Consider the following 72,089-nt stretch of genomic DNA (forward strand, 5'->3'; position numbering starts at 1 on the left):
GCGGATGGCAGAACCCATTTAGAATAGGCAGGTTTGCGGGGCTTGGGCTGCCCCTCTCCCTGTCCTATAACAGGCTGAGGATGTCTTTTCATTAAGTAAGTGAAAAAATCTCAACAAGATTACCTGTATATGGAAGCCACCATCAAAGGCCTAATTTTCCACATAAAATATGTGGTCTTGCTAAGAATTTTCAATTTCTGAATACAGGATGCAAATAAAAAATAGAATATTATTGTCCCCTCAAAAATGGGACCACTATAGTTCCTAAAAGACTGAAATAGTATTTCCCTGTGGTTTTAATTTATGTTTTAAATTATCATGAAATTTCTTATTTGAGTAAAACCCCCTTGGTTCCTCATAGAAATATTCAGGAAAATTAATTAACACATCAAAATTATTTTCACAACTCTTTCAGAAAATATTTACTGAACCACGAACCCTTTAAAAAGCAGTTCTTATATTGGGAAAAAACAAGATAGAATGAGCAGGTTTGGGTTTTGAACAGATTTACTTTCAAATCCCAAATTTTCTATTCATTATATTTGAATCCTTGAATATATTAGTTAACTGTCACCTGTAAAATATGGGGAAAGGTGATGTTGGGAGAATCGCATATGACCATAAATGTATGGAAAACACCTGTTACAGTGTATCTATATGCTCAATAATCTGTAGCTCTTACTGTTATTGATCTGTTTCCCAAGTCTATCACTCTGCTATAGTCACTAAAACTCATTTGAAAAGATTAACCATTAAATGGTTAATGTCCCTCCACAGAGTGACTCTGTTTGCCTTAACTCCTCATGTTCTGTCAAACAAAAGTCATTTTCTTTGCTAATCCCTAACAGTCAACACAGAGATGAGACTGTTTCCATGGCCCGGTTCCCATGACCCAAAATAATTTGGTTCAAAAGAGACCAATGAAAATCATGCAAGACACCAAGTCTTCTTATTGGACCATAACACAAAACACTGGAAGTAAAATTGGAAATGATTTACAAAGATAAGAAAGAGCTTCTCTCTGTAGAAATGAGTGTTGCATGGATTTGTCAGACTCCTGGCATCTAATCGTGTTGATGAGCACAAATCCTTTGAATCACAGAGTTTACAAATAGAGCATCAAGTCTTCATTATCTTGACTAGGTACATAGCTGGCCTTTCATTACACTCTTGAGACAATTTTCTCAAATAAGATACCATCAAATTTTATCAGAAAAGATGAATGTAGAAATTACAAGAGACTATTTGATGAAAAATTCAACTTCAGCATAATCCACAGAACTTTTTCCCATCAGTTTATAAATAGGCTATTTCCCCATCCATCACCCTTTTTTCATCCAAAAACTTTTCAGAGAAGCAATAGAGGCCTAAGGCCTCACTTCCCCATACATTTTTAAAAATTTTGTACAAAACTTCTATGACACCCATTTTACGGAAAGTCTTAGAAGGTCTTCACACTTCACCAATTGTCTCAGCCCCATCTGATGAGTTCCTCTGAAGCTACCCCTCTGTCACTCATGATATTGTTCTTTCATTGTTCTCATACATTTCAAATTATTCCTTTTCATCCTTTGCCAAATTTCCTTTGTCTCTTTGTCCTTGCAAGTTCTCATTTACTTGTCTGCCTTCTTCAACCTCTCTCACCTCCTCTCTTCCCTCATTTTGCTATCTTATCTACTCACAATGTTTTCCTCACTATGTCATATAGATAAGACCAGGACCTGCATTTGTTTTTAAGGGTTAACAAAAGGTATATTTACAAGGGAAGGGGAATGAGGAAATATACAACTCAGGAAGAAAAGAGGGAGATAAATTCTTAAATGTGTCCTACCCTTTCCACCCACCTAGAATCCCAAATGACCTGCCTGGACCAAACTAGCCTGGCCAAGAGCATGAACCAAGTGCCCGACCCCACTAACATGTCTGGTTTTTATTTACAAACCGAGAAAATGGCTGCTTAACTCCGCCCTTAGGTCCTCACAATTTCCCTTTGGGGATCCTGGGATTTGTAGTCCCCGGTGTCTTGATGGAGTGGGGCATCCACACTCCACATTTGCTCTATTTGTGGCATCCACAAAGCCTGTATGGAATTAGCTCAGGACATCCTTTTCCCCTATTAATTCCCCCTTTCACTTTTTGCCACCATTTCCATGGTGTTGAAGATCAAATGTATGGATGCTGGGGTACAGTCTCAGATGAAAATTTTTCTCAGGGTTCCCATTGGAAAGCAAACAATGGGAAAGCAAAAGTGGAAAGCAAAAGTCCTCCATTCCTGGGAAATAGTTTATCAGTCCAAGCCAAAAAAAGAAAAAAAAAATCTGGAGGCATTAGCCAAAACAAAACAGCAAAGATATCAAATCACAGGAAAAATATTAAAATTGATTCAAATTATGCAAAAACAGGTTCTCTCAACCTTGATCCCAAATTGTTTCAACAGCATAGCAAAAGTTTGCAAACCAATATACTTCTAAACCATATTACCTATTTTTGCATAAAATCACAGGGCAGAATAACTAAACAGCAATTTTTATCTGGCTTCAACATCTTGAAAACCAACTCATTAGCTGTAGTCTTTATTTCCAGCCAAGTTCTCCTTACTAACCAGACTCACTCATTAGTAACTGATAGAAAATTCTTGATTTCTCTATAGGTACTTTACCTACAAGGGGTGTTAGGACACAGCTGATAAGAGATCCCAGTGTTTGTGTTAACCATCTTGGTTTGGAGTTAGGGGTGCCTTTACCTTCTCTGCATATGATAGATACTTTGTCCAAGAAGACTGCACATGTTTTGCTCTATTTGAAGACACGCTATTCACAGATAACCAACTCCGTATGTCATGCCCAGAAAGATTATATTCTACTGTTTTTGAATCATCCACTTTCTTGTTCCTTGTTCATTCAGTCCACAAATATTGTATTCCTAATTGGTGTAAATCATTTTTTATTGGATGCTTAATAAATTACAGTTTTATAAACTAGAAAATTTTTAGGCACTCGGGCCATAGTGGTAGTAGCGCTGAGACTTAACCCCTATGCCACCAAGGAGGCCCTCTTTATTCGTCCATTGATGGACTCTTAGGATGCTTCCAGACCTTGGCTACTGTATATAAGGCTACATGAATATAGGGGTGCCTGTGTCTTTATGAGTTAGTGTTTCCATATTGTTCAGATACAGAGAACACATTGGTGGTTATGAGAAGAAGAAGGAGATGGGGCGGGGGTGAATAGGGTAAGAGGGGCGCTAGCACAGTGTTGGAAGGAAAAGAGACTTTTGGTAGTGAGTATGATGTGGTGTATACAGATGTGGAATTACAATGCTACGCAACTGAGACCTATATCATGCTGTAAATCAATGCTAATTCAATAAAAATTTACTTTAAAATGTAAATAATGGAAAACTTATGGCTGTTAAAGCTTGTGGTCTTCCCTTGCATTAGATAGATCCCAAATTGGGTAATGTATCTTCAGAATGCTCTTTCCTGGGGGAAACAAGGCCCCTCTGCTTTTGTCTTTTGACTCTATCAGCATCTGTGTTCGGTAATACACAATCTTTATTCCTGATACATTTCATAACATTTTAAACAATTATTGACACTTTCCCTTTTCATCATTTAATTCTGGCCAAATGTTTGGAACACAGGGAAGGAAAAATTGCCAAAAAACATGTTTTATTTTTGCTTTTCTCGCTCCAGAAAGCAGGTAGCATTGAGCTAAACGTGGACATTTTTGTAATCAAGGAAATGGAGCAAATGATTTTCTGCAATGATGAAAAACATTTGAGTTAATTGAGTCATTAAAAAAATCTGAAGATAAAACAGCAATACAGAGGTAAATTCTCCTCTCTCATTTACTCTCTCACTGTGTATTTTGAGTACCTACTAAATACCAGGTATTAGTCTGGACTTTAGAACAAAGCCATGAGCAAAGCATGCATGATTTCTACCTGAGGAACTGTGGAGTCTCAAGGGTGATGTGATAAACACACTGAGGATTGTAATGAGATGCAACATTAGGGTGTTCAGGTATCAGTCTCTTGTGACTTTTGCCTTTGCCTCCCCCCCCCCCAAAAAAAAAAAGATCAGTGTATGGAGCTTGACTTCTACCATGAAAAATAATGTAATGAAGGGTTATATAAAACCTCCTCAAAGGTTATGGCTAGTCATCTCCGGGTGGTAAATATAGGAGAGATTTTTTATTTCTTTTCCTTCCTCTTTTGAATGTTTTCCAAATGTCCAAGCTGAGAATCGGAAAACTCTATATGTAAACATCGATCCCCCTCTTGTTATAAAGACTAAAGACAGTTAAATAATAAAAATTTTAGAATTTTCATTTCTGGCTCTTCCCCCCTTTTAACTCTGTTGTCATTTCCAAGTTCCTGAGACAAGTAGTATTTTAAATAGAGGGGGGCATTTTATTTATTATAGCTTAAGGAAGCAAATATGAGAATGGAAATCATTGTTTATTTGCATATTTTAATTTCAAATGCATATGTATGTCTAATTTTTTTTTTTTACTTTCTGCATAAGAATTTCCCTGTGTTTATTAGAATAACCAACATGTCATTTAGAATGTTTTCATACAATTTCTCTGCATGGATCTGCCAGCATTTACCATACCTCCAGACATAGGACTGTGATGGCATTTTACTATTAAAAAATAACAATTCCACAAGCAGTTGGTGTCTAAGTCTCTGTCTGGATCTCAGGACATTTCTTTATGATTGAGTTCAGATCTAAAAATACTAGGTTAAAGAACATAAACATTTCACCCTCTTGAGATAGAGCAAGTGACTGTCTATGGATGTTTTCCATGCTATGTCCTGCTCTAGATGGGAATTACTCAACCCTGTAACCCTCAGTGTTTCACCTCTAAAGTCAGTGCTGGCACAGCTTGTAATCTAGAACAAAGACTAAATGAGAGGGTCCACAGAGAGGCTTCACATAGCCTTCAGCACAGAGCAGACCATCAGTATTTGTGGCTTTCTCTCCCCTTTTCTGGAAGACAGCTCCCTCTGCCACAACCTTGCATCTTGGCTTTCTACCCCAAATCCTCCTGCAGGTCTCTTTTTATCCAGCAACCAGCAATGCTCTTGTAGTGTTATTTTTTGCAGCTCCATCTCCCTTTTACATTTCTTATTCCCAGCTACATTGCCTGTGTCCCTTCTATATTAGAAGGAGCTTATCTTATTCTTCCACTCTATAAATAACAGACTGCTGATAAGAATAATAATGGAAAGTCAGATTGCAGCAGAGTAGAAGCAGGGGGGAAATAAAGGTAATATTGAGTGAACTTCAACAGGGAAAAAAGGAGGCACAGTGGATAAAAGATTCTCTACCCAGAGGTGATGAATGCCATCAAGCAACAAATACAAAGAAAAAAGATCAGCCTGACTATGGAGAAGTGAACAGAAATTAAGGGATAGGGAAAACATCAAATGGTTAAAGAAAGGTCTTGAACAGAGAGAAGTAAAGTACTGAGTGCAGGCTTGGGTTGAAGGATGAAAGGCAGGGTGCAGGGGTGAGTAGAGGCAGGACCTGCTAGGAATGCCTTTCAGGCACAAAGGGAAGACAAGGTCTTTGGAAGATGCCAGCAGAGAGCGGTGCTGACAGGGCATTGATGCCCAAGTCCAGGGGAAAGCAGGCAGGATTTTAATCACCAGCAGATGGACACAAAGAACAAGAACAAATACTGAATATCGATATTGGAAAACAACCACAGACTTATGAAGCCGGTGGGTGACTCAGCATGGCACCTGGTGTGCCGGGCCAAACCACACACACATGTTTCACACTACATAGAATTTTAAAAATAAGTTCAGTTTTGAGATCTCGAGTGGCCCAGGATCCCCAGTTGCCCCAAAGAGTGGTGACGCTAAGTCTGATGGATTCCTCTTCCTTGGGGTGGAGCCCGTCAGCAAATTTCTACCACATGTCTCTGCCTCCAGTGGCAGCTAGCTGGTGGCTCCTCTTGAACCATGCCTGGGGAATGCCACCCCCTACTCAAAGTCTTCAAGTCTTTGCCACTGCCCTCGGCACCAAGCTCAAGTTGGGTCATTGGTATCTTGAACTCTGGAGGTTCAGTCCTGTGGCACGTGTGTAGGCAGATGCCACTGCTCTCTGAGCTTGAATACACTAGAAAGCAGGGATGCAAGGGCAGGCCAAGCTTTCACCAGCCCCAAGATGTAGAGCACAGATGGTCACCGGGCCCTTTCACAAGTGATGCTTTAAGAGCAGTGAAGTGACTTTCATCTTCAGCGCCTGCAGACATTACTATAGGCTCTGCACAGCTGACCCTTGAGAGAGGAGTTGGTTTCCATATTTTGCAGTGGAGGTCGGTCCTGATCCTGAAGCACGTGCAATGAATTCCTCAGCATCCTGCAAAGCCAGTGCCAAATGGCTCTGATTTTCTGCTGATCCACAAGGCAATTGTTCTTATAATACTTTCTGTTGACTTGAGATGTTGGCTCTTCCTTGGTCTTTGATCCTGGTGTTTTGGCCATTTGGCTGTAGTTTCCTTCTTATTGAGTCTGTAAGATTGATAGTCACAGTCTACTTTGGAATATTGAACTCCATTTTGGAATAGCACATAGAGTTCTGGGTGGTACCATGTTCTCCATGCAAAGTGGGCGAACGTGAAAATAACTTTCCCCTTGGACTTTGGAATCAGGTGGAGTTTAATTCAGTCTCAACAGAGTTCTCCTTTGTGGGCTGTATCTACTTGGCTGAGTCATGATTATAGTCTGTGCTCAGTTTCCTTATCTGTAAAAAGGCAGTATTTTCCATATCTGCCATCCAGGTTTATTGGAAGGATCAGACTGGATAATGAATGGGAAGGTGATTTGTAAGATACAGAATGGTACAGAAATGTTCAGAACCATTATGACTTCATCATGCCAATGTCATGTTCATGTCTCTTAATCCAGGCATGAAACAACAGTCCACAATCTTTGATTGCCCCTTTGAGACACTTAGTTCTTCCCAAAATACCAGGTCTTGTAATAATCTTCTTACCATTCTGAAAATCATTTCTGAAATGCTTCAGTCCTGCCTTGAATTAAAGCTCAGGGATTTTCTCATCTGATCCAACAGTCAAATCATTATTCCAGTACTCTGCTGAAACTCTATTATTTTTCTTCACCCTTAGTGTTTCTATCTCTATAAATTAGTGAACAAGAAGAGTGCCAATAAAGGAAAGACAAAACAATGGCACACAAAGCGATTTCCTTCCAGATTCAATAGAGTCATCCTGTAATACAGAAATAATACATTTCCACTGATTTATTGCTTTGCCAATTAAAAGGTAATTTAGTCAGGTTTCATTATAGCTTCTCCATTGTGAAGAAGCCAGGGGAAAGTTCTAATTTTTAAAAGGCTGACCTTGCTCTATTTTTTCTAAAAAAAAAACCTGCATATGCCAGTTTTTTCTTTTAAATGTTGTAAAAGACCTTCCAACTTTCATTACCTTTATTTTTATTTTTTAACATCAAAATTGGTATCACTGCATCCTAATCTGTAGCTACCTTCCTTGCTTTGTCTGTATTCATTCTAAATGTTAACAAAGATGTTGTTTAATTATGATTGTGTAACTATCATACAGTGTCAATAAACTTTGATTTATTCCTTTTCTTGTTTACTATTTATTTAACATGCCCTGGATTGCTTTGGTCTATTATCTCATTGTCCCTAAACTATTGGCTTATAGTTTAATTAAATTGTCATTGATTGTCCTTTTGAGATCCTCTTTCTTCCTGGGTGCATTCCTACCAAAGCACCCCCATTTCTATCTTATGAAGACTAGTTGCAGAAATACCTAGCTGTAATTTTAGGATTTTCTTTACTAACCATTAGAAGGTTAGAAGCACAATTTTGTATTTCATGAGCACGAAAACAATTGATTAGTCTGGGAGTCCCACATGCTTGGTTCTTCAGCAGGACCAGGTAGGGACAGTACCTCTCTGTGACTTCACAGACTTTCCAAGGGCAAGTTTGGGTTTCCTCACAGCATGAAGGATACATTCTCAGGATACCTGGACTTCTTACATAAGGGATATCTCATTCCAAAGTGTTTCAAAGGTCTATTATCTCAACCAACAAAAAACTTCATAGTTCTTTGCATTTAGCCTTGGAAGACCCAAATTGTCAATCCTATAACATTCTGCTGGATAAACTAATAACTAGCACTTACTAGTAAGAGACTCAACTTTTTGATGGGAAAATAGTATTAGCATGCTAGAAAAGAAATGCCACTCTTTGGGGTATATACACAGAAATGGGATTGTTAGATCATAAGGTAGTTTTAATTCTTTGAGGAATCTTTAAACTGTCTTTGTGGTGACTGCACCATTTTACATCCCCATCAACAGTGTGCAAAGGTTCTGATTGGAACTTTCTCAACCTCTTATTCTCCACCTACCCTGTCTTGCCCTGTTTCTCAGCTGCATCACAGTGACATATTTCTCAGTCTTATCTGCTTCTCTTCCTTTTCATAGTTGAAATCAAACCATTTAGAGTCTGTGTATTTATATTTTCTTGTCATATCATCATATCCATTTTCCATGTCATTAGAACCTCTTTCAAAACATATTAAATGATTATTCATTTCTACTCATATGGTTTTCTTGATTAAGATAGATTCCCCCATATTTATGTTATTTTAAAAGCATCATTTTTGGCAGAATATATCTCCGCAAATATCTGATTTTTAATATTCTTTATAATAGAAAATTGATAATTTATACAAAAATATTTCCTGTCTCATTTTAATAATTGGGTTTCCTTGTTTGGTTGTTGACAGTACCACTTAAGAGATTTTTTTTAAAAATGGATCAGAGAGCCCCATCTTTTAGTCTTTTCATAGAGGAAATTGATTTTTCTGTGCTTCTCTCATAAAAGACTCCTTACTTGTCAAGATAAAGGCCTCCTGGGTCATGGCTATTTTCCCAAAAAATGTATTAGGTGTTGTGCTGCTGTTTTCTGTTCTGTGCAGTTGCAGATGATAAGTTGAAGACGTCAGCTTCATTTCTCTGGAAATAACCCACACTCGCCTGCCTGGAGGGTTATGGAATTTTTTTTATTTTTAAAATTATGTTTTTTAAATGACTAAAAGTTCCCTTATTCATTGTATTTTCTTAGACTGTAATGAGCTTTAGCTTCCTGTTCTCTCGAGATGTTCTTTCTTCTAGGTAGATTTTCCTTAATTTCTTATTGATTGGAAGGTGGTGTCCAATGTTCCAACACAATTTTTTCTCTCTTCTCATAATGTCTAATTTTCTTTACCACAATTTTTATGCCTTTGTTCTTTTGTTTTCATCTGAGAAATTATTTTCACTTTTTACTCCACAATGTAATTTGACATGATGTAATGCGGGGTCTGTACATTACTTTATCCAAGTAGGATTTAGTTTGGCTGTGGGTGGTGTTATTACCACCTTTATATCTCATCCAGACCCCTTCCCGCTGTACCTTATCAATTCTTCCCACTGTTTTCATTCAATGGCCTGTATTACCTGATACTCGAAACAGACAAAGTACCTGAAAAACCCACGAGGGTTTCCATTCTCTTCTTTGACCTACAGATTCTGAGGATGAATTCATAGCAATAATATTGTGAGCCTGAAAATCTGGAGGAAGAAAAAGGCTTTAATTGTGTGAAAATTTCATGTGGAGTCATCCAGGCGAATAGATTTCCATTATAGTTAGTGAGGTTGGGAGTTAGGAAGGAAGTCAACCCAGACCAGCCTCTTCGTCCATCAGGTCTGATGTTCATGGAGTTGAGCTAATGATAATGTGTTATATGAAGAGCAAAGAGTTTTTGAAATTGAGCCAAAGAAAGAGCACAGTGTTCATGAGCATCAGGTAAAAACAAAAGCAATCAAACAAATAAATAAAATTTAAGAGTTGAGACAAGTCAGGTCAAAGAAGAAAAGAAAAAGATTTTGCCATTCAGGTTTGGTGGGGCTGAATAAAAATGATTAACGGTCTGTGATCAAGGAAGGAAATTGGGTGGACCTGAGGAGGCAGCTGGTGGTCAGCAAGGTGTGGTCTTCCCTGGCATGGAATTAGTATATCAAGCACGGTTACTGTTCTAGGGGTGTCCCTCCTTTTTTCTTTCAGAGATTCATTTAGCTGTTCAACAAGTTTTTTTTTTTTTTTTTAAGCCCAATGATTATTTTAGTGTAAGAGCAACATAGTATTGTTTCAGACAAAATTGTTATCGATCTTTAATCTGAAATATTGGTTTTCTGACCCAATTCCCTGGGACTGTCCACATGTTTTGATGAATGGATGGTCATTCCATGTGTGTATGTGATGGAAGTAGAATTTAATACAGAAGGTGGTCTAATAAAATCTCTATTGGTTTCAGTCATGGCCTCTCCAAATACAGCCTATTATTAGATGCTTTCAAGAAAGAGAATGGTGCTGCTTTAAGCGTCTTCCTCTTTCCTGACCTCAAACCTCACTTGACCCTGCCCACTGTGCCTTTTATATAAAAGTGCCTCAGTTCTTACCCTTGATGGTATACTGAGGGGTTGGAAACTGCTTTTCTTGTGCCTTCTGGCTCTGTTTTTCTACCTCTGGCTCAAGTAGATTCTGACTACTTGGGTTTAGGAGCTCCCTCCTGCTGCCCTTAACCCTTCGCTGTGTCTGTCCACCCCTGGCTTTAGCTGTTTGCAGACCTTTCACTTATCTCTATTTCAAAGTCTCTTCTTCAGTCATCACTCTCATGTCTAATTTTTACTTGACATCTTCTTCTGTGTTTTAAAAATGCACTTCAATCCTATGATCCAAGATGAGTTATTTAATTGTTGCCCAACAAATAGAGGCCTTTCATCTATGACAAGCCAACAGCCAGTATCATTCTCAATGGTGAAAAGCTGAAAGCAATTCCATTAAGATCTGGAACAAGACAAGGATGTCCACTCTCACCATTGCTTTTCAATATAATACTGGAAGTCCTAGCCAGGGCAATAAGACAAGAGAAAGACATCCAAGGAATCCAAATAGGAAAAGAAGAAGTCAAACTATCACTATTTGCAGACGATATGATATTATACATAGAGAACCCCAAAAACTCCACAGAAAAGCTAATTCAACTCATCAATCAGTTCAGTAAAGTGGCAGGATACAAAATCAACACGCAAAAGTCAGTAGCCTTCCTATACACAAACAATAAATCTGAAGAAGAAGAAATCCAAAAGACCATCCCTTTTGTTATTGAAACAAAAAAAATCAAATATTTGGGAATAAATCTAACAAAAGAGGTAAAGGACCTATACAAAGAAAACTATAAAACACTGTTAAAAGAAATAGAAGAAGACACAAAGAAATGGAGAGACATCCCCTGCTCATGGATTGGAAGAATAAACATTATTAAAATGGCCATCCTTCCAAAAGCAATATACAGATTCAATGCTATTCCAATCAAAATTTCAATGTCATTCTTCAAAGAAATAGAACAATTATTGATGAAATTCATATGGAATCACAAAAAACCCCGAATAGCCAAAGCTCTCCTGAAAAAAAAAGAAGGGAATGGAGGCATCAGACTCCCAGACTTCAAACTATACTACAAAGCCATAATCATCAAAACCGCATGGTATTGGAACAAGAACAGACATACAGACCAATGGAATCGAATAGAAAATCCAGAAATAAACCCACAGGTTTATGGTCAACTAATCTTTGACAAAGGAGCAAAGACTATGCATTGGAGCAAAGAAAGTTTGTTCAATAAATGGTGCTGGGAAAACTGGGTCGCTACATGCAAAAGAATGAAGCTTGACCACCACCTCACACCATACACAAAAATCAACTCAAAATGGATTAAAGAACTAGACATAAGACCTGAAACCATAAAATATATAGAAGGAAATATAGGCGAAACACTACGTGATTTGCACATCAAAGACATCTTTACAGACACATCACCCAAAGCAGTGATAGTGAAGGCAAAGATAAACAGCTGGGACTATATCAAATTAAAGAGCTTTTGCACAGCAAAAGAGACAATAACAAAAACAAAGAGAAACCCCACCAACTGGGAGAACATTTTTGCACCCAACACTAATGATAAAGGACTGATCACAAAAATCTGCAAAGAGCTGATGAGTCTCAACAACAACAAAGAAAATAATCCAGTCAAAAAATGGGCAGTAGAGCTTATAAGAAACTTCTCTGAAGAGGAAATGCAAATGGCCAACAGGCATATGAAAAAATGTTCAACATCACTTGTCATCAGGGAAATGCAAATCAAAACTACCATGAGATACCATCTTACACCAGTGAGAATGGCACATATTAAAAAAACTAGCAACAACAAATGTTGGCGAGGGTGTGGAGAAAAAGGAACTCTTCTGCACTGTTGGTGGGAGTGCAAACTGGTCCAACCACTGTGGAAAGCTGTGTGGAGATTTCTGGACCTACTAAACATAGAGCTTCCATATGACCCAGCAATTCCACTCCTAGGTATTTACCCAAAGGACACAGAAACATCAATTCCAAAGAACACCTGCACCCCTATGTTTATAGCAGCACTGTTTACAATAGCTAAGCTTTGGAAACAACCCAAATGCCCAAAAATAGATGACTGGATCAAGAAGATGTGGTACATATATACCATGGAATATTACTCAGCATTCAAAAAAGATAAACACATGCAATTTGCTGCAACATGGATGGCGCTGGAAGGGATCATGCTCAGCGAAATAAGCCAAAAAGAAAAAGAAAAATACCGGATGGTCTCACTCATAGCAGGAATCTAGAAAACTTAAATAAGGGACCAGGAAAATGAATAACTATAAGAAAGTGAAAATCAAAATCAACAAAAAACTATGAACCAGAGACACTTTTAGGGGGGCGGGGGCGGGAGGGGAGGGATTGGGGTCAGAATGGGGGGCTGCAATTGTATGGGGAATATAACAATAAAATTTATAAAAATAAATAAATAAATAAATAAATAAATAAATAAATCTTAAAAAAAAAAAAACAAAAAACAAATAGAGGCCTTTCCTTTTACTGTACTTTATTTAACTATAAAAATAAACTGTCTATCCACTTAAGAAAGTCAGAAATCTTACAATCATCTGCATACAGTCTCCTCTCTCAGACTTTTAGAGATAATCCACCACCAAATACTTACAGTATTTTTTTTCCTCCACATCACATGAGCCATCCCACTAATCCATCTCGATTACCCTCTAATACCAAGAGGCTCCTAACTGTTTTACACTATCCATCCACCCCTAGAAATTCAGATGTGGCCAGAGTGGCTTTTTAAAAACTTCCACCTCCTCACATTCCCCAGCTACCCAGTTAGAGATTTTCAGATGTATGTCATAATTCAGGAAACAAAGACGGTGCTCTTTGCTGTGACTTCAAGTTCATGCCTCCTCTCTCAAGCTTGTCTTCCAGCCTCTCCCCATGATCTTGTGTATCAGGAACGTGGCATTCCCTTGGCTTCGCCAGCTGCCTCGCTGCCCCTGACAGAAAACATTTCTGCCCCTTGTTCTTGCTTTCTTCCTTGAGTCACCTTGTGTAATTCTAATTCTCCCTCCTATTTCAACTCACACATCACTGTCCTGTGAAGTGCTTGGTCCCTGATGAGGCTGCCCCACCCAGCACCACACACCACTCTTCTCTACTCAGCACTTTGAAGCCTCATGCTTTATTCTGCAACCAGTTGCCATTCTGCATTCTGGCTTCATCAGGGCATAAACCATTTTGATCACAAACATCCATCTTCTCACCTGGCCCATAGTGGCATCTGAAAATGTTGATTGGAAGAATAACAAACGAGGAAAAAGGAGTCAGTCACACTTAACACATACTTCATCACTCTCTGCAATGTCCATTCACACCTCCTGCATATATTCACACCAGGAGCATATCAGAGCAAAGGCCATGACCCTCACTTTATGACTCGGCAGCTGGGTGGCATGTCCCATCGTTGTGGAAACAGTAAAATGATGCTTAACTCTTCCAGACGCTGCTCATGTGTATACAGGCAGGAAGTCTGCTGGATGGGTTTCTCTGCGCTTCTTGCTAAGGAGTTAACATTGAAAAAAAACTTGTCTTTCCTCTTAGGCACATTGCCAGACACTTTGACACATGTCCTATCATCAAATGCCTTTATAATCATTCCAAATAGGTGTTATAAGCCCCATTTTATGGACAAGAAATTAAGACTCAGAGCTTTAAGCTGCTACCAAGGTCATGCCGCTCTCTCCAGAAGCTGTGAAATGACTCCCCATTAACTGGAGCTTTTATTATTAAGCTATAAGGTACGTAGGCTTCAGCATGGCTTGTGCTTATTCTGGGAAATACTACTTGCCAATGTGTAATCTACTTTACCTCCACCGAGATCAACCCTCACAGCCAAGTAATGTCTTTCCCTATAGCAAAAGTGACAATCTGTCTTGAGATGGGCTGACACATTTCTTTCTTGAGGAAACGCTGCTTTGCAATACTGTGTATGACTGATTTAGGGGATGCTTCAACACCTCCTCTGGTGGATGTCACACACTCACCACCAAACACCAAAATACACTCATTCCTTTACCATAGATCATCGGGGCCCTCTCCCCTTGTTCTTACTCTCACATACATCCCTCTAGTAGCTGCAATTCTGCAGGGATTGTTTTGCTTTGCTGTGGTCTGTTCCTTTGTTTTGTTTCTCTATATTCCACATAGCAGTAAAATCATCCAGTATTCAACTCTCTCCTTCTGACTTATTTCACTTAGCATCATCTGCCAATTCCATCCATGTGGGGTAACACATTTCTAATTTTGGCAAAGGGTCACTCCTCTTTCCCTCTGATTTATCCTCAGATATTTTTAGTATAAAATAGGATAGCAATAAATAAAAAATTCCCAAGTATTGATCATGCAGTGATTTAATGAATTTCTGTTTCTACCTAGTCACTAGAAATAAACAAAAACCTTCATTCCCATAATCTATTGTATGAGCTCTTAAAAATGATGACGTTGGCTCTTAAAAAGAAAGCAGAGAAAACAGAAAACTTGCTTTGGCAAAGAAGCATGAACATAATGGGGGGCTTTACTGTAAAAATGGTGCATACATGTGCCTGGGAATAGGAGCTTGTCTTCCAGACATGCCTGCTGTCCGCTAGTCACCGCTATGCAGCTTCCAAATCCAGCACTTAGTGACTTAGTGAAATATTTAGCTAGCCATTCCTCAGGCAGGCAATGTGGAATGGGCTCTGCTGGGCAGTCTCTCTGACATTGCCTGAGCCCCTCGTGTGTCTGCGGTCAGCCATGGGGAGGCTCAAGGCTTTGCTGGTCCTGTCGGAGAGTAGCCACATTTCACTGCTAATTTTTTAATTCTTTTTTAAAAATGGGGTAGATACAGTGAGCAGAGCAAAAATCATTCATGATTCTGCCCGCCGAGCAACTCCTGGGTCTTTCACAGTCTGCATTCTTTCCTGGTGTTCAGCTTATGTCAGCTGAGGGGAGTTTGGGGAGTCTCAGCAAGGCTTATCAGTAACTTCTATTTTAGATTTGTCTTCAGCTTTGATTTCCACAAGTGTGTACTGAGTCTACTAGATGCAGACGTTATTCTAGGTACTTGGTTTATATGAGTGAATAAAACACATCAACATCCTTCCCATGTGGACATTGCATCCTACTTGGGGGGGGGGGTGCGACAGTGAGTTCTGCGTGATACATGAGCACGTCAGTTTGTCTAATTGTGATAAATGTTATGGAGAAATGGAGGAGGCACCGTGTGGCAAGAAAATGAAAAGACCAGTTTAGACTTCAGCAAGAAGTAAGATGTCTCCAAGATTCCAGGAAATGAGTCTTCCTGGAGAGGCATGGGTATCTGGAATATTTTGGGGGGAGAGAAGGCTAGTGGGCAGGTGATTGGAGGCATGTTTGGGGAAAAGCAAGAAGACCGGTGTGGCTGGAGTTCAGAGAGCAAGGGAGTCACAGAAATACAGTGGGAAACAGCAATGTGGGAACGGACTAGACCCTGCAGAGCAATAAAACTTGATCCCGTCATCAAATCTGCCCACCACCTGCATTTACCAAAAAAACCTGGGAACACATCCAGCCTCACCCCCTTGTTTGTGAATTGTCGATGGTGCTTTCGCTCTACAATGGTCAAGTTGAATAGCTGTGGTAGAAATCATGTGACCACATGGCCTATGTGACTTACTCCTCAGCCCTCTGTACAGTTTGCAGCCCCTAGGATCGGGTCCGCTAAGCCAGCGAAGAGCATTTTCTCCCATGCGTTGGCTTCTGCGAGGGGCCACCGTGAGGGATTCCGCCTGGCGTGGGCCCTTCTGGAAGATCACCTGAGCCTGTGAGCCCTGGGGAAGTCAGGGTCAGTGGGAAAGCAGTCATGAAAAACTCTGACAACTTGGACAAAGAGGGGAACAGGACAAAAGCAGCGAGGTCATGAAAGCAGCTTCTGGGGATAGGTGAACCCTAACTGGATCTCTTTGGCACATGCCTCAGCTCATAGGCTCCTGAGCCACAGGGAGAAGCTCACTCAATAGCAGAAGGACATAGGACACATCTGCACCATTTGAAAGACACTGGAGCAGAATATGGGGTTTCAGTGACACCCAAGTTCACTCAGATCCTGTGGAGCCAAAGACTGTGCTGCCGTGCCCCCCCAGTGGGCCACCAGCCCCGCAGCCTCATGTGCTTGCTAACCTGGACATTGTCCCCACACCCTTTTTATTATCTGGTGCAGGGCCTACTGGTTATACTTCCTCCAGAGCCTTTGGCTCCTTTTTATCAAGTTCAACTCTGTTTCAGTAACTTGCGATCTTGCTTTTTATTGAACTTGGCTTTCTGGAGCAAAACATGCATGTGTGGTCAGAAGAATTGGCTGCAATTCCTTGTTCTGTGACCACCATGTAGTTTTTTAAACTTTCTGCACCTCGATTTTTTTAACCAATAAAGCAAAAACCTAATTATATCTATTCCACTCCGTTGTGACAATTAAATAAAAGCATTTTTATGTCGTGATGCATTAGCCATCAGCGCCTGGCATGTAGTGAGCTTGGAGTCCGTATGCATCCGTGGATGATTTTCCCTTCACTAGTTTTCTTTTCCAGGGGAGGCATCTTTGATTTGCATGGGAGGATGTTTTTCTACTGCTCTCCACAACCATGCTGGCCTCAAGGATGTCCTCAGTTCACCCTGGCTGGCAGATTATCGTTTGCAAATTCGAAACTTTTGTAGACTTGCTGTGAAGAAGAATCCAGCAATATCGCAGCCTGGGAGGACACCCTGGCGCAGGATTATTCATGAGGTGTGACCTAATCAAGGTCTGCAGACAGAGATACCAGGCGCGGGAGGCCAGTTCAATTACAGAGTGGAGCGGTGAGCCAGGCCCTGCCTGCAAGGGCTGGAGATTGGTTTCTGGATGTAGCAATGCTTGGGCTGCTGGAGTCAGGAGGGAGAGGGTACGCAGGAAGTAGTTCGGGTGGGCTGGGAAGGCACTGGGGAGAGTGGTAGCAGGAGTGTCAAGTTTTTAATGGGAGGAAAAAATGACTCACTGAGCTCTCTTCTATGAAAATTAAATCTTTCCCAAGTTTTCTAATGGTGCAGCCTGGCAAGTAGAGCTAAAGCAGGGCGACAGCCAAATTGCACGCACGTCCCAACCTTCCCTTCCCTCCTCCGAGGAGCCCCAGGGGTGCGAATGGGCCAGCAGCGTCGTGGCCTTGGTGTTTATAAACTTAACACTCGATTCTGCTGTTTTCTGGGCAGTGCATGCCTAGAGGAAATTCAGAATCACCAAAATAGAAAGAGATTCTCTCCCTGTGCCAACCCATATATCACCATTGTTAACATTTGTATTTTTATTTCAGTTGATTTAATATGCACAATCAGCAGGCACTAAATTTGTGAATTCAACTTCTGTTTTTTTCCACAATCACATTTCTACTCAAAGCCACACCCCAATGGGACTCCCCAGTCCCCTTGTCTGAACAAATTTAACAAACGGCTTCGGTCAGATTGTGTATCTCACTAAATAATGACTATTTTCCCAAAGAAATAAAGTCATTATTTTTCAAAAGTGATTAAGTTGACAAAGGCAAAATTTTGTAATGTGGAGTCAGAAATGCCAGCTCCGTTTAATAAGCTTTGCAAAACACGATTTTCAGTCTTTTTTTCAGCAACTTTATATAGGAACAATGGAATCTTCGGACTCACATATCTGCATGGCTTATATAGGTGTGTAAACACACACAGGTGTGCATAATTTCACAGCTTAATAGCAAGTCTCTTTTTTGCCATAACATTATTTTTCTTGACACAACGACTGAAAAGCTAAAGTTTTTAAAAGTGGGTGTTAGTCATTGTGTCATCAAGCCATGACTCATTCACACAGCTTTCATTGCCAGATATTTTGAAAGCTTCAGGTTTTTGCTACTGCAAATAGTGTAAATAAACATGCATTGTATGTTTGGTATTCCACAGGATACATTTCTAGTGATGAAATTAATGGCTCAAAAAAAAATAGAACTATTTTAGATACCCATCTAGCTAATTAGCTGCCTATCCAACTGCCAATCTAGCCATCATCTATCATCTATCATCTATCTATCATCTATCTATCATCTATCTATCATCCATCTATCATCTATCATCTATCTATCATCTATCTATCGATGCAGAAAAGTTACTTTCCAGACTATTCCACAAATATCCCTTCCCCCTCCATGAACCCACATGTTCTTGATCTCTTCACCAACATCTGGAAGGAATAGCCGACCTTGAAAACAGCTATGGCAATTTGCATGGAAATATTTTTTCATTGTTTCCTCTTCAGTTTTCATAAGGCTCATAAGGCTGAATATTCATTGGTATTTTTTTTTTTTTCCTTCTTCTGGGTTGTTCCGTTCAAGTTCTCAGCCATTGATCTTCTTGAGGTTAAGTGTTTTCATCGTTGATTTGCATGAGCTATTTGGACACTAGGGGTATTTTTCTTTTGTGCTTTTATGGCAAATACTTTATGAGGTGGTTTCATTTTAATTTTGCACACGGCCTCTTTGACATTTAAAAATAGGCATTTATTCAAATCCTTTATAAGTCTCCTTTGCGATTTTCCCTAGGGTTCTGAAGCGTCTCTCCTCGCCAGATCACTTGAATTCTTACCTGTGCAAAAATGCTTTCCTGCTGCATTTGGGCAAGGATGGTGTGTGAGGGGCAAAGGTGGGAGAAGCCAGAGGGCTTGACACAAGGAGACACTGACCAATTCCGGGGAAAGTGTAAATGCCCAGACTGCTCCTCTTGTCTAAGTCATTACTAAGAGGTTTGTGTTTTGCTTTCTTTGAAGCGATGATCATGGCTTCAGACTCGCTCCTTGTCACCTCGCGCTGACGTGACTGCCAGCACCTCCAGCTTCCTCTTTTCACTTCTTGTCTTTTCCAACGCTCGTCCCTTCTGCCCGCGGAGGCTAAGGCAGGGTTTCTGAAATAAAAATCTGATCTTGTCACTTTGCTATTAAAGCCCTTCCCAGGGCCTCTGCTGTGCCAACTGGCACACGGCGTCCTGGTCCCCGACGTGGCCGCTGTCTCCAACCTGCCTCTCTCGCTCTCTGCCCCAAGCGCTCCTGTGGCCTCAGGGTTTTGGAGGGTCCCTTCACTCGTGGTGGCCCACGCTGGCCATCGTCCCTTTGCTGCTTGAGCTTCTCGGGCGGGCGCTGTCTCCCTGCCCTGCAGCCTGCCACATCACCTCCTTCCTTCTGTTATACCATCGAGGCTGAACTCGACCTTAACCCAGCTGTTCTGCTGGGGCCTCCCTGGTGGCGCAAGGGATTAAGCACAGCACCATGAAGCCCTTGGCAGCCTCTGCAGCAGGAGTTAGACCACTGGCCCGCCAGGGAGCTACCCACATGGCGCGGCAGACCTCTCCTGTCTCCCCGCTGCTCCCCTCAGCAGTGTGTTTCAGTCCGTCTGCCTGTTCTGCTCCCCGCTCTGTCTCTGGCGAATCCTCTCACCCTCCCACACCTCTGGCCTGTACCCCGGTTCTTGTATGCATGAATAAACAAGTCTTAAAAAAAATAGCTGTTCTGTTGATATTGGGCCTATTTCCTGTGTCTCCCATAGACCCTGAGTATCTCAGCATGGGGCTCTCCTTTCTTCTCCCACATCTCCTGTGCCTGGCAGAGCCTGGACTCGATGCCCCTGGCTCTCGCAGGCTGCTCTTCAGGTGATGCTTGTAGAAGCTGCTCGGTGCCCTCCTTGGTCAACTTCTAACTTAATACCAACCCACTGCTGCATTTCATTTGCAGAATAAAAATATACATCTCTGCTATGCCTTCTGCCCTGGACAGAAATGAAGCTGAAGGCGGAAATCAACGTGAACCAATGGATAAACTGTGAGGAATTTTGTGTGATGTGTGTGCACGTGTGTGGAGCTTTCGTTACTGCCATAAGGATTACAACAGAAATGTGGCACTCAATTATAGCATCACGAATTTCAGAGAGTTCGATGACAAGTTACTTTGACCTGATGTGGACCCCTGTTTTGCAAACTGTGTTCCCAGGTGCCCTCAGGTCCCTTAGCAGCGCGGCAGGACCATTTGCGAAGAGTGGCAAAGGGGGAGAAGGGGGAGGAAGCTCCAGCAGTGGCTTTCTGGGCCCAACCAGCATCTATCAGAGCAATACCAGTAGGAACTGGTTTTTTTTTTTTTTTAATTTTTTTTTTAAGATTTACTTATTTATGCATACAAGAACTGGGGTGTAGGACAGAGGTGGGGGGGTTGAGAGGACTTATCAGAGGCAGAGTGGGGAACAGAACAGGCAGATCTACTGAAATACACTGCTGAGGGGAGCAGTGGGGAGACAGGAGAGGTCTGCTGTGCCGTGTGGGTAGCTCCCTGGCCAGGCATCAAACTCATGCTGCAGTGGCTGCCAATAGCTTCATAGAGCTGAGACTTAACCGCTTGCACCCCCAGGGAGGTCTCTGAACTGCTTTATATTTTGGCATGCATGTATGGCTTTTGTCTAAATAAATATTTGAAAAGTGCTGATTGTCCTAATGCCCTACGTCACAAAGAAACTTAGTCCAAGTCTGCCCAAGGGCACACAGCACGCCTGTGTCCTTCCCCTACCCGGCCCGTCCTTAGGAAGCGCCCCCTCCCCTTTGCAGGGGATGTCCCACAAGGCTCCTTGCCCGCTGGAGCGGGGCAGCCTGGACCATTGCGTGGGTTCTGCAAGGTGCAAGTTCCCATCTCTACTTTCATCTTTCAAAACAACGCCAGCCATTCCTAATGCATGACATTCCGCCATCCACATTTTTACAGACTCTCTTATTCAGGTATTCCAGGCACATGGCTTCTAGGCCAGTGGGCTGTAAAATTCACTCGCTAACCAGGTTTTACCAAGCGCAATCTCTTCCAGTTTGCTAATCAGCACATTTTCATGAATTGCTCAAAAATAGCCTGTATCTGAAAGATGATCAGATCTCCCTTGCAGTGCTCTGGAATTGTTGGAGGTTTGGCTTTTTGGAAAAATGGGAAAACTGCCATCCTGAGGAATTCAGAGCAGTGAATCAACACACTGACTGAGCAGCTTAGATGGGTCAGGACATGAAAGGCCTTTGTTACTGCCATTGCCGCAGAAACTCGTGGACCCCTGGGAACAAGACGCATGTCAGTGCCAAGCATGCAGCTAGCCAGGAGCATTGGAGCATGTGGCGATGCCCTCTGGGCATTGTCAGAAGGGTTGGCATGGGGCGTCCCTGGTGGCATAGGGGTTAAGTCTCAGCACACTCATGCTATCACCGCTATGGCCTGAGTTGGATCCTCGGCCAGGGAGCTGACCCACACGGCACAGCAGACCTCTCCTGGCTCGCCTGCTGCTCCCCTCAGCAGTGTATTTCAGTAGATCTGCCTGTTCTGCTCCCCACTCTGTCTCTGGTGAGTCCTCTTACCTCCCACACCTCTGGCCTGTGCCCCAGTTTTTCTATAAATCAATCAATCAATCAATCAATCTTCTTCTAAATAAATAAATCTTTAAAAAAAAAAAAAAGAAGGGTCAGCAATGAAGATGGAGGCTGACCAGGTTGTTTCTTTTCTTTTTACCTTTGTGTAAGTAGGCTATTTTGTAAAATCTTCTTCACTATTGTATGGTAGCAACATGACAAAATGTGTAAGTTGCCAGTGTGCAGTTCCATGGCATCAATTACGTTTCACACTCTGCGATGTTGCAGCAGTAGCAATCAAAGCTTGTTACTACAAGAAGAGACTGGGCACCCCTTTAGTGCTGGCCCCCGTCCCTTCCCCCATCCCTGGCAACTCTTCTTTTTCAGCTGCTTTTATTGGCGTAATGTGGTTTATAGCATTGTTTATGGTTTGGGGGTACAGGTTCACACAAATGTATATCACCCCACCACGCCTACCACCAACGCACCCTTCGTGCTCTACCACAGTCCCCTGGGACTCCTCCCTTTGCTCCCCACTCCCCAGCTTCCCACTCTGGTAGACTCAGTTCTGTAGTCAGATTTCGAAGGTTTGTTTTATTTTGTTTTTCTCTGTTCCTTTGATTTGTTTTTTATATGCCACATAAGTAAAATAATCTGGCATTTTTCTTTCTTCTGACTTGTTTTACTTAACATGGTTCCCTTCAGTTCCATTCTTGTTGTTGGAAATGACAAGAATCCGTCTTTTTTATAGCTGAGTAGTATTCCATCGTTTATATATCCCGCAACTTCTTAATCTACTCGTGGGCATTTGGCTTTCCCATAGCTTGCCTACAGTAAGTAGTGCTGAACAAACCTTTGAACATCAAGATTCATTTACCAGGGCAGAAAGTACAAAGGCACTCTGTGCATAGAACATGGCATTACAGACATATGTGAATTATTTATTCAGTCTTTTTTTTCTCTTAAATTGTTTCTACTAATTGTTGTATGTCTTCAGCACTGCTTTGAAGCAAGAAACAAGAATCAGTTTCTTCCTGTCATGATAGAATGAGAAAATACATCATCGATTAAAATTCTGAGTAAGCACTACAGAAAGGAGGAGAAAAATAATTAAAGATTTTAAAGCAGAAGGGTGTTGCAAGAGTGGGAACATAATCATGGGTGGTGAGATGATGGGAGAGGTGGGCAGTGGCCGAGGATGGAAGAAATCCAGCATCCCACGGTGACGGTTGTGGACTGCACCCTTGGGAGAATGGGGACCTGCAGAAGGCTCCAAGTTAGGGAATGAAACAAGTCTTCTTTACAGAGAACAGATGTTCTTTATAGAGAACAGATCTTCAAGAGTTTGGGCAGCAGGCCAAGTACTGTGAAGTCAGATAGAGGTAAGAAGTGTCAGGGTGATTCTTCTAGAGAAGATGGGTCTTGAAGGATGGATAGATGGAGAGTGTGGGTGGAGTAACATGTAAGTCGTGCTCCTGGAACAGGCACTCATTAAGGAAAGCATTAGATTTTGATTTTCACTTTCTTATAGTTATTCTTTTTCCTGGTCCCTTATTTAAGTTTTCTAGATTCCTGCTATGAGTGAGATCATCCGGTATTTTTATTTTTCTTTCTGGCTTATTTCGCTGAGCATGATCCCTTCCAGCGCCATCCATGTTGCTGTAAATGGCATGTGTTTATCTTTTTTGAATGCTGAGTAATATTCCATGGTGTATATGTACCACATCTTCTTGGTCCAGTCATCTATTTTTGGGCATTTGGGTTGTTTCCAAAGCTTAGCTATTGTAAACAGTGCTGCTATCAACATAGGGGTGCAGGTGCTCTTTGGAATTGATGTTTCTGTGTCCTTTGGGTAAATAGCTAGGAGTGGAATTGCTGGATCATATGGAAGCTCTATGTTTAGTAGGTCAAGAAATCTCCACTATGAACCAGAGACATTCTATGGGGGGGGCGGGGGGTGGGGAAAGGAGGTATTGGGGTCAAAATAAGAGGGTTGCAATTGTATGGGGAATATAAAAATAAAATTAAAATTAAATAAATAAATAAATCACATTATGGACTTAAAAAAAAGGAAAGCATTAGAGAGTAAGATTCTGGGTCAGGCATTTGTTCACTCAACAACAAATTGTAGTTTGAAATATGCACAAGGTGACCTTCTGGAATGAAAAGGGCAGGAGATTTAAAATGTTGCCTCTATTCTGGAGAAGCTTTTGGTACACTAAAATGATAAACAAGATCTCAGCTACCACTGGCCAGTCGAGTGTGTACTGTATGTGGTGTTGGATGGTGAGTTTTCACTACTTCTCAGAATACTCCCAAGAAGCTTGTGCTATTATTACCTTTTGGCCTTCAAGTCTCCACTCTAGTGAAGGATGATGTGTTAAGAATGGGACTGCGTGATACCAACCCCAAACACTCATTCACTGTCCAGAATCCCCTTCCAGTAACGATGACACTGGGCGATGGAAGAGCTAAGGATGAGTAAAGTAGGGATACGTTGGTGGTGGGTGTTGTGTGATAACACATCTGATGACCTCTAAATCACACACTGTGTTATAAACCAACACCACAAAACCCAAATTTTTTAAAAATGAAATACAAGTGAATCTTAAAGAAAAATGTGGAGAAAAATATAGCAAGGACCTTCGAGGATGAGTTATGGAGGGGACTTGAATGCCTGAGAGAAGACAGGGTGGCTTCTGAGCCTCCAAGAATAATGATTTAGAACACAGTATCTATCGGCCTCCTCAAATCAGATTGTTAATCTTTCCCAAACCTTCGAAGACCAGAATGAAAGAAAGTAGTTGGAAGTTTGCAAATAAATTGCGCTGGGCAGTGAGGAGGCCATCACAAGCTGACCTTCAGTTGTGAGACAAGACAGAAAATAAATGAAAATCATTGACCAAAATATTATGGGGGGAAAATCAATAACATACCAAATCCAAAGCAAAAACAAAAACAACTTCAAACCCAAAACCAACTCAGGCACAAGACCCCCGACATCAAATCCCAGGACTATAAACTTCACAGTTACCGTAGTGAATTCCATTACACCTAGCTTAGGGGGGCTTCTCCTGCCACTTCTCCCACCATATTAAACACAAGGTTACAGCTGGTACCACTGAGTCCTCCTGGCAGCTGGGCCTCAGTGAGGCGGTTGTTCTGGCACTTACAGAATGAAAGTAGACAGGAGCAAAAGAGGGAAGTACTTCATTTACAGCTGATCTTCTTCCAAAGTGTCCTTGATCTGCTTTAAGAATCTTTTCAAACTGGGGCCTCCCTGGTGGCGCAAGGGGTTAAGCACCACACTATGAAGCGATCGGCAGCCTCTGCAGCATGAGTTCCATCCCCGGCTGGCCAGGGAGAAACCCACATGGCATGGCGGACCTCTCCTGTCTCGCCTGCTGCTCCCCCTGAGCAGTGTTTTTCAATCACTCTGCCTGTTCTGTTTCCCACTCTGTCTCTGGTGGGTCCTCTGACCCCTTACCCCCACATCTCTGGCCTGTGCCCCGCTCTTGTATGCATAAATAAATAAATCTTTAAAAAAAAATTCTTCTCAAACTGGGGCCTCCCTGGTGGCACAAGGAATTAAGACTCAACCTATGAAGCTATCCGCAGCCACTGCAGCATGAGTTCCATCCCCAGCCAGGGAGCTATCCACATGGCTCAGCAGACCCCTCCTGTCTCCCCGCTGCTCCCCTCAGTGGTGAATTTCATCCAATCTACCTGTTCTGTTCCCCACTCTGTCTCTGGTGAATTCTGTCAAGCTCGCTACCAAGGGGTACAAGAGTAGTTGATTTTAAGTGCTGCTGGATCAATGGTCTTCTTTCTCAGACTATAAAGAGGGTTCAGAGTTTGCTGGAAACTTAAGAAAGAAAAAAATAAGTTCATCTGATGTCTGGTTCCTGAAAGTCAACACCTGCTACTTGTTCTTTTTTTATTTTATTTTGCCCTGTTAAGGGAAAATGTCAAGGGCTTCTCAAATTTGCATCAATTTGAATAAAACCATTGTTACACAGCTTGCAAAAAGTCAAAGCACTTTGGGGGAAGTTAGAGCAGGTTTTTTTCTTGCCAAGATTGGCATAAAAGTAACACCTTGGAGATCTTAATCTGAGGTAATCTTGCAAGAGTTCTCAGGCCTGTATTTGCCAATTAAAGTCAGGTTCCAGAAGATAAAGCATTTGCTGAATTAGAAGATATAATTTGATAGATAAGGGCCTCTCTTCTCTTCATAAATATTTTATCAGGAAGTGAAAACATGCAAGCTCATACTCTTGATAAAGTGACGATCAAGGAGAAGCAGTTTTCTAATATGTTCTTCAAGCAAAAGAATTCCAGTTGAAAACCCCAGTTCCTTGATGCATTTTCCCATGCAGAGAAAGCTATATATCTGTGAACAAAAGCAAAGCAAACAGACAAAAAAATACCGAAAAGAACCAAATAGTCGCCTATGGATTTTATGTGAAAAGCAAAATCAGAAAATAAATGTAACATGATTTTTTTCCTTGAAAAGATAATTTGAACCTGAAAAAAACCTCAAGAATCTCTAATTGCCCTTATCTTGATAATTAGGGCACAAGCAGATTTATGTGGTCATGGGTACTCAGAGATAAAGATCCTGGGGAGTAGGAGTTTCCTGAATAGATTCCCAGCCTTTATGAAGTGTTGGATAATGTTGACAGCACTAAAAAGCATACTTATATTGATCTGGGCAATTAGTTAAATGATCATGAGATTTTCCCAAAGTGTACATGAGTCATTTAGGGCAATAGCTAGTTCAAAATACTGAATTTTAACTTTTTCATCTTGGTCATTAAATGTTGTCTACTAATCAGTGCTACTAATTCATAACTGATAATTGTTAATATGAATGAATTGACTCTTCATCATCAAAATGCATATGGGATAAGCCAAAGATGGGTTTTCAAACTTTTTGTTGCGTGCTTGATTATGCATCCTGGAGGAGAGAAGCTTTAAAGAGCTCTTCCGGTTCTTATTAGAGAGCCCACTCTCCAATTCCAGCTAATTAGCCCTCACCATTCTGTTTATTCGGCCCAGTCACTCCTAAAAAATTAAAAAAAGAATGCATTCATTTTATTGAACCTACCAACACCTGGCTTGCTAATCTTCCCTTCCAGGTTTTGTTATTGAGTCCATACCTCTCCTTTGTTTGCTCAGCTGACTTTCTGGTTCTTATTATTGAGCACCAGTACCTTCTGGAGTCTCTCAATTTTAGATTAAAAATCACTGGACTGGAGTCTCTCCTGCACTAGCAAACTGAGCTAAGAATACAGAGGGCCAGAGAACATTTCGCATTTCGGGAATCGCATGAATCACATGAATCAGCAGACACTCACCTTCCTGCACCAGAGCGCAGGCAGGGAGGAGAGAATGACCAGCAGATTTGGAGGAAAATGAGTTTTAGGAAGTGAATGCTGAAGTGTCTTCATGTCTCAAGACTCACTTCTTTTTTCAATAGGTATCTTTTTCCCAAAAGTTTTTACTGTTGACAACCTACATTCACTAGCAATTTTGCTTGGCAAGTAACATAATCATGAAAGAATTATTTCTGTTTTGTTTCTGTGAATTTACTGCTTTATCCAGGATGGTCTGGTTTGGGCTCATGCAAGAAAATCAAACATTAAGGTCCAGAGTAAGACAGAAAGTGCGGTCATTAGAATTAAATGATTGTCATATTTATTGAAGATTTGGAGATTTATGAATCTCATTTAGCTATAAAAATTTGTATTAAAAACATCCCAGTGATGTCTCTAAATGGTATTTTCAACTTGCATTCTTTGGACTTCTTATGTCCCAGACACGAGTAAAGAAATAGATTTCAGACTACTGGATTGGCAGATTTATAGGTTGAACTTTTCAGTCCCCTACTTATCACTGGCCCCTGTGTAGAGACAGGGACAGGGCACTGAACAGCTTTTCTATGATCCAGCAGACCGTGTAAAGGAGGTTGAGTCCTGGAACCCTCAGTGGCTTTTGCAGGTTTTTTGTTTAGATTTTCCAGCCACATGGCAGGCAGAGGTGCTGGGGGGCCGGGAGGCTGGCAGGCCTCCCAGCCCCCAGCAAATCCTCACTCTATCTGGGCTCTCTGGTGTTCTCTCTGCTTCTCTCAGCTTCTGCTGGCGTCCCCGTGAGGCTGCCCTTAAAAAAAAAAAAAATCCCAGTCTTAGCCCAGGTGAATCCCATCTACATAGGCCCACACCCTACTCCAGGTGTCCACCATCAGGCATGCATTCAGGACCACAGGGTTCCATCATTTATCCTAATTGCAGGAGGGCAGAAAAGCCTGATACTTTTTACCTTACCCTACACCCTGTTAGACACTTTTTAGCCTATTTTTATAGGTATTTATTGATTATTTACTTATATTTGTTTCACCATATCCCTCATTCTTATTCCTCTCCTTTCCTGAAAGCGACCATTCTATTGTTCTTTTTGCTTCTGTTCCTTTCCTTGTATACATCCTTATAGAACATGGATTATTTAGTTGCGTGTCTTTAACTCACATTATGTAGTGGGATGCTATAGGCCTCATCTGTTCCACCCTGGTCAGTCTGGAGGAGGTGGCCACAGTGCTGTGGTCACGTCTGACCTGAACTCTGCCCTCTGTCGGGTATCCTCAGTCCATAGCCCCCCACACACCAGCACCCTCCAAGCAGCAGCACTTAAATGTACCCCAGCTACAAAAAATATTTAAAAAAAAATCACCATGGCAATGTACTTAGGCTACAAATATTTTATTTACCTTTAATAGAAGTGGAAGCTGAAAAAAAGTCACCTAAAAATGGCCCAAGATTTCAGTCCTCTGATTGAAGATACATTGAATTGAACTTCTTTGTTGTAGGGGACAGAAGAGGGAAAAGGGTTTTTTTAGTTATGAAAATGTTAAAGAGTCCCATTCTTTTTGCTAGGAGAGAAATACTGAGAATAAATATTAACCTAATTTGCCAAGAATCAGAGGAAGTGTCCTCATTGATCTTGTAAATTGAATTACCTTTTATTAATCAGAATATGAATTTTAGAGATCAAGTTTTTCTTTGGATCAAAAGGTTATATATACTTTTTTGTTTCAAATTCATCTAAACTTATGTTTATTTTTCTTAGGAATTATTATTTTTTTATTTGTTGGCAGCTAATGCAGCTCTGGGCTTATGAAGGTGGCAGTAAGGATAAGGAAGCATGAGCCTCATTCATTTACTCAACACACGCTTGTGAAGAATTTGCAATATTCTGTGTGTCAGCCTAAGATATGGTGCTGTGGATGGTAATAAAAAGAAGTCCTAACCTTCATGAAGCTTGTAGGTGTAATATTACCCTGGAAGTGCTACCGGGGACAATAGAGCCTTTTCTCGATTATTCCCTAGATACACTTGGCCTTTGACTTTCCATATCAGGTTCTAACATTTATAAAACTATTAAATATCAAGATGTCAATTGGTTGGGCAGGGAAATATGGTGTCATACTGCATAGACACATCAATAGAAATAAAAGTATTGGGGGGGTCTTAAAATAGAGAAATACTGCATAAGAATGAATAACAATCGGGGTAATTAATGATGCACATACACTCCTTTTTCTGAAACCCATTAAAATAATTTTAGAAAGAATAAAAAGATGAGAACAAGCCTTTTCTTCAATAACAACAAATCACAAGTCATAACGAATGTCTGCAGTAAAGTATTTTAAAATGGGCACAAGGAGAGTCTCTTTAAATGTATGGACAGATGCAGAGTTCTCTAGATTAATGGTCACAGTGTGGAAAGAGCCATCCAACACTTCTTTAATGGGAAGGCTGGATGGAGAGAAGAGAATATACCCTCACAGAGACGTGAGAGCCGCCTGGGGGATGGGACAAGAAGAGAAACTATTAAGACATGCCACCTTTATGAGCAATAATGTGACTGAAGCAGCCACCTAGGGAAAATCTGGAAGAGGGGAGGAAAGACAGGTCCCATCACAGAGAACCTGAGCTTTCCAGAACTTCTCTGTGAACCTTAGAACCATGTGAACTAGGGCCTTCCTGGGGGCACAGGCGGTTGAACGCAGCGCTGTAAAGCTGTCCACAGCCTCTGCAGCATGGGTTCGATTCCTGGCCGGCCAGGAAGCAACCCACATGGCCAAACAGACATCTTCTGTCTTGCCTGCTGTTCCCCTCAGCAGTGTATTTCAGTCAGGCTGCCTGTTCTGTTCCTTGCTCTGTCTCTGGTGAATCTTCTCACCATCCTACACATCTGGCCTGTACCCCAGTATAGGGTATAAATAAATAAATCTATGTATAAATAAATAAATCTTTAAAAAAATTAAAAAAAAGAACTATGTGAACTAGGGGTGTTACTGCCCTCAGACCTCAGACTCAGAGGACAAGGATTATATAAGGACTGAGATGCTCGCTCAAATATAAGGTGTTGTTGATTTTCTCAGTCCTTTGCCTTCCAGAAGCTCTCTCGCTTGCTGGGAGCAAATAACCTTTCCACCCTAAGCCTCCAACATACATCCTAGGAAACAAGGGGCTCAGGGCCTAACCCACAGACTCTGAGCTTAAGAAAATGATCATGCTGATGAAAGGAACGTAAGCTAAATGAAATGGCTAAATCTTATCAGTACTATTCTAGAAAATGGCAAATAATTAGACACCAGGATCACCTGAAAATGACTTCTCTGAAAAAAAAAAGAAAAGAAAAGAAAAGCTCAAATTATACATCTTAGAGATCAAAGGAAAAAAGAAACTGGTAATGCAACAAAAGGAGGTCAAGAGTAAAAACATATTAGAAAAAGAAAAATGGAAGAAAAAAAGGAAGCTACTGCAGAATTGAGAATCATCTTTGAAATAACAACTGCAGCACTTACACACTTAAATAATATGACTAAAACATGCCAGGAAAGAGACAATAACAAAAACAAAGAGAAACCCCACCGACTGGGAGAACATTTTTGCACCCAACACTAATGATAAAGGACTGATCACGAAAATCTGCAAAGAGCTGATGAGACTCAACAATAACAAAAAATAATCCAGTCAAAAAATGGGCAGAAGAGCTAAAAAGAAACTTCTCTGAAGAGGAAATGCAAATGGCCAACAGGCATATGAAAAAATGTTCAACATCACTTGTCATCAGGGAAATGCAAATCAAAACTACCATGAGATATCATCTTACACCAGTGAGAATGGCACATATTAAAAAAACTAGCAACAACAAATGTTGGCGAGGGTGTGGAGAAAAAGGAACTCTTCTGCACTGTTGGTGGGAGTGCAAACTGGTCCAACCATATGGAGAGCTGTGTGGAGATTTCTGGACCTACTAAACATAGAGCTTCCATAGGATCCAGCAATTCCACTCCTAGCTATTTACCCAAAGGACACAGAAACATCAATTCCAAAGAGCACCTGCACCCCTATGTTTATAGCAGCACTGTTTACAATAGCTAAGCTTTGGAAACAGCCCAAATGCCCAAAAATAGATGACTGGATCAAGAAGATGTGGTCCATATACACCATGGAATATTACTCAGCATTCAAAAAAGATAAACACATGCCATTTGCAGCAACATGGACAGAGCTGGAAGGGATCATGCTCAGCAAAATGAGCCAGAGAGAAAAAGAAAAATACCGGATGGTCTCACTCATAGCAGGAATCTAGAAAACTTAAATAAGAGACCAGGAAAAAGAATAACTATGAGAAAGTGAAAATCAAAATCAACAAACAACTATGAACCAGAGACACTCTATGGGGGGTGGGGGGCGGAGAGGGGAGGGCTTGGGGTCAAAATAAGGGGGTTGCAATTGTATGGGGAATATAAAAATAAAATTTATAAAAATAAATAAAAATAAATAAATAAAACATGCCAGGGACCGGAGGATAGGCTTCAAGAAATCCCACATAGAAATTAGAAAAAATAATGGAAAGCAATTTTTCAAAAGGTAACAAGGAAATATAAAATATACGTTAGAGCCTGTCTCACATTGGCAATATCTATTAATAAAAGAAAATTTCAGAATGACCTATTAAATTTTAGAATGATTGTGTTCTCAGGGCCAAAGAGCAAGGCAGATGAGGATGGATGGGGGTTTGCATGAAGGAAATGGATATTCATCCTCTCCAGCATCCTGTGAAATTGTATTTCCTGGCCCAGAAGTCAGAACTAGGAAAGATGACCTTCGACTGTTAGACAAAGCATTCCTTCCTTTTCTTCTCTTTCTTTTCCTCACAGACTCAGGTCCCATGGACTTCCACCGGAACTGGCCTGGAGGGGAAGATGAGCTGGCAGCGGCTGCAAGGGTCTGAGCAATCAGCCTTGAGGGTTGCCAGAGGCCTGAGAACGCCCACCCCAGTCACAGCCAACAGCAGATTTAAGTTCCTTTCTTCATCATCCTTTTATTTCCATCTCAACTTTCCTTGCAGTTGCATTAGAAGTCATCTCCAGAGTTTCCCAGGAGGAACTTAAGGGCAAAGGCTAGCGCTGTTGTTGGCTGAGCTGTTATTGTGCCAGCGCTGTTGTTGGCTGAGCTGTGTCCCTCTACCCAAGCATTCGGAGGCTGATGTGCCGACCCCAGTAGCTCAGGGACTGTACCAGGCTGGTATTTGGGCTTTTTTAATATTTTTTACATCATTGTTCATTTTTAAACAATATTTGCTTCCCCCACCCCTCTGGTGTCGTCCCCAAAGAGTTTCCTTCCCCAAGGCACCTGTGCACCATCACCTTAGTGCCCTGTGCGCCTCCCTCCCTCCCTCTGATCCCTCTCCCTCCTTTTATAGAGGTAATTGAACTGCGGTCATTCAGGTGGGTCCCCATCCAGGAGGGCTGGTGTTCGGATAAGGAGATCAGGACACAGAAACATACACGAACACCACACGGGACACAGGGAGAAACTGGCTGTGGAGGGAGAGAGGCCTCGGAAGAAACTGAATCTGATGACACGTCAACCCTGTGACACACGGGATGTCTGGCTTCCAGGCCTTTGTGACCAAAGTGTCTGTTGTTCAAGCCATCGGGCCGGTGGTATTTGATGGCGGCAGCCCCGGCAAATGGAGCTACCGTGGCCCCAAGAGTTGCCTCTGCTGACACAGCTGCAGCTCACACACCCTTCCAGCCACATCCCCACACGCACGTCGGCGAGTTCACTCTGTCCTGCCCGCAGCTCTGCGAGGGCGCGCGTGGGGTCCCTCGCGAAACGCCTGGACAAGAGTCTGCGGAGCGTGAGTCCTCAGTGCATGCCACTGAGTGGCGGGCTCCGTGTTGAGGATGAGGGAACAGAGGCTGGGAAGGTTAATAACGTCTGTCCATTTTTCCAGAGGCAACATTTGTTCTTTCGCCCGCGGCCCCAGCGCCAGACTGAGATAAAGCACCTGCCCAGCAGGTCAGTGAGGTTCAGCAGGACAGACACCCACCGTGGACATCAGCCGTGGCTGCCCTGAGGGGAGAGAGCCACACAGGAGATTGGGAGGGGCTCTCTGGACCTCACCTCATGATGTTCAAGAAGAAGACCCCCGAGCCAGACACCCAAGGGTGGCCACCGGGACAGCGGCGGCCTCCTCTCCGTCCAGGGCTCACTGGCATCTCATCACCTTTGCGGCTTGAAGGCACTTGTCTTTGGTGGGCGCCAGTGTTCCAGGGAGGCGGCCGTGGTGGGGAGGCCGGGAAGGAAACACGAGTGATTTGGGAAGAAGTTGGCAACCGGAGCTGGAGTGGGGACTGTGGACAAGTGTGAGACTCTCCCCAGTGGCTGGAAGAGCCGCCTGGAGGAGCGTTGTGGTGGGAAGGTCGATGGGGGAGGCCCACCTTCTCTCTATGGCTGGGGGGTCAGTCTCCCGGGACCAGAGGTCCTGCATCAGACTGGGAGGCCCTGAGAGTCTGGGCCGTGGGGATGACTTCACTGTCCTGGTGGTGGAGAGCAGGTGGGCGAGGTCGTGCCTCTGCGTGTGCCTGTGCATGGGCCTGTGCGTGACCAGGGCAGGGATGGTGTCCAGTCAGCCTCCCGTGTGCTCTGCAGGCCTCCCCGGCACTCTGCCCAGCCCCCCAGCGGAGACTCTGGTGGAGCCTCTGGTAGGCGCTGGGGTGTGTCCTAGAAGCACCTTCAGTGCACATAAAGCCAACTGCATTCGAGACGTTTCTGAAATAACTTTCTGTAAGCACAAGGAGGTGTTGTAGGACGTTGTTTATTTTATTTAAATAAAATGCAGACTCCGTGCCAGGCACCATTGAGAATTGCTGGGCAGGAAATGACGCGTTCAGAGCCCACCTGACTGGGCAAGAGGGCGGCTGCTGTTGCCATTCCTGGTGGCGAGGAGAACACACGAGAGATGAGGTGTAGCGGGTGGAGGAGCCCACGTGGCCACTGCATCCCGCTGCTGGCCGTTTCCTTCAGCCCCTCCGAGCCAGGCAAGGTGCCGGGCTCCCAGTGGGCACTTGACAGCCCTTTCTGCAAGAGTCAAAAGACGAAACTGCGGCTCCAAAGAGGAAGGGTCCCGTGGCAAAGCCCTTTCCTTGGGGCCCAGCAGGGCACCCCGCGTGGCGCGCCTTTGTGTTTGCTGTGTGCGCTGCAGAAGGTCGCTGTGCACCAGGCATTTGCTGTTCAATAACCAGGCACAAAGCGCCAGATCCAGCATTTGTGCAGCTCCCGGGACAGGATGGGGGCATCTGGAATGGAGCCTCCTTGTGAGGACTCCAAATCCTACCTCTGCCTCCGTCACCCCATCACCGCCAGCCCCAGGCAGGGTGCAGGAGCTGAAGACCAGGCCACCTTAGCAAAATGGAAAGGTTAAAACCTGTATTTCAGCAACGGGGCTTTGCGCAAAGTGGCTGCGAGTCTGCGGATGACGCTGCTCCCTGACCTTTCCGGATGGAGCATTCTTCACAGCTGCCACTGCGTCAGCGCACAAGCCCAGAAATATCATTCGGGGAGACAACGGGGCTTGGAACCGGGGCCAAGCGTGGGGGAGCAGGGCTGTGTGAAGAAGCATGACCAGAAATTCAATCAATGGAGCTGCAGACAGACACGGATGCTGATCACAGACCAGGGCTGAAGCCAGGAGGCAGGGATGCTCGCCTCCCCCCGGTCTCACTGCTTTGCCTGGAGGCCATGAATTCTGGGATGCCTCCCTCCCTGGTCTGCTCATCCCTTAAGGAGAACACCTCTCACATCCCCCCATCCAGCGTCGGCCCTGGATGTGTTGAGTTCTGTATTCTTCTGCGGAAGTGAAAGGAGTCAGCTGATCCATTGATCAGGTAGAAAGCCTTCAAAATCAGCTACTGTGTCTTGGTTTGAGATCTCCCTGAAGCAGAGTCAACGATTTAGGTTGTTTATTTGGGAGGTGTTTTTGTTTGGGTTGTCCAGAGAAACAGAACCATTAGGAGAAAGACAAAAAGACAGATTGCCACAAGAAACTGACTTGGCACAAGTGATTCTGGAGACCAGGACGTCCCCCATCTGTGGTCAGCAAGCTGGAGTCCTCAGGAAGACGGTGGCATAGTCGTAGCCCGTGTCTGGCCCAGGGCAGGAGACACTGACGTCCCAGCTTTGACAGCCTGGTGGACAGAGATTATTTCTGCTTCTTCACCTTTTTGTTCTCTTCTCACTTTCATAGACTGGGTGAGACCCGCCCTACACGCACTGGGGAGGGCAGCCTGCTTACTCGGTTGGCCAACCCCAGGGTTAATCCCATCCAGAAACCTTCACACACACCCAGATGAACCAAATGCCTCCATAACGTGTGGGGGAGTCAAGTCGATATAGAAAAGTAGCCATTCCCAGGGGCGGGCGCAAGGAGGCAGGGAGACGCTGCAAGAGGGAAAATAACCATTACAGGCTGGGCTGCTGAGCTGAGCAGGGAGGGGCTGGGGCATTATTCTTGCCCTCCACCCATCTCAAGCGTGGGCATGACGACTCCAGCTCCCTAGCTGCACGGCTCTCAGCGGGAGCCTGCACAGTCAAGGCAGAGGCGGGTGCAGCAGGCACCCTGAGCCCAGCAGAGCTCGGCTTCCAGGAGACGGGCTGAGGGGCTGTGACCTGACGGCGTCCCGTCCCACGTTCAGGGCCATGAACTTGTGGACCTTGGCGGTTCCGAACGCTGCCCCACAACTGTAAAAGCGTTTTCTCATTCACTGCTTCACTTGATTGTTGGGGAGGGAAGTATCTCCTGACTCCGAAAGAAGAGATGAACCCCAGATGGGCTTGACGAGCTGGAGCCAGAACTCCTGCTTCTGGGCTCTCCAGAAGGGTCTCCTTCTGCTTCACCAGCTTTGGAGTCTTTCTGTCTCCTTTCCTCAGCCTTAGAACTCGCAAAATGATAAAAATGGATTATTGAAGGAAATATCGAATGTGAATAATCCTGGGTTAGACTTGCAGGAAATTGGCTAAGATCAATACCTGTTATAGGTAGGCGTATGGGTAAGGATGAGCCTGGGAATCTGGGAGCTGGGTTCTAATTTTAACTCTCACACTAGTCAGCCAGGTGACACCTTTAAAAAAAAAAAAAGATTTATTTATTTATGCACACAAGAACTGGGGTACAGGCCAGAGGGGGTGGGGTGGGAGGATTCACCAGAGACAGAGTGGGGAGCAAGAACAGGCAGCCGGACAGAAGACACTGCTGAGGGGAGCAGGAGGGAGACAGGAGAGGTCTGCTGCGCCATGTGGGAAGCTCCCTGGCCGGAGATCCAACTCGTGCTGCAGTGGCTGCAGATAGCTTCATAGTGCTGAGACTTAACCCCTTGCACCACCAAGAAGGACACCTTTTCCCTTTCTAAGTACTTCATTTTAATACTCCACCAGTGAGATAAGCTGTGTGTGTGTGTGTGTGTGTGTGTGTTTATATTGGTATCAGCCAAGCAACCAAGCTCCCAGTTATTACTCTGTTGAAAGGACATTGACAGTGAAATGAGGGGGCTTTGGTGCTATGCTGGTTTCATTAGAGTAATGTGGTTTTGGGCACGTGACTGACCTTTTGGAGATTTGATTCACCTGCCTTTTGAGTGAGCCTAATACTTATCTCGCCACGTGAGTGAGAGATTAGTGGAAACACATGCGCCATTATGACATCATGACCTTGGCCGTAGGAAACTCAAGTGGGTAAACACCACTGCTACCCTTGCTGCGCTGTTTTCATGAGCACAAGTGTTAAATCAGCTACCTTCTCCAACTCCTGACGAGTTTGCTCACAAATCAAAAGGGTAACCCAGAAATGTGTCACTGCATCATCTGGGTCATATGTATTGAGAAGGTATAAAATTTTCTGCCCTCTATTTTCCACATATATTTAGCATCGTAACTGATAAAGGCATGGATACCAACATTTTTTGTACAGACTCAAAAAAAAGAGAGAGAAAGTCCTGGATTGGATGGTTGATAATGATCTTTTTAGTTTATTTAATTTGATTTTTTTCTAATATGGGAATATAAAAATTTATCAGCAAATTTATTGAGCTCTATTTGGTTTAAATCAATTATCACCTTGAAATTGTAAGTAAAAGACTGGAGACATTTACATCAAGCTCACTTAGGACTCCTGGGGTCCTGGCATGGCCTGGACCTCCGTCAGAGGATGCACAGGTTAGTGGAAAGTCTAGAGCCACAGAGAGACATGACAGAGTGCAGAGTCAGAGAGTCTTGGACCGAGCCCCATTTTTGCTTGTGATTTAATATCTTCATTTCTCTTGTTAAGAAATGGGAAGATTCACAAGGGAAGAAAACCTGGGTATCTGTGCCAAAACCTTTTGACTGTTCCACAAGCTCTTAGCCCTCAGGATTATGTTCTTTCTCCTCTTAGCTACAGGGTCAGGTAAATTTTTGTTCAGTCCTTTATTCTCTAGGAGACATCCAGTGACCTGTTGCTTGAATTTATTTGATTGGGGTATTAAATAATGTGCTTGCCATCCATTGTCAATATACCTTCACCAGGGAGGAGTCAATCCCAATAGAATATTTATAATTTTCAAAGTTGTCAAAGTCCGTGATCCTCAGAGCCTACCTGAGCAGGAAGGGTGATGCCAGGAAGCACACAGGACAGACACATGTGAAAACCGAGAAACCTCGGTGAGCAACCACAGTCAGGCATGGTAGGACTGTGGTTTCTTCAGACTGGAAACCTCACCTCGTGTATCTTTCCTCATGGGACCAGCCCAAGTAGTTTAAAAAAATACAAGTTCCTGAACACTTGAAATTTTCCATCAACAAGCCAACAAGATGGAAACAGTGCTTGCTTTAGAGTTGAATATTCGAGAAGTTGAATGTCCCGTCAACTACAAACAAGCTGAGTGTGTGTAAGCAACTCTAGCCAGCTGTCTAGACCTGAGTCTCTTCCCTGGGATTGGTGAGTTGGTGGGAAGGAAAAGTAGATCTAGTCAGAATGTAAATTTGCTGCTACTCATTCCTTGCTAGAGGAATAAGAACATGTCCTCATGGAGTCTCATCACCTGCTTCCCTAGCCTGTGTTCGTTTTGAATCCCCACCTTGTGTGACTCACACAAAAAGAATAGAGTTTAAAATTCAGTCACACACTGAGTGGAAAATTGAAGTTTTGGCCTCATGTCTAGCTACCTGGGTTAGGACTCAGCTCCATGAGAACTGAATCCCAGGACTGAGTGCATGTTGCAACCTCCAAGCCACAGCTTCACCAGCCACAAAAATACAGAGGTGTTTACAGGAATTCAACGAGAAATTTCATTCCCAGCACTCAGGGCAGGCCTTTTATATAATAAGTGTTCAATATATGTTGGAATTATTAGCATGCATAATTTTAGCCCAAGTAAACTAAGAATTCTGGGAAACCACACATCTCTATCGATGCCCCCCAAAAAGTAAATATTTGTAAGGATGAAATATCAATGTTGTAGTTTACTGATCAAACATAGAGGAAAATAAATAATATTGAACTTAGTAAAGACCAAAGATGGAAAGAGGTTGATGATACATATTTAAGGAAACAGATTAACTTTTTTTTTTTTTTATAAATTTTATTGTTATATTCCCCATACAATTGCAGCCCCCCATTCTGACCCCAATCCCTCCCCTCCCGCCCCCGCCCCCCTAAAAGTGTCTCTGGTTCATAGTTTTTTTGTTGATTTTGATTTTCACTTTCTTATAGTTATTCATTTTCCTGGTCCCTTATTTAAGTTTTCTAGATTCCTGCTATGAGTGAGACCATCCGGTATTTTTCTTTTTCTTTTTGGCTTATTTCGCTGAGCATGATCCCTTCCAGCGCCATCCATGTTGCAGCAAATTGCATGTGTTTATCTTTTTTGAATGCTGAGTAATATTCCATGGTATATATGTACCACATCTTCTTGATCCAGTCATCTATTTTTGGGCATTTGGGTTGTTTCCAAAGCTTAGCTATTGTAAACAGTGCTGCTATAAACATAGGGGTGCAGGTGTTCTTTGGAATTGATGTTTCTGTGTCCTTTGGGTAAATACCTAGGAGTGGAATTGCTGGGTCATATGGAAGCTCTATGTTTAGTAGGTCCAGAAATCTCCACACAGCTTTCCACAGTGGTTGGACCAGTTTGCACTCCCACCAACAGTGCAGAAGAGTTCCTTTTTCTCCACACCCTCGCCAACATTTGTTGTTGCTAGTTTTTTTAATATGTGCCATTCTCACTGGTGTAAGATGGTATCTCATGGTAGTTTTGATTTGCATTTCCCTGATGACAAGTGATGTTAAACATCACTTGTCATCAGGGAAACAGATTAACTTTTACATTAGGGAAAAGGAAGTTTTGGAGAAACTGTTGCGATGAGTGTGAACACCCCCACCTCGGCTCCCCCCACCCCCCTGAAGTATCAGACAGTCCAATTCAGGTTCCACAGAGCACAGAAGGCTTCCTAGAATTAAATTAACTGTATTTCTCTCCTACCTGCATCCTTGAGTGCATTCTTTTGCTTCTAGGGTGAAGTGCAGATTCTTCAACATGACTGTTAAGCTCTCCTCAACCTGTCTCTCTGCAGACACTTCTTTTGCTTCTGTACCCTAGTTGTCCTTCTCCAGAACTTGGAACAGACTTGCTTAGAATCCTAGCAACTTCTGTTTCTTATACTTGGGAAAGTTTATCTTCTCTCTGGCTCTCGCCAGTACCCATAAGTTCCTAAAATTGGGCTGGCTGGCAAATTTGAGGGTAGCTGGGGCACTCATTTTATTCTCCTTAATGAGAAGTTTCGTGGCATCCAATCTCGTGGCAGGTGCTGCTGGTGATCGGAGCTTCAGTTCCCATCACAGGCATGAAGCACCTGGATTCTGTGCCTGCCAGCTACAGCTCCTCTGGCACTGCAGTCCCTGCCTCCCGGAGTGAGGAGAAGCCGTCCATACGAAGGGCTAGTGCACGAGCAATGAGAACAGTGCTTAGCAAAACTAAAACAATCAATAGCACAGTAAGTAGGATGCATTCATTGGAGAGTTGCCTGAAGTTTGGTGACGGGAAAATTGAAATGGAAAATGTTTCATGATGGGAAAATGTCAAAAGTCACACTTGCTGTGTCTCTAGGTGATGGTGGAGGGAAGCCAGGGAGCTGGTGAGATGAGCAAAATTGTAAATGCCTCAGACTTGCCGACAACCAAACGTGAGAAATTGACTGACAGTCTTTTTTTTAATCTCTTGCAGTTGTGAAGTAGTGAATTGGAGTTCAGAAAGTAAATACGAATTGACTGACAATCTTTTCTTCTTCTAGGTGTTTATGAAGTGAATACACTGAAGTTCGGGAAATAAATAGATGCCGGTAAATCAATATACAAAGTCAGAGACTAGACAATTGCAATGAGGAGGAAATCTAAATATAAGCTTCTATTTTGTTCCTTTTGTTTATAGTTATAATGAATGATGACAAGATATTGAACTTGTAATTACATTTTCATATGGTAGCTGTTAAATACATTTCTAGGCCCCTAATAGAGCCCCTTCTACCCAGAGTCCCTCATCAGGAAACCAAAGCTTTGATAGCTTTCATGTCCCCATAAATGCTCCATGTGACCAGAAACAGCGTATCTGGCCAGCCAGCCCCAAATCGGAGGGCAGCACATGCTAGGCTGAACCCAAACAAGGCCAGATCTGTGGCCCCAGCCAATCAGGTATTTTCTGTATGTCTCTTCCTGTTCTTTATTCTTCATTCTGTTAAATGCTTCCCACCTTCCACCCCATTTTGCAGTTCCCTGCAAGGAAAACACTCACTTCCTGAAGTGCTTAAAAGAGCTTCTTTGCATCACCTAAATAGCCTTCTTTAATAATGTTTGAACACAGGGAGTGGCCTATGCCATAGTGATGCTTATTTACAATTATTTTGTCTGAAAGAGTTGCAGTTTCTTTGAAAGTTTTGTCATTGCATATGTTAAAGTGTTTTTTCCTGTCTAGCTTCTTAGAAAATGTATTCACTTAATAATATTTGGAAGATAGTAGCAATAATTCATGTCATGTTTAAATAACACGAGCACGAAATGATTTTTTTAGTGGACAGGGACTCCAATTAATTTGTTAATTTTTTATGGAAGTAACATTATGTTATAACATTATAGAAGCCCCAGGTGTTCATCACTGAGAATCTGCATGTGTATATATCACACTAGGGTTGCTGCTGAATGTCCAAATCTAAATATCATCTTTGGAAGTGAATGTGTGAGATATTCCTGCTCTGTGAGCCACATTTTATTGCCAGGATTTGCATAAAATTTAAATATTTTCACCAGTATGCCCATTCCAGCTTAGCTTGTTGTTTCATATGGAACAGTGAAATTCACATAAAATTCTGTAAGTTGTCAGAGCAAATATTTGAGTAGTGAGAGCATGAGGACCTTCTTAAGTCATGGCCAGATTGTTCTGGCTCTAATTTCATTCCATTTCAGCATCTGTCTAGTCCATTGCGGTCTAACTGCTCTCCACTAAGGCCTAAGTCTTTGTCTGCACTGAGGGGCCAGAGTGGTGCCATGCTTGCTTCTAACAACTCAGAACCACTTGGGACCGCTTCTTTACTCTCTCTTGCACCACTAGGGCTAGAAGACTGGAATCCACACCCACACATGCCAGGCTCTCTTGCCAGCAGGGTTGATTTCTTTTTGTTCCTGCTGGTGGGAAGGCAAAGGCATGTGATTAGAAGACAGAAGTTGCTATATCTGGAGAAGAACACACATGAAAGCCTACCTTTGTCTTATTCACACCTGTTTCTGCAGCTACAGCAGCAGCCTGTAGGGAGAACCTGAAGACTGCTGGTGTCTGCAGAACTTTGCAGTGCGGCGGGTTCTTAAAGCAAAGGTAGCAGATCAGGGTGAACACCCTGACTCAGAGGTAGCAGCTCCCTACATTCTGGAGTTCTCACTGGTGAGTCCTCTCATCCCCCGCATCTTTAGCCTGTACCCCAGCTCTTGTATGCATAAATAAATAAATCTTTAAAGAAAAATAAAAAAGAATTCCACCCCCATCTTTCAAGATCCTCCTATAGAACTTTAAATGATATTTAACTCTCTGCATTAAATAGATCTTGTTTGAAATAGTCATTTTCATTTACCTTGCCAAAGTCTGGCTAATATAACCATTGGATTTGGGTCCCTAGGATCTTGGGCACAGAATGACACTCCACCAGAACTTTGAAAAATCAATATAGGAAAGAAGAAATGTCCCCAGCTTGGTCGACAGACAGTCCAGCCATGACTTGAACTTAAGTCTTACATGTATCCTGTGCTTCTTCAAATATTCCACAATGATTTTTAAATAAGGTGCATTAATAAGTCTCTGTCTAGCCTCATGGAGGGTCTATGTGGGCATCTGGGCATCCATTTCATTTTATACCCTTGAATTCAATATTATTTCTTGGAAGCCTCATAGATATTGATAGTGCTATCCCAGGACTAGCCCGGGAGGAAGATCCCTGCTTCTGCATACAGGAGCATGTGTTTAGAAGAAAAAACAAAGAGAGACAGAAGCAATGACCTCATGATGTCAGAGCTGGGGCACCAGTTGCAATGGAGGTTGGAGTGTCCCACATTTGAAACTTCAATTCAGCCCCACAAATGCACACACCCTGAACCCAGTGACTGCCCAAGACCTGGGTGCCTGGGAGACCTTGGAGGCAATCCTGCCAACTCACTGCAGTGGTGTCTGCCTGCTGCTCTCGCCTGGATTTATTCCCGCTCTGGCTCCTGTCTCTTTGTCTTACATTTATGTTCCTCTTTCTTAAGCCTTTGGTTTAGGGATTTTCTTTTGGTCTTTTCAGCTAGAGACATTTGGCTATACTCAGATCAACTTGGACTAGCTTTGGCTAAAGGACTGTGCTAGAAGGCACTGCAGTTTCTAACCATAAGCCATGCCTGTCCTGCCTTTCCACATAGAGGTGGAGGAGACATGGGTTTTTAGACAATGGTAGGAAAGATAGGATGGGATGTATCAAAATTATGCAGGACTTTCTGAATAATCAGCTAAGGAACATAACAGTACACATTTTAAGAAATTGTTCATTCCTTCTTCTTTGGTTCTGAATATTTATAAAGACTTTACCAAGAATACAAACAATGTCACAAACTTTGTCGGGAAGGAGCCATCCCTCTCCTGCCTTTCACTTGCTGACCACCTCCCAGCACCCCCTCCAACCCAAGGCTGCACACTGGCTTTCATAGAAGATTAATAATATCCTTCCTTGAGACTGACACTTTCCAGAATGCGCAATTATCTTCAATGGAAAGAAAAGGCCTGAAGGCTTGGAGGCAAAGGCTTAAATTCTTAGCTCTCCCATTATAAGTGGCCACAATTATACTTCACAGAGCATGTGAGCAGAGATAATGCAAGAGACTACCCCTCAAAATATTCAAAGTTTAATTACTTGACAAAAAGAACATTCCTCTTTTCAATTCAGCTGCAGAATAATTTCAGAAATGCTAAATCTTTCTAAAACCAGCTCTTAAATAACTTAAGCTGAACAGTGCAAGCTCTTAAACCAAACTCAATAAAAAATGGTGCCCGAGGGGAGTGAATGGACGGTTAGAGAGAGAAGGAGTTTCATGGATGAAAGGAAAAGCCATTGGGTGAAATGAAAATGGGTGGAGGCTGTCTGCTTCTTCCCCACAAACACTTATTAGTGGGTGGGCCCATGCCTGAGCTAAATGGCGTGACCCAGAATAACAAGGAGAATAAGACCCATTAGAAAGGATTTGCATTCATGCAATCAATCAACAAACTGTATTGTGGATTAATTGTTGAGACTACATTGGAAGTCTCTAATGCACAGCATGAACTCTGCTAGAGGAGTAGCCCAGGTCATCATCAATCCATAGATAGATAGACAGATGGATAGATAGATAGATAGATAGACAGACAGACAGATAGATGCTTATAAAATAGTATCATGCTATTCCCTGCCCAAGGATTGCAATTGGAATAAAATCTAAACCTCTTGCCCTGCCTAAGGACTTTACAGGATCTGTCCTATCCATCCGCTCGGCTTCATCTTTTGCCTCCCAGTCCCTCTTTTACTAGTTCCTGCCAGGCTGACTCTGCGTCTTAGAGTCAATAGTCAGACAGAATCTCTAGCAGCAATGCTTCCTCGGTGCACCACCCCAGGGAAGCAAGTGGACAAGGAGGATGGGCAATCAGGTCACAACACGACTGAGCTGGCCTCAGAGCCACAGCAAGCACTGCTTCCTGCCCAGGCAGCCGGGCAGCTAAGAGACCACACAGAAGCCACGGCTTGCCTGAGTGCTGGGCAGGAAGGGTAAGTGACCTACCTGCGGTATCATCCTGCTCCCTGGCTGTAACTGGCCAAAGTCTCGCCTGCGGAGTTCAGAAGCCTCCTAAATGTTGGATTATATAAATCAGAACCCCTGGCTGGTGATGGGAAAGACAACCCATCTGTGGGCCTGGCTGATTTCAGGCCTGAATATTGGAGCTGAAGCAACTCTGCTTGCCTGGTTCAGAGGAGGCTTTACTTTGGGAGGCCCAGCAAGTGGCTAAGAGAGCAAGCATGTTGGCAGAGCTTCCAGCCATGGGGATCTGTGGCTCTGAGTATCACAAGTGCTACCCTGGGGCCTGGAAAGCAAGAGGAAGCTATGGTCTCACATATCAGTTGGTGTTCTCTGAAGTAAAACTGGAAGGTCCAGGAGGAGATTTGTTGTAAGGTGTTGGCTTGCACTGTTGTGGAGGCCAAGAAGCTCCACAAATTGCCCTCACCAAGGTGGAGATCCGGGAGGCCCTGAGGATGGCTCAGAAGCTTGAGAGACAGAGGAGCTCTCCTGTTATAGAGGCCAATTCAGGCCCCAATGCCCCAGGACAGGAGTGCCCAGGGCAGGAGATCAACTTGCCAGCTCAAGGCCACAAGTCACCTGCCTCATATTTCTGTTTTACTTGGGGATGGATGAGATGGTGGACATGGGTGGGGCCATCTGCTTTACTCAGTTCACGGATTCAAAGGTTCTCTCTTCTGGAAACAGACACATCCAGAAATAAAGTTGAAGCAGGTACCTGAGCACCCTTGGCCCAGGCAAGCTGATGTACAAAAGCAACCATCATACTCAGGGATGGGGAGGCAGACCGGATCTGGGGGGACTCACAGCCTGGGCTCTGTGCACCTGTTCTCTGCTTTGGGTACAGATGGAGCTCAGCTAAGCCCAGGACTTCTACCCTGTGCTAGACACAAAGGACATTAGTGTGTCTGCTTCTGGAACACTCTTCCCCAGATCACCAGGCTTACCTCAAATGTCACTTCCTCAGAGAGACCTTCCCTGATCCCCTGGCCATGGCAGCACCCTCTCCCCAGCCTCTTTGTATCATATTGTTGTAGAGCAACCCCGATACAAAACGGGGTGCCTGACTGTGGGTCCTCACCCGCGCGCTTAAAAGGACTTATCAATGCTCTACTGCAGGCACACGTGAAAGGTTAATAAAAGGTTTATTTACAAGGGAAGGGGAAATGAGGAAATATACAGCTCTGGGAGAAAAGTGGGAGACAAAGTTTTAAATGAGTCCTACCGGATCCGCCGATCAGGAATCCCAAAATTGCTCTCTCAGAGTTGGCTGCCAGCCAGGAGCCGTGAAGCCAGGAGGCGAGCGATCGCGAGCCAGAGAGAGCCCAAGGCCCACGTGTTTGGTTTTTATATCCAACCTGGCTGCCCAACTCCACCCACAGGTCCCAGTCACCCTCCCATGGTGGTGATGGGATTTGTCTTTCCCAATGTCTTGATGGCTTTAGTCTGGAGTGGGGGTGGGGTCCACAAAGCCTGTATGGGATTAACTCAGGACATTATTTTCCCCTAACAATATTCACAAGATTTTTAGTTCTCATAAAATGTATCACTACAAAATTTATTTTATTTTTTAAATGATTTATGTGATTCCTGCCTGGATTCCCTCCCCCATGAATTAAAAGCTCCACGAGGCAGGAAATTCATCTGTCTTGTTCAATGTCATATTCCTAGTCTCTAGAGTGAAGTAGGGATGGAGTAAGTGCTCAAGGTTTATTTACTGCATGGGGGATGCAGAGGAACAATGAGAATATATGGTACAGGCTCCACCAAGAAGCAATGCTAGATGTGTGAAAGGGACAAAACAGTGTGGCAAGTGGTCAACTTAAAATGAATTCAGGGGACAAAGATCACAGCGGAAGCTCATTCCTAGTGAGCTAGAGATCTCATTCAGTAACTGGGGCTCGAATCGTCTCAGGGGCCCAGACGAGTGGAGAGTCAGCCTATAAGCTGTGGCCAAGAACACTGAGCATTCACTCATCCATCCCAAAGTAAAGACTCTAAATAATGCCTAAGTTTAACTCTGCTCTGCTCTCACGTGATCGTAGATTAAATGCATAAACTCTCTTTGCCTTAGACTTGTCATCAGTGATAGTCTTCCTAGGGTTGATACGCTAAATAAATGAGAAGTCCTATGTGCAATGCTGAGTTCAGTCCCCTGGCCCATTGCCAATGCTCAATGTCAATTACAGTGTTAAGATTAATGATTGTTAATGTGGATTATCTAGTAAGTGCCAGGCATTGAAATACCTTGGGTGTAGTGTGGCAAATAAAGCACACAATTCCCTTCCTTGTAGAGTTGTCATAGGCAGGTGATAAACCAGCAAACATATAATTTAAGTCTTTTAAAGATCTGCAATTACTAGTTCCTGCCAGGCTGACTCGATTTCTTAGAGTCAATAGTCAGGCAAAATCCGTGTTGCTGTGTAGCAAAGTCATGGGGTGAAGTAACAGAGAGACAGAGACTGAGGCCCGTGGAGGGGATGACCTTTAAGCTGAGATCTGAAGAATGAGAAGGAACTGGTCACACAAAGAGGCGAAGCAGAACATTCTAGGGCTGGGAGCAGTGAGCACAAAGTTTGCAGGTTTTGAAGGTAAAAAGAGAGAGCTTTTCTGGGATTCTGATAAAAGGATCACTGTCTGGAGGGCAGAGATAAGGGTGGGAGGTCACAGAAGAGGCGGGGAAGTGAGCAGAGATAGATCCAGCTGGGCCTTCAAGGTCAATATAAAGGGGTTAGATTTACTTGAAAGTTAAGGAATTTCATCCAATGACTTAAAGCAAATGAATAAGACCCAGCCCCATTTTTAAAAGATCTGCTGGCCTCCAAGTGGAGGTGGCCCAAAGTAGGAACAAGAAACCAGTGAGTGGGCAGTCAAGAGCAGCCCCAGTGCTGGAGGTTGATATCAAGAGACATTTCATGATCTGCACGTTTTCTCTGAACTGGATGGAGCTTTGCTGCTATTTTACGGTGGCTGCTTCCTGCCAGGCACGAGCAGAGGCTGATGGACAACTACCCCTCATTCCCTGGGAGCACCACATCACAGAGAAAAGTGAGTCCTCGTTGGAACATTCCCAGACACTGACTTTTATGACCTTCCTGACTTTTAATCATCAATTTCTAAGTCTGAACGCTCTGTACTCAATGATAGTCAACTGTGTTGGTCATCAGTCGGAGTGATTAATCTGTTTAATTATCAGGTGACACTTGTTAGATTTTATTGCAACCCTCTGTGTCATCCCCACCCATAAAACTTCACCTGGGTCCGATGGCAGAGGGGCCCTGGTTAAATATCATAAGCTATTCATCAAATCGTAGTACTTCTTCAGAGAGAAACTAATGGCTTAATGTCAAGACTGTCAAACATCAGTTGAAATAAATTGAAAGCACTTTATCTCTTGTGATCTTATAAATTGTACATATTGCACATATATTTTAAAAAACCTTGACAAATGCCAAAATATTTCCATTGCTAAAACATAACATCCAAAGACTAAGTTAAAATACAATCACCGTCATCATCTTCACATTACATCACAGCAACAAAGTTTATATAATTAACACACACCGAGCTTTTATCATATGACCGAGACTACACTTAATACTCTGCCTATGGATCTCATCTGATGTTCAGAAACACTGGCAAATAGACCCTGTTGTTGAGGTTCAGTGAGATCGTAAAGTCCTGCAGTGTCTCGTCCCTCCCCTGGCCCTGCCCCAGCCAGGCTGTGGAGTTGGTGCAGTCTCAGCGGTTAAGACTCTGAAGACCAACACTAACCAAAACTGATGGACTGCACTGCACCTCGTTCCAAGATGTAAAGGACAGAATCAAAATTGGGGGGAAAGGCGGAATACAGGAGACTTCAATATAGTTAATGCCACTAGTTAACTTTTTGATTCTCATTTTCTCCCTTGTCCAAAAAGGGGATTTAATAAGAAGATCACTAGTTCAAATACCGTGTTGGACTTAAATGTCTTCTCTTTTCCTCCTCACTCCTAAAGCTTGACTTGTACCTCTAATTCTTTATGGTCTGCATTCGTCTGATTCAACTCTTCCTTCTAAAGGGCCTTTCTCACATTCATTCTCAGCTCTACTCCTATACATTCCTCAAAGCCCCAGTTTCCCTTATTAAAACATGGTCTCAAAGAGTCTCTTCTGTTCTTCTGCCTTCTCCCCGTCTTTTATCCTATAGACACTTTGCTCCAGGTATTCAGAGAGACAGTGAGGTTAAAGCAACAATGTTCATAGGCCAGACTGGCACACACGAGAAAAACCTTCGATCTATAGAATTTGCAGATGTTGACAGTGAAATACTCTCAGCATGGCCAATGTCAAGCTACTGATTTAACTGCTCATGAGGTTGGGAAGAAACGTACACCAAGGGCTCTTGCTAGAGCGAGAGCTCCTTCAACCCGAATAGATTTAATAGTATTGCTGTATAGGTTTAAAAATCAAAGTTCCCTTCCTACGCCATATCTCAGATAATGTATTCATTCTGCATGTGCATGGCTACAAACAGGAAGTTCTAGTAAACTCGCAAACCCCCCTCAGTCACATTAGGTACATCAGCCAAGGGCCTGGGGAGGAACTGTCTCCTCTGAGACCTTCCCTCGTTTCTCAGGTAGACTCTACATCTAGCTCACGGCTGAGTTCTTGTCTCCTCTCTGCCACTTTGCAGCTTGCTCTATTTGGAAACACAATCTGCTCACTTTAGGACAAAAACATACTCAGTATCTATCATTGTGTTTGCATCATGTTCTTTCATAAGCCTACACTATTAAAATAGGCAGGCTGGAGAGCTAGAGAACACCAAATTAAACCTCCCCAAAATTTCTAGTCCTGGATGATGTCATACCAAGGTCTTTGTTGTCACCTCTAGACCAAAATGATCATCAAAGCAGAATGCTATTGGGAAGTTTCCACCTTGTCGGCAAGGAGGTAAACTATCCCTTCCCTGTGTTCCTGGTAAAACAGCTCAGCAGCCCAGCCCCTGAGTTATAAATGTCCACCTGTTCATTTCAGGAGAATTTTCATGTCAACCATTGTTTCTCTGATCCTTAAGTAATATGACCTTCACTGTTTCTGCATTGCTGTTCTTCTAGTTCATGAATTATTGTACACATTTAATTGATTTTGAGAAACTTCATCTAAGAATGTTCCAGAATTCCCAGGGAGCTAATTCTCCTCAACACATTGATGAGGAGCATTTCATTTTCAGAATAATAAATAGTTTTGGTTTTATGTAAGAAAAAGAATAAAACTCTTCACAGTCACACTGAAAACCTGAGTTCACTATCCATCAATGTCTATTTCCATTTATGGATTTGCTAAATACACACACTTAATTTTCTGTGTTGCAGCCCATTATCCTAGGAGACCAACTCACTTCAGTCCCAGGGATACTTAGCATTTAGCATAAAGTTCTAATGCTTAGAATTATATACTGTCTGTGCTCACACACCAATTTGTCTGGCATTATCACTCTGGTAGAAGAGAAAGGGTCATTTCTTTAGGACCCTCCCTCAGTTTCAAAATTCACCCCACCTCCCTGCACCCATTGGTGCAGTGAGCTACGTCCTGGAATTCTGATGTCAAACGTGGTCTCTCTGACTTCAGTGACAGCCCTACTTTGGTTCATGAACCTGCCCACGGACGAGAGGACCTTAGACAACCCACATATGATCAATTTCCTCCTCCAAGTTCCCTCAGTCCCCAGGGTGATTCCAAGCCACACAGCAGCAGGTCCCCTGTGCCTGGCCCCTCATGTATATATGCAATGCACCGTGCCCACATGTGTTGCACTGACCACAGCCCGCCTTGGTCAGGAAGCAAGGTGGAAATGCAGAAATAGAAAATGGAAAAGGAGGGAAGAAGTCAAGATAAGGTTTTAGAAAAGAGGCAGGAATTGAGGTGTGCAAATTTCCTCTTATATTTCTCCAAGAGAAAGGAAAGCAGAGACAGGTAATGTAGGGCCAGAGAGTTAGTTCACATGAAAATACTATTTTCATGTGAAATACTAGTTCACATGTGTGAAAATACGTGGCACTGTGTGTAAAGGAGCAGGAAAGAGCCGTGGAGACAGACAGACACAAAGACAGAGAGACACAGACAGAGGGAGAGAGAGACAGCGCTACAGTGACAGAAAGAGGGAATGAGAAACAGGCAGAGTCACACACAGCAAGAAGCAAGTCGGGAGAGAGGGTGGAGCAGCCGCTCTCCCCTGCCTAGTGCTCCTTCTTCCATCATCAAAGCCAGCACCACGCACTGTGTAGCCATGAGAACGACGTGTCTTTCTTTTCTTTTTTTTTTTTAAGATTTATTTATTTATACAAGAACCAGGGTACAGGCCAGATGCACAGGAGGGTGAGAGGATTCTCCAGAGACAGAGCAGGGAGCAGAACAGGCAGACTGACTGAAATACACTGCTGAGGGGAGCAGCGGGCGAGGCAGGAGAGGTCTGCCACGCCATGTTGGAATCTCACTGGCCGGCCAGGATTGAACCCGTGCTGCAGAGGCTGTGGACAGCTTCACAGCACTGCGCTCAGCCACCTGCACCACCAGGGAGGCCCCAAGTGTCTTTCACATCTTCTGCCCCTTCTTCCAGGTTAAGGACCCTTAGCAATCATATTAGACCCATCCAATTAAGTGGGGACAATCTCCCCACCTCAAGGTCTACTCATTAGCAGCCTTAAATCCACCGACAAAATTAACTCCTTTCTTCAAGGAGGGGAGCATCATCACAAGCTGGGGGATAGCACAGGGGCATCTTGGAGGCTGCTGTCCTGCCTAGCTAGCATGGATGACTCAAGGCTGGAGGCAGTGATGACAAGAGAGACCAACTGCATCTCAGCAGAACAAGCCAGTGCCCAGAAATGGGATGTCTGGACCTATGATGTCAGACCAGCTCCCTGCTAGACCTGGATGACACACTGGGAGCAAAGGAAGGAAAAGGAGGGAAACATGAAAAAGGATGCAAAGGCAGCGTGGATGCTGAAAGTGCCTCTGATTTAAACTGGGAGGGACAGACAACCTGGAAATGACTAGATTAAAATTTTTTGCTGACATCAGTGAAACTGGAGGGTTTATTATCAACTCACTTGAGTTATAAAAAATACAGAAAATTACAAGCTCACATATGAGAATAGCAGGCTATAAATCTCAATGTCACCAGGTTTTCTTATTTGTAGATCTTCTTTCTGCTATGATTCCTTTCCCTCAATTTTTTTCTCTTCTACTGAGTCTCAGTATTTTTCTCCTCTGCTTCTCCAAGCCCTTTCAGTCTCTATTCCTTTCAGCATCTCCTCCTTCTATTGCTTTCCCTCCAATCACAAAACTTTTCTTTCCCTTTTGTTCATTCTTTCCTTCTGCTGCCTTATACCTAACCTGCTTATGAGAAGAGAGGAAACACCAACTCTTGTTCGTATATTTGCCCCATGCCTTAGCATAGAGCCTGGAAGAAAGCAGATGAGCATTAACTCCTTGTTGCATAAACCAGTACATAATTGAATCCCGGCCATGCAATGAGGGAGGGGTTCTGCAAAACCCCCAAGAGCACTGCTGGTTTTCTGAAAGCACAGAGAACACACAGGTGGCATTAGAAATAATGTTAATTATTTTGCCTTTAATGATTCCAGTTTCTCCAGCTGTCAAATGAATTACCACCTCTAAACATGCCAATTTGGGGAAAAAAGAAAAAGCTTTAAATTATAACCAGAAGATAGCAAAAGGGTCAAAGTAATTGGAATTAAATTTATACAAAGACTTTTTTGTTACTGTTGTTTAAATGGGTTCAAATAAATTGAAGTGCAAGAAAGTTCCAAATAGATAAAGGCAACAAAATGTGATTGCCTTGCCCAAAGCTAAAGGTTGAGATGAACTGATCAGGAGAGAATTATCCTCAGACAGCAAGTCAGTGTTTTTAAATCATTGGGGTAAGCAGGTTTCTTCTGAAATAACCTGCCCTGATAATAGAGTGGACAATGGTCCCAAATTATAGGAGTGTCTAGTTAGGGACTGAACACCACTGGGTGACCATATCCTGAAAATGTCACCTAAGAAAGAGGCATTTCTGTTTCTGTGAAGTATCTGCAAGGAATATGCCATCCAAAAGGGACTGTAGACCTGGAAAAAGAGCAAGATGCGGTAAGAAAGGAAAGAGAACAGCCACATAGAGTCACGGGGGAGCAGGCAGGAAGCATCCAGGCAGCCAGGTGATTTTGGTCACCTGGCATTTTTGGTATTGTGTTGAGTTGGTGGAGATGGCAGTATATTGCATGCCTCTCTTATTTAATCCTTTCTATAGTTCTCAAATATTTAAAGTACAAAGTTCATTTTTAAGAAAATGAAATTAATCATTACAACTATCCCAAACAAACAAAAACCCAGAAAATGTGAGATGAGGAGGTGGAGAAATTGGAATACGTGTGCCCTGGGAGTGGAGTGCAAAATGGCAGAGTCTCGTGGAAAAAAATATGGTGAGTTCTCAAAAAATAAGATCCAGCAATGCCACCTCTGGGTCTATACCCAAAGGAATGCAAAATAGGATCTCAAAGAGAGTTAATTTCGTGATCTGCCTAAGCGCAACCGAGGAAAGTTTTGCCTTGTCCCACGGGGGTTTGAATGGAGGCATAGTACCCCAGTGTTCTTGCCAGCCATCTTGTAACTTCAAGAGGAAACCAAGTCAAGACATTGAGAGAAAGGAACAAATGCAGAATCACATTATTCAAATGCCTCTCCAGTCACATGAGGCCGCATCTATCTTCCACTCTCTGACTAAATAAGCTAATGTGTGCCATTTAAAACAATCTTATTATCACCTTCAACCTAAAGAGTCCTAACTTGTTTATGCTCCATGATGTTAAAAGGGAAAGAAGCCTCAGTTTTCAGATCACCAGTTAAAACAGAGAGAGTATAAGAATCACAAATCCAGGGATAGCTTAATTACTGCAACAATTTAATCCCAATATGTGACACGGTAAACAGAAGCAGATGTGATATGTAAGAAAGGAAAATAGCTCAATTGACACACTACAAGATGGTGTTTTCTGGACACCTGCCCCAGGAAAAGAGGGAAATTATGGTTAGTAAGAAAGCAATGGCAGCTCAATGCCCCTACGTAGAGCACTTAGTCCTGTATAAAGATCCTATTTGCAAAGGAACTGATGGGCTAGGAACCCAGCAGGACTGAGAAACACTCCTTAACCCAAAGAAGACGGAGAAGACAGACCTAACCAAAGAACACATTACTAGCTTTATAGAAAAGTAGCAAGAAAATGCATATTGAAGAAGCTAAAGAATAGTTACCCTCCATCCCACAGACAGCCTCTTCATGTAACCATATATTCCACACAACTGGATTGAATAGATCCCACGCCGCAGAGCCATGCATTCTGTCACGCATCACCAGCATCCACCCCAGTCAATCAGCATGTTAAATCAGCGACCAGACATAAGTATGTGACAACTGGTGTCCGTACCTTTCATAACCTTGTTCAAGGATTAATGTGACCCTTCTCCAGCTCAGTTTTAGATTCTTCAATGTGCTAGGAAGAGGGAGCATTTGTAATCTTCCCTTAAAAAAAAAAGTACGTGTATTTAATGTTGCTGATGTGCAGCGACAAACACTTTTTAGAACTAAGTTTCTCCAAGAGGAATGAAATGGCCCCAGGCTAATGGGATAGAGAACCCTTCACCTGCGGTTCATTGGTTCAAATCCTCCCTGATGAGGTCAGTAATGAGCCATTATTACTGATGGCTGTGCAGCGACCTATGTAAAAGGACTTGGAGGTCTGATTTCTGAGCATAGAGGACAGTGTCTTAGATGAAATGAAAAACAACACTGACACCAGCATCACAACACCATGAGTGTCATGTGTCACCCTAATGGAGAGCTAAGAGTTTATTCCCTTAGGGAGAGAAGCAGGTAGACCACCTGGTGTTTCCTGATCATCAGAGTGGGGTCAGCCTAGAGGAGGGGACGCTGACACTGAAGTTGTTTCTTTTCATCCCTGGAAGAAATTGGGCTTCAAATTCCTTAAAAACTAAATTTTTTGTACAAATAATAATGAGATTTTTAACAATAGTCATTTTAGCTAAATTATTTTTATTGTGGTAATGCTGGGGTAATGCTGGTTTACAACACTATAATTTTAGGGGTATGGATGTACACCTCTTCCAATGTGTGTTTATCACACCAGATCCACCTCCACAATTCTCCACCATAGCTGTAACAATCTCACACACACTATAATAAATCGATATGCTAATTATTCCAAACTTGTCATATGACCTGGTACCCAGCACCTTGTCCAAAGCCTTCCCATACTGATTTGGCTCTTGACAACGTGACCTGCTTTGCTCATGGGGTAAGCATCAGATGCACCTCACCTGGAGGCTTGGTAAATGCTCGTGCGGTAGGGTTTGCCTTTTTGGAGCCCAGACACCGTACAAGTTCCATTACGCAGGAGAGGCAGCATGAATGCCCTCCAGTGGCTTCCATGGCAACCCCAGCAACATGAGTAGGGTACCCAGGTACCGCCCCCTCCAGCAGCCTGACATCTGATGCCATTCTTGAATGATTGTATCAAATACCTCAAGGAGCTGAAATAAGCTATCACAACTGGGCTGTGCCTAATTTGCTATCCCACAGCATCATGAGCAAATAATCGGTAGTTGTTTTAATACACCAAATTTTGGGATGTTTTGCTATGCAGTAGTTACTAATACAGAATCAATAATCTGACTCCACTTAACATTGATTTTTATATGGGTGTCCCTTCACCAGCACGACTCGCTTGCTTGTTTACTCATTCAACAAATATTGACTGAACATTTCCATATGCTCCTCACTATGATAATAGTGGTAGTGCAGCAGTAAAAAAATTAGCACACAAATGAAAAAAATCCCAGTTGATTGACAAATGGATAAAGAAGAGGTGGTGTAGACACACCTGGAACACCACTCAATGACTAAAAAGATAAAATCCTGACATTTGCGACAACATGGGATGGGCCTCAGGGGTATTATCCTGAGTGAAATAAGTCAGAAGGAATAAGACAAGCATACTAGACACTCGTTTAGCAATGAGTAAATGAGGATAGCTAATTTGATCTTCCCGAAGCCCAATAATGCATTTCTTTAGCTCTGTATCAAGGTTTGGGACACTCAACAAAATGTCTTAAGAATTAAGTATATTGGGGCCTCCCTGGTGGTGCAAGGGGTTAAGCGTCAGTACTATGAAGATATCCACAACTGCTCCAGCACAAGTTCGATTCCTGCCCAGGGAGTAAACTCACATGGCACAGCAGACGTCTCCTGTCTCCCCACTACTCCCCTCAGCGGTATATTTCAGTAGATCCACCTGTTCTACTCCCTACTCTAACTCTGGTGAATGCTCTCACCCACCGCACCTCTGGCCTACACCCCAGCTCTTGTATGCATAAATAAATAAATCTTTTTTAAAAAAAGAATTAGGTATATTAGATTATAAGGAGATGTTTTAAGGAATAACATTTTTTTATGTCCATAAATGCCCTATATCAGAAAAGACTTGTGACTTTGCAGACATCCTCAGAAAGTCACTGTCCTGCACTGTAGATTATTTATACATGAGCCTGCAGGACCCGTCAGACAACACAGAACAGAGAAGAAATGCCAAAAGGCTTCAGCTCACAGGCCTGCAGGAGAAACTCCTCCTGGCCCAGAATGTGAACCTATTTCAAGATTAGAACCTGAAGAAAACAAATGCATCCTTCACTAAACTGATTTATAGAGTGTTGAGCTCCCATTCTAAAAAATAAGTAAACTTTAAATTACCCCTTAAAATCTGGGGCTCCATGTTGCTCAGAGGCATTGTCAGTTTTCCATGGTGACTGGCAGTGGTCCCACGATCACGTCACTTTCAGATAATATTTTGGCCCTGTCTTCAAATCTTCTGGAAGATAAATTAGAAACAGGAACACTAGAGGAATAAAGGATATAAAGTACTGTTAGCATGATATTATTACTGATAGGCCTGCTCAGCACAAAATACCCATATCAGCCGAGCTCCGACTGTGTGCTTGTGACTTTCTATGTTGCATATAAAGGGCTTATTTTGAAAAGTGAGTTGTCATCAGTTGTCTTTGGGGAAGTTTGTTGTTGTTGACGTTTCTTTCTCTTTCGGCCTTGTCACGGGTGGGGATGTGCACTCCCTGGCACTTGGCTGGGAGCGCCTGCATATTAGGCTGTGTCGGGCTGGAAAACTATAGCCCTCCGCATGTGTGCGTATACAGCTTTCAATAAAGACTACCCTATTGTCTATACATTGTCCACAGTTTCTTTTGTGCTACGAATGCAGAGTTAAGAAGTGACAACAGATCTCACAACCCACAAATCTCAATAAATTGCTGCCTATCTGGCCCTTTACAAAATAAGTTTGCTAACCCCTGGACTAAATATTTTCTTTGACAAAGATGGGGAATGGGCAGGTCTCCTATACAAGACAGAAGAGAAGTAAGGAAAAGTGAAAAGTCTCGTAATACTCTGAATGATTTAAATAAGACAATTTGGGAGCAAGAAAAGTTACTACGAGACCATCTGATAACATTTATTTCAATTACTGTGGTAACCTGTCCCCCACGAGGATGCCTCCCCAATGACAGTGCCTTCCAGTAGTCACACACTCGTGTGGTTGGTCCTCTTCCCAGGAGTCTAGTGAACCACATGTGTGTGACCACGTGTGACTGCCAAGTCTAGGTCATAGGAAGTCTTGCAGTTTGTAACCTCACTTTATATACGCATGTGCATGAGCGCATGCACACACACGCACACACACACACACACACTCCTCTCTACTTTCCACCACCATCTCTATCAAGCACCCATACCCTCAGTTATTTATCCAGATAATAGACACATTATTGAGCAGCATTTTTAGTTGGCACCTTGGCAGGCTCAGGATGCACAGCCAGGTCTCAGAAGGTCTGTCTGGTAAGGGATGCAGACATACATGCAGTCAGAACACGAGAGGGTGTGACTTAGAGGAAACCTGTGAAGGAGTGTGGGGCTTTCCTGGGCAGTCCTCCTGGAAAGTCAGGGGTGGCTTTGCAGAATGAGGACCATTAAAGTCAGGAAAAGCTGCAGTTTGCAGAAAAACTGATGATAGGTGTTTGGTTTAAGGGTGACCATGAAAAGCCTGTAGGCAAATAAGAAAGTTCTGTAGAATAACAAAGTTTTCTTTTCATGAAGTCAGCACCTTGTTTTCTGTAGTGTCCAGACATTAGTTTTGGTTCCACTAGATGAAATAACAAAGTAAAGTCTAGCACACTCTTTAGTACCTTAAGAGGGCCATAAACACTTTTCAATTAGCTAATAGAGAGATAGATATAGATAGATGATTGGTGATGGCTAGAGAGATGATAAAGCTGTAGATATAGATAAATACATAGATGTAGACATAAAAAATATACACGTATTTATTAATATATGATATATTTATACATGCTTGAATGAAATATATTTTATACTTGAATAAAATATAAATGCACATTATATATTTAATGAATATAAAAGCATGTGTATATTTTATATGTGTATATTTTCAGCTGTATGTATTATATATAATATATATATATTCACCAGCCTCTTTTAATCACATGAAAAGTTATGTGAAGACATTTCTTGAGCATATAAATAACCCCCTTCCCAAAGGACAGTGCTTTGAACTTGCAAAGGCTGTTGCCATGTACTGTCTGAATCTTCTCTTACCAAGGATAATTTTCTCAAGGTGCAGATTCGTCCTACATGAGAGACTCCAAGTTCCCTTCATTCAAGGGCTTTTATCTACTGAGTTCCTGCTATGTGTTGGACAATGTGCTAGACACTGGGATGCAACGCTGGGCTAGACAGATCCCTGAACTCAAGTCTCTGAAATTCCATGCAATTTTCTCCGGTGGGGTCTATTTGATTGTATCCCACATAATGTAAAGTCATGCAACCAAGATCTGGCCCTGGACTAAATTAATTTGTCTGATGAATTGAATATCATATCATTTATAAGATAAACAATCACTGAGTGGGGGCTCTTGGGGTTTGATGTTGCTCGTACCTCCATTACCCAAATCTCATGCCCATTTTGTCATCAGTCTATTAAAAAATAGGAGAAAGAGCCTCATCCCCTCAGTGACATTAGTGCATTAAATTTAATTTCTACACTTACTGAAAGAAATTGTCCAAAAGGGATATTTTTATCCTGTTAATGAGACCTCATTAGTAAGGAGGTTGGGTGGTAAAGGAACAATAAGAAGTTGTTTTCTGTAACAACTTAACCCTAGAGGATGCCGTTGTTACTTAATTGAAAAGCTCTCTTTTCTATGTTTCCTTTCACCTTGTAGACATCGAAAGAGTGGATATTAATTGATTGTTCTTGGCAAAAATTAGATGCAGAAACTAAGAGTGTTTAGCCTAGACAGGGCAAGAAGGTAGAACACACACACACACACACACACACACTTCAGATCTGATAAACTAATATCCACATGCACTTAGTCTGTGGAGGTCAAAGAAATTAGAAATTGATATATTTTAAGTTCAAGACAAACTGTTTTAACAGTTTTTAAGGAGAATGAAAGATCAGAATTATATAAAGTTTACAGCACAGAGTCCTCTGCCTCTCAGGGTACAGATTTTCCCAGGAGAATTCAACTATTACTCAGATAGCATTGGACAAGATAATGTTTAAGGTCTCTAGCGTCTTAAGATACTAAGCACATACCCATTAGATACCTATGTGTGTTTACATAGGCATGTGTGTATGTGTGTGCCACAGGTATGTACCTAATGAAATTGCAAGGAGTGTGTGAGACACCCTAAAAGGAACTCAAGTACCTGATCTTAACTGCCAAACTGTGGGCTTGCTAGTCCCTTGACCCAGAAGACCCACACTCTCCCTCCTACTCATCATCTATGTCACTTGGATGCTACTTTCCTGACCTTGACCTAAGTCAGGGGTACACCCCTCCCCCCTGTCATCACATGCTTTTCCTCACAGCACCTTCTATGTTGTGAAGTTTTCTTCTACTTTTTGTGATGACTTCATGATTGTCTGCCTTCCTAGTAGACCACAGGCTGGGAGAAGGTGTTTGTGAGTCTTTGCTGAGCATACACAATACTCAACACAGTGCCTGGAAGGGAGCGAGCTCCCAGCAAAGGCATGTTGGATAGATAAAGACACACGCACACATGAAAATGCAAAGCCGTGCTTTCATTTATGACTGAGGCTGTTCTTCTAGGACCCCTTTTCAGTTACTTTCATTCTCTGCTTCTGACTGGGCCCAGGAAGTCCACACATTCAGTCTGCCCTGAAGTCATGCTCCCAAGAGGACTCCCAGGCCCACCCTCAGAGCTACCACTGGCAGAGGTCATTAGCATGGCGGTGGAGGGAGTGTCAGCTACAGAGGGTGCTTAAGCGCTGAGCCAACAGTGATTTGCAATATCAACGACAAGGAGGCCTAGACTCACCTCATTCATAATTTTCACCTATTTGCTAGGTGTCCCAAGTTACAGCCAAAAAGGAGAATCCTGTTCTCCTGCCCCAAACTCCTCCTCCAGCAACACTCAAAGATGATAGACCTTCAGTGAATCTCCTTGTGGCTGCAGCAGTTAATTTATGACTCTGTTACAGCGTATGAGGCTGAATAATTCAGTTCACAAGAGTGAATGGAGGAAGAGATGAATCATAACCGTTAGGTTTTTACTGCACTTCTTCAAATACACAAAGAGCTGTATTTTCTTCTCCTCTTTTGATGGAGGCTCCTGCTTGTGAGCTGTCTGCGAGCCCAAGAAATGATATAATCCATTGTCCCTCCAAGTCTCTTGGAGTGTTCAAAAATAATAGCTGCAAAAGTTTTATTCTTTTTTTCCTTTCTACTCATCTCTCCAGCTGTATGACTTGAGGACAGGAACAGGATTTTTATGACTCTTGGTTTAAACTCAGCGTGATCACTTAGACATGAGAATCTGTGTATTCAGAGCGGAGAGAGGGTTTCACGGAAGGGCCGAGACTAGGGTATTTTAGGCACAAAATGTAAGAAGATGCCAAAAATCTCAGTAATCTAGATAAATAATATCTTAATGTGATGTACAAAAAAAATAGCCGCAATGAACAAAATGTCAAAATTTAAGTAGTAAAGTTAGCACTGCAGATTTTTCCTTTGGCTGAGGCTATAGTATTGCTCAGTATATCAACCTATTATTTCAATTTTGGGTATTTGTTCATTGTGGGACATTTTGCAGTACTTTCCTTTTCAATATTGTACGTAATATTACATCTCTTGATTGCAGAGTTGTTTTTGTGCCTGAGATGGATGCCTTCTTAACACAGTTTCCAAAATGTGTTTCAAAGAACATTAGATCCATCATTTGCTTTGGGGAGAGATGATTAAATAACTTTGGGCCATGCTACCTACTATGGACACTTCATGGAGATTCAAAATGTCCAAGGACATATAGAGAAGCAGTACAGTAGAGAAAATATTTAACTATTGAGCCCAGCAATTTCCAAATTATTTTCTTAACACATTTCCTTTTTTTATAAAATCTACCTGTATCCTCCTATGCCAATATTTCATCCTTTGTGGCTCACTGGCTACATCAGTGCTGATGTTTCACCTCTGTGCACTCCCCTGGAAGGAAATTCTACTGAGTCTTCCTTATGGAATCCAACAGTAGCTGTGGTCTAATGGACAGGCCACCTCTCTCACCCCTGGAAGGACTTTGCCCTCTGACCCATAATGACCAGCTGTCTCTACATGACAAGACAGTGCTGATAAATCCTTTGTTGGAAACCTTCTTTCCTTCCTTGAGGGACCTGTTGAAGCCCCCTATTTGGCACTGCCCAATCACCCCACCTGTCTTTTAGTCTCTCTTTCTCCTCTCTCCCTACCTCTAACCCTAGCTCAGAAACATCTTTTTCTTAAGCTCTGAAGGTTTAACAGAGAGTGGCACGCTGTGATTCTTGGACATAAGCAGGTCTCAGAGGCCCCTGGAAGGCTTGTGAACTTCCAGTTTCTGGGACCACCACATAATTTATGATTTGGCACTTCTGGGGTGGATGACAAGATTTTGCATTTCTAAAAATTCCCAGGTGATGCTAGTTCCAAGGGCCATATTTTAAGAACCACTGCTTTGTATAAACAGGTCCATAGACAGACAGACTTGCCTGCAAAGGGGTAGCAGTTGTCTTGACTGATAAGATCAGAGTACATAAAGCAAAAGTAAAAATAACAAAATTTAACACAAACTCAGTTATTTGATTACCAAGACAAGAAATCCAGTTTGCTGGGATACCAGCACCCTAATGACATCGTTAATGGGAGCTCAGGAAAAAAAGGAAAAAATAGAATCCCTGTTAGATGTTTCAACTACAGGGTAAAAAAATCAATTAAGCTGTATTATCGACATGGGGAGCAAAGTCTCCTGTGGGGTGGGGAATGCCTGGACTTACCCTCTCAGACAGGCTCATAGATACCCAGGCATTTATTCACTTTTAGCATATTTCATTATTTACATGTGGACTGAATAGCTATAATAACAATCAATATATCAATGACTTATAAATAACAAAAACGGGTTTCTTCTAGCTGCCCTGAGAGCATGGGTATGACTGTCCAGGGCTGAAATGTAACTCAGCTGTGGAATACCCTAAGCCTTTTGGGCAGAAGTTTCCCTATTGTGAGCCAGGGTAGCTGCTTCAGTGTTTACAGAAAGTGGAGAAAACAAGACGGGCAGGCATCTTTCTTTGCTGCGTAAGTTGCTCTCATCAATTTGTTTGCATTGCATCTGTTAGGAGAACCTAGTCAGATCACCACACCAGCTGCAAGGAAGACCAAAATTTCCCACCCCATGAAAATGTCCACGTTCTATAGGAGAGCACAGATGTTGGGGGGCAGCCAGCGGGCTCTGCCATGTGTATTGTCATGCACGGCAGTGCCTGTGTTCCTACTTAATTATATTTGCAGGTTGTGTGATCTCATGTCAACTGTGCTAACACTCCAAGAGTAAACAAGTGGTTTAGCAAGGTTTCTATGAAGAAATGACTGATCGAAAATAATGCCGGTGACACGGCACTTGTGAACTAGGAAATAGCAGAACTGCCAGTTCTGCTCCAAGGTCTTTGCCAGCAACATTCATGAATTAAAATAAGGCCAATCTAAACAGTTCTGACACATGGCTAGACAAAAATAAACAAACAAACAAACCCTGAAATATCTGGCAGAGTTTTTGAAGGAGAATCATATTCTATCGTTAGTATTAGTTACTACTTTGCAGTATAGACACATTTAAGATAAACTACAAGGTTAATAATGGTGATGCATTTTATAATACACATATCATTGCATAGATTATAGTTTACTTGTAAAATTCTATGTGTTCATAGGTTATAAACATCCCATAAATGACATACATATGCAATAAAACAAATGTATGCCATTACTATATATTAAAATCTCACTGTAATAATGAGGAAAGAAAAATTTATATAAGAATTCCCAATCATGTCAGTTGTGAAGTTACATAAAGCTTATTTGGTAACTATAATGCCAACATAATCAGAAAGGTCTTTAAATTATTGTTTACATGGTCTTCCTCACCTCCTTTTAATGTCCACTCTTACAATACAAAATACATATTTTAATTTAGAACATATGCACAATTTACAAATTAATAAGCATTCATGTATTCAGGACATATACACAAAATATTTAATGATACAGAACGTAGTTATCTGAATATTGCAAGAATTGATTCATGTTGTTAGCTCAACTCTACAAGCAAAGAGAGCTTTAAAGGGAACAAAGTGGGTGCTTTAACAAATCAGAGAAGCCATAGCATTGGACACCCTCATTCCACATCCAAATTGCCACTTCACCCCAAAAGATTACTCTCTGACACTTGGGGCTGAACATGGGTCTTCCAGCGTTTCCTGTGAAAATCCAAATTGCTGAGGTTCACCACTGAACCTCACCATGGGACAGTCTGGGAAAGCTCATCATTACAGAATAGAGAGATGCAGGTGAATAGATGGGTCCTAGAAGGACAGGGTTCTGTGCAAAGGGGTGCAGAAAGACAGCAGAAAATCCACATGTGGCTCTCACTTTGCAAAGCTGTCTTGAGAATGAGGAATTTTGAGTCATGAACACACAACCTTGTGGTCCGCACGCAAGCCTGAGGGGCATTGTCACTCTGCAGAGCCCCTTATCTCTCTGCACTCAACCGCCTCATGATTCCCGTGTTCAAGAAGGAGGCAGTGCCCCAGCATCTACCTCACCATGGAGATGGATTCAGTGGAGACAAATTCCACTTTACAAACCAAAAATACCTGCATGTCTTGAATGCTGTTGAAGGATCATAGGACTTGGATAATAAGAGATTGAGGTAAAAATTATTTCAGGTGGAACTGAAGAATTCATATAGGAGAGCAGCTGAGCCTAGAGCAAGTGAAGTGTTTGTTTTATGCCACAATCCATCAGGCATAGCTTTATCTAATATCTCATTTAACCCTCTCTGTAACTGCAGGCAGCATTCTGTGCTCCTGGTTGCAGACAAAGGAGCTGAGTTTCACCGAGATGTTCTAATCTCCCAGGGCCACATGGTTGGATGTAAAATACGTGCAGTGAAACCAAGACCCGTCTATCCCCCAAACTGGGTAGACAGCAAAGCCTCCAGGAAGCCAGGCCTGTCGCACTGAGTGCATCTGTACAGAAAACACATGGGAATTGAAAGGAAGAAGTGACATAAGGGGTCTCAGACAAGGATAGAGGATTTCACAACTGATGCTTAGGAAATCAACATTTTATACAGGGTTCTTAACAGGACACATCTGTCTGCATCAGAAGGATAATCTCCTGAAGATATGTTTGACAGCCTGCAGGAGAGGGGCTCAGACTGCAGACAGCAGCTTCATGTCTGTATCTAGGGACCAAGCAAATGGGTAAGGACCCACAGCGAGGGAGGGTGTCTCCATTAGCCAGAGTTGGATCATGTGGCCTGGGCACCAGGAAAATGGGATCCAGTGGCCCCATTCTGAATTATGGACATGGCAGGTAAATTTTTCAAGGACGTGGATGCTGTTGCCATAGAAGTCCACTCAGCTTAACGGTCTGAAGAACTCAGGTCATGGACAGAAGCTGAGATACTTATATACCCCATCTGGATAGAGGGCGTTATTCTAGATTCTGAAGATTCAAGCAAGTGACAGACACAGCTCTGGTCTGCAAGTGACTAGTGGGAGAGATGAATACATGACATGGCAAATCAGTATCTCTAATGTCAGCAGAGGAGCGTGCCCAGAACACTGGCCATGAACAAGAGCACATCTCCTCCTTCCCCATTATGAACTCCCCATGAGCACTGGACCATTGTCTGGGTTGCTTCCACCCCCAGCTTCCAGAGTGAAGACAGCTGTCACTGCACCCACATGTGTCTGAGGAAGGGAAGTCTCCCACCATGAGCTACGGTGTGCATGTATTGACATGCACACAGTAATCGTCCTTTATAACTGAAAACATGGCCACTGACAGCTTTATGTCCCTGACAGTCACCCAATGTCAACGGGATTTTATGGTGAATTTACAGTAGCAGGCTCTGGGTCCTGGGTTAATAGGCCTTCAGCCTTTGTTATAAAAGCCCATTAAAAAGGAGGAGGGAGGACCTTCCACACAGAGCCCTATGCTCAAGCACAGCTGTGAGCTCTGGGGTATTAAATGGTCTCCTGACTCAGGAGTCACATTACAGATGAAGAGCAGCCATAATCTCACCTTCCTAAATCATCCAGCCCAGGACCTGCCACGGTGAATCATTATACCAGGAGGAGACCCCTCCCCTCTCATCACAGACTTTTCAGTAAAATCCTTCCTTGGTGCTTGATTTGACAACATATTGGAAAATAAACCAGCAGCTCTGAACCTACCATCTCAGAGCTTGGGAACTCAAGGCTGCCCAGGTCCCAGTGAGTCAGCACCTGAGCAAGGGCTGTGAGTCGACTCCATTAGGGAGGGTTAGGATTGCCCCAAACAGCAGGGAAGCAATACTGTACAGTGAACTTGATCTCAACTCACGCATTCAGTTAAAATAATGTCTGATTTTGCAGGTAGTTAAAAAATAAGGCTCAAGGCTGAGACTCGTTTGCTCCATCTAATCCATGAAAGATATATTGCTCTCCCCAATGAACAGCCAGGGAAGCAAATATCAAGATGCCAAATACTTTTGCCAAAGGACACAGAGCAGAGCAAGTTTTCAGACCCAAGTTGCTCGACGTTGTGGTCTGAACCCCTCACTTATTTACGTGTCCTTCTTTATGCTCAGTTTTGGTTTTCTTTTTGAACTCCAGATTCTTTTATCTCATCACCTCCTTATGCCAGAATTGCCCTGAAGATAGTGGTAGCCACTTAGAGCTCCTGAAAACCAGCTTTCTACCCACAATCAACCAGCTTTCTCTCCCAACTCTGGGAGAGGAGGTGGGCAGTCTCAGTCTAGTGAGCACTCAGCAGGCGCTGAATAGCAGTCAGTGTCAGTCAACAAGTTCAGACAACAAAGATAAGAACCTGACCACCTGCACCTTGGCCAGGAGAGAGAAGGTGAGGTGTAGCTATGTCCTAGGCCCTCCCTGGTGTCCCCAGGCCCTACCTGGAACTGGAGGCACCAACCTGGAGGCCCTACCTGGTACTGGAGGCACCAACTATGAATTCAGATTTTCCAGATTTTAAGATCCCTGTCATTATGAAACTCTCTTGGGGGGACAGGGGCTGCCCCATCTAAACCAGCATTTTAATATTTCTCCCATGAAACCCATGAAAATCTGCACTATGTGTAATCCCCAGAGGCTGTAAACTCACTCCCCTTAGGTTCAGGTCAGGCAGGAGGTGCTCTGCAATGAGTTAAGAAAACTACACGCTTTTCCTTGGAAAAATGTCTATTCAGGTCTATTGACTGGGTTTTGATTGGATTATTTGAGGGATTTTTGGTGTATGGGTTCCTCATGCATTTTGGATGCTAACTCTGTGTTGGACACATATTGTGCAAATATCTTCTCCCAGTCATTAGGCATCCTTTTTGTTTTTGTGGTGTTAACTAATTTTTTGAACTAGAATGGATCAATTAATACTGTGATATTTTTGCAATTCTCTTAAAAGCATTGTACATGTGTGCTGTGGGGTAGTTGCAAAGAACGTGGTACAGCTGTTAAGAGTATATATATATATATATATATATATATATATATATATATATATATATGAGTATGCCTTCCATATATATATATATATATGAGTATGCCTTCCATATATATATATGAGTATGCCTTCCATATATTTATATATATATACACGTGTATAGTGTATATATATATATGGAAGGCATATTTTTGTGGGCTACGTGATTTCAGTAGGAAATAATTGTTGCCTCCCAGTGTTGAGCAAGACCCCACTGCTGTCTCTGAGCATTTGGGTCAGCTGGGGTAAGGCCATGACCTGCCAAAACACAAAGCAAATAAGCTAAAGGGGTTTTACAGTCCCTAAGATATAAAAATATAGTTATCAATTTATTTAAAAGAATCCTTTTTGGCGGTGGGCTTTGAAAGGATCCTTTTTTCTTTTTGTTACTCTGTATCACTTTTTTTTCTGCAATAATTATGTACTTCTGCATCTTAAGTAGGATCACACGTGCTAGTTTTGTGCTTGGAGGGCTCGAATGCATTCCTGAGCAATCTTTGGACTCTGGGGTTGTGGGGAACAGGGTAATGACTGGGGAGTGACATCAGTGTTGGTGTCTCTTGGTGCCTGTCATTACTGACATCTATCAAAAGAGTCAAGTATCCAAACACTTCTTAAAACACTATTATTCCAAGACAGATAAATCTGCTGCCAGAAAGCCACAGTTGCATTTCCATTTCTGCAAAAAGAAAAGACATTTTATGCTGAAATGTTCAGGCTGGGCATACCGAAGGAAGGCAGCAAATGAATTATGAGCCATTCCCCATGATACAATACAACATGAATCTCCTGAATCATTCATAGATTTCAGCATTTCTGGTGAGTTATATGGTCATGGAAATAAATAGTTTCATGCCAATGTCTATATTGTCACACTCTCTCTTTCATCTAAGTAGCCAGTTTAGATATAAATTTGACAATCAATACATTTCTAAAGATTATATGGGCATCGAGATGTATTCTGAACATACTTTCCATGTTTGTATTTCCCTCTTGAGATAGAGTCAGAGAAGGTGTCATTCACACTGCAGGAAATGCGAACCAAATTAAAGCAAATAACTGAGAACCCAAAACTCATTCACCCACCCATCCATCTATCCATCCACCCACCCATCCATTCATCCATTAAGAAATATGAATACCAGGGCCTCCCCTGGTGGTGCAGGCGGTTGAGTGTTGCGCTGTGAAGCTGTCCGCAGCCTCTGCAGCGCCAGTTCGATCCCAGCCTGCCGAGAAGGGTCCCACATGGCGTGGCAGACCTCTCCTGTCGCGCCCACTGCTCCCCTCAGCAGTGTATTTCGGTCAGTCTGCCTGTTCTGTTCCCTGCTCTGTCTGGTGAATCCTCTCACCTTCCTGCGTGTCTGGCCTGTACCCCGGTTCTTGTGTAAATGAATAAATAAATCTTTAAAAAAAAAAAAGAAATATGAATACCAGCTCTTTGATTTACTTTTAATATGAGCTCAGTCACTGTTAGGTAGACGAGTGACAAATGTGCCTTAATTGTCCTAATTACTCGGAAGTGGTGACTGCTCTGTCACATAATGTTGAAAAATTAAATTAAGTCACATATACAGAGTGCATCTGACCTTTTCCCAGATAGCCATGGTGTGGGGCATAGCATTAAAGCTGTAGTTTGGATGACAAAATAATGATAACTCTAGAGTATTTCCATCACATGTGGCTTAACAATAGGAAATTGTGACTGGACAAATCAAGGGTGAAAAAGGGTCAGGTAAGTCTGAGTACAATGTCCCTCTTTTAGTGAGGTGAGTTACACTGATTAATATTCATATGTGGACACATATTGTGCAAATATCTGGACATTTTAGCAATGTTAGTAAGTATAATCCTACTTGGTAAGTATAATCCTTTTGAGATACTGTTAAATTCAATTTGGTAAGATTTTGTTGAGAAGGTTTCTACCTATATTCATCAAGGAAATAGTTAATTTTTTCAAAGATCCAAATTTTGGTTTCATTGATCATTTGGGATGTCTTTTTTGTTTTCAATTTCTTCTATTTTGGCTCTAATTTTTATGTCTTTCATTCTACTGTTTTTTATTTTTATTTGGTTTGTTTATTCTCCCTTTTCTAGTACCTTAAGGTAAGAGGCAAGGTTTCTCTTTTTCGTTTCCAGATGTGGGCCTATATTGCTATTTACTTCCCTCTTAGTGCTGCTTTTGCCATGTCTTCTAGATTCTGATAGGTTGTGTCTTCATTTTTATTCATTTCCTGGAATTTTTAAATAGTTTCCTCATTAAACCAATGGCCATTCAGTAGCATGTTGTTCAATCTCCATATATTAAAGGTTTTTTTCTGCTTTATTTTTGTGGTTGATTTCTACTTTGATTTTGTGATAGGAGAAGACACTTGATATGATTTCAGTTTTCACGAATTTATTGATACTTGTTTTGCAGCCCAGCATGTGATCTATCCTTGAAAATATTCTGTGTGCACTTGAGAAGAATGCATACTCAGCTTTTGGGGGGTGTCATGTCCTACAAATGTCTTTTAGGCCCATGTGCTCTAATTTCTCTTTTAATTCTATTGTTACTATGTTGATATTCTCTGTCTGATCTATGTATTGATGAAAGAGGTATGTTGAAGTCTCCTGCTATTATTGCATTGATGCTAATGTCTAATTTCAATTTGATAATAGTTGTCTTATGTATTTTGAAGTTCATTCATTTGATGCATAAATATTGATGAATGTTATTTTTCTGATGATCACTTAACCATTATATAAATTAATATAATTTATCACATTAACAAAAGAAAATAAAAATTACACGATTGTATCAGTAAATGCATGAAAAGCAGTTGATAAGATTCAAAATTCATTTATGATTTTAAAAAACTTGAAATAGCTAGACATATCTCAACATAATAAAAAACATATATAACAAGTCCATAGTAAATACCATATTCAATGGTGAAAGACTGAAAGTATTTCCTCTAAGATCTGGCACAAGACAAGGATTACTATTCAATGTACTATTGGAAGTTCTAGGTCAAGCAGCTAAGAAAGAAATATCTATAAAAGGAGCCCAGATTTGGAAAGACTAACACTATTTGCACACAACATGATAATATACAGACTATTATAAAGACTCCACTAAAGAACTAGTTGAAATAAGAAGCCAATACATAGTAGGAATCTAGAATACTTAAATAAGGGACCAGGAAAATGAATAACTATAAGAAAGTGAAAATCAAAATCAACAAAAACTATAAACCAGAGAACTTTTGGGGGGGGGGGCGGGAGGGGAGGGATTGGGGTCAGAATGGGGGGATTGCAATTGTATGGGGAATATAAAAATAAAATTTATTAATAAAAAAAAAGAAGCCAATACAATAAAGTTCCAGGTTATAAAATCAATTTATAAAAATAAATTGAATTTCTATGCAAACAATGAACTAGAAAAGGAAAAAAAAATCAAGAAAATAATCCCATTCACAAACACATCAAAAAGAACTAACTACGTAAGAGTAAATTGTTAAAAAAAAAAGAGAAGGACCTGTATGATAAAAACAGTAAGACATTTTTAAAAGAAATAAAAGAACACACACACAAAAAAATATATAGAAATACATTCTGTGCTCATAGATTGGAAGAACTAACATTGCTAAAATGTCCACCTTATCCAAAGCAATATACTGAGTCAATGCAATCCCTACCAAGATTCCAATGCCATCCTTCAAAAATATATAACAAACACTATTGAAATTCATATGGAACCACAACATGAAGTGTTGTGAAAACTGGACAGTCACATGCAAAATAATGAAACTAGGTCACCCTCATATCTTTTAAAAAAGTCAACTCAAAATGGATTTCACAGATGTATTTAAGAACTGAATCAATAAAATAAGCAGAAGAAAACATAGGCAAAACACTCCATATTATTGTCGTCAATGATGTTTTTGTGGATTCATCTACAATGGCAAGAGAAACAAACGTGAATATAAACAATTGGGACTACTACAAAATAAAAAGCCTCAGCATGTGGAAAGAAAATATTACTAAAACAAAAAACAACCCACTGAATGGGAAAAAATATTTGTATGACATACATCTGACAAGGGGCTGATAGCCATGATCTACAAAGAACTCATACAACTCAACAAAAGACAATATATAGCCCAATCAAAAAATGGGCAGAAGAGCTAAATAGACATTTCTCTTAATAAGACATATAGATGTCCAGCTGGCACATGAAAAAATGTCCATCATCAAGTATTATCAGAGAAATGCAAATCAAAATCACAATAAGATACCAACTCACACCTGTGAAGTGGCCCATATCAAAAAGACAAAAACAAGTGTTGGTGAAGATGTGAATAAAAAGGAATCTTCATACACAGTGAGAATGTAGAAGGTCCAGCTTCTGTGGAAAACAGAATAGGGGATTATCAAAATATTAAAGATAAATCTACCGTATGACCTAACAATGCTACTCCTAGGTGCTTACAAGAATACAAAAACACTAATTTTAAGAGCTATATGCACTTCTTTGTTCATTACAACACTATTTACAGTAGCCCAGTGGCAACAACCTAAGTTCCCAAAAACAGATGAGTGGATTAGGAAGATATGGTATATATACACGATGGAATACTACTCAGCTGTCAAAAAGAAAAACTCTGGCCACTTGTGATAACATGGACAGAACTGGAGGGGGTAATGCTAACTGAAATAAATCAGGCAAAAGAGAAAAACTGGATCATTGCACTCATATGTTGAATGGAGAAACAAAACAAAAGGTCAGACAAAGCCAAACCAGTAATAAACCCTAGAGAGAATAGGGACTCCTGACAAGCAGAGCAGAAACATAGGTATTTCTCATCTCAGAGCATTGAAGTTTACTGTATAATTGAGGCTATCAAAAGGGAGGGGATTGAGACAACAAAATGGGGGGGCCCAATGGACTGTGGTGAGGTGACATGCATCGGAGGACATGTAACCCTATACCTATGACTCAAACAGAGGTGCAAATAAACTGATGTTACCGCAATAAAAAATAGAATAGAATATATACCCATACTCCTTTTAAGAGCAAGAATATGCTTAGAATGTGCAAAGTTACACTTATATGTTATTTCAACTCTCTGTAGCTTATTCCATCCCACAGAGAGGTGAGCCAGGGTTTTCCCCCATTGATGGATACATCTAATACTTCACTCATCTTTTATCAGGTGTTTGGCTGCAAATAGCC

Source organism: Talpa europaea, assembly GCF_964194135.1.
Source record: "Talpa europaea genome assembly, chromosome: 5".
NCBI lineage: Eukaryota > Metazoa > Chordata > Mammalia > Eulipotyphla > Talpidae > Talpa > Talpa europaea.